The sequence below is a fragment of the Hetaerina americana genome, unplaced genomic scaffold (genome assembly GCF_022747635.1).
Source record: "Hetaerina americana unplaced genomic scaffold, ioHetAmer1.1.p SCAF_300, whole genome shotgun sequence".
NCBI classification, from domain to species: domain Eukaryota; kingdom Metazoa; phylum Arthropoda; class Insecta; order Odonata; family Calopterygidae; genus Hetaerina; species Hetaerina americana.
Window position 1 is genome coordinate 67,403 of NW_027286876.1, and position 62,498 is coordinate 129,900.

A 62,498-nucleotide genomic window follows, 5' to 3' on the forward strand; every position below is an offset into this window, starting at 1 on the left:
TCGCAATCAGTGCAGTTTCACCTACACGTGGAGGAAATGATTAAAGAGGCATGGGAAGAAGTAGAGGGAGGTATGATAATCGGAGGTGAATACGAAAAATCAGTTAGGTTTGCTGATGACCAAGCCTTAGTTTGTCAGTCAGCCAAGGGGCTGCAAGCATTGCTGAGTGATTTTGGAACTCTGTGAGATAAATAATAATAATAATAATTGGGCCCGTTCGAGCAGGATCGGGCAATTTATTGTTTCAATTTCAGTTTTTTGGGGTGCCTTATGTTTAAACCCCCAATACAATTTCGTTAATTTTACAAAATACAAAATATGAGTTACATGCAACATCCTTTCCGTTACTCTCCCCGTTCTTACTTTATCTTTTGTTGATAAATCTGTCCAATATTTTCCTAATCGGTTCCTCATGTAGGAATATGGGATGAGAATCAGCATTAATGAAACAAGGTTATACATACAGCGTGGCCCATTTTCATGTTACGAATGCTATTAAAAAATCACGCCGTCAAATTAGAGCACCTTTGGCACGATTATATGCTCATCCATTTAGCCTGGATGTGCGTAAGTTGTTTATTATTATTTTTAAATAATCTACCGGTTAAGGTATGTTTTGCATGGACTCAATTATCAAATATTGATTTTGTGGATCCTAACAACACGCAATCCAGTATCCTATTCCACATCAGGTCCCCCTTCATCTCCGAGTACTTTCTTGTTTCCTTTATCCCGTTAAACATCCCTATCCTGTTCCTGCCCTTCCTCGTTTGCCTAACATTCTCCCCTATTACAGTCTTCAACATCCCACTGCCGGTTAGAACCCCCTTCATCCAATTTTCCTGCCTCCATAGTAATTCTCCCAGTAAACCCCTCCCTTCGCCCACCATACCAAGTACTTCCTCATTTGTTTTCTTCTCTGTTCAATTCACCTTCTCCATTCTTCTCCGCACCCACATTTAAAATCCTCCAGTCTACGTCTATCCTCCTGCTTCAATGATCACGTTTCCGCGCCGTACATAGCTACGCCTTATATCAAAATTTGCACGAGTCTTTTCTTGGTATCCCTACTCAATGTCTCAGTCAAAACTCTCCCCCTGTGAAAGCCTCTTTGCCTAGCGCATTGTTCTTCTTACGTCCCTACTACTTTGACCGTGTTGGTACAAAACACTTCTGAGATACGTAAACTGTTTTACCTGCTCTAGTTTTTTCCATCCTACTTTAATATAAATCTTAGCCTTTTTCTTTCTAGAGAATCGCATTACCTTTGTTGAATCAATATATATTCTCATCCCATATCTGCCGCACTGAATTATCATTTCACTCAGCAATGCTTGCAACCCCTTGGTTGACTGACGAATCAGAGCTTGGTCATCAGCAAACCTAACTGATTAAAGCTAAGGTTATGCAACTTTCAAGAAAGAAAAAAGCCAAGCTAACCATTAAAATAGGAGGGCAAAAACTAGAGTGGGTGGAACAGTTAATGTGTCTTGGAAGTGTTTTGGACCAAAGTGGTCAAGTAATAATAATTCAAGGAAAAGAATTGCAGGATGCAAAGAAGCTTTCCCAAGGAGGAGGGATGACAGGGATGTTGATTAAGGATGTTAAGAAAATCCTCGTCGATGTACTTTGATATGGAGTGTATGTCATGGAAACGTGGCGTTGGTAGCAGAATAATAGAAGTAGATTGGAGGCTTTTGAAATGTGGGTTTGGAAGAGGATGGAGAAGGTGAAATGGACCGAAAAGAAAACAAGTGAAGAAGTGCTAGGTATGGTGGGTGAGAATAGGGGATTGTTGGGGGAATCCTAAGGAGTAAGGAGATATGGATGAAGCCAGTGATGAATGATCGGTTGGGTGTTGAAGACTGTAATGGAGGAGATAATTTTAAGCTAACATGGAAAGGGCAGGAATTATATAGTGATGTTCGACGGGCTGAAGGAAGAACACAAAGATGAAGAGGGACTTGATGCGGTGATGTTGAATGCTCCATTGTGTTTTCTCGGTAGATATTTAGTTGCTAGCTGAGTCTCAGGAATACCTACCTTAACGTATACATTACCTAATAACAAAAATTATTCGTGATTAACCGTTTAAGGTAGGTTTTGAATTGACACATTCACGGAATAAATAGCTCGTCTCTCCTAAAAATCACATTTCCACATCCTATTCTGCTATAAAATTAGTACACTTTGTCGGAGACTGATAAATGTTGAGTAAACAACCGACTGTCATGAATGGAAATCCGATTCGTACTAAAGAAAGCCAGTCGAATAGCCAACGTGTTACTTGGACCCGAGGGAGTGAATTTTGTCTACTCAAGGAAGATCTAAAGGGAGCAGTTATTCAATCGATTCAATAAAAATCCCGTGAAAGCCTAAATTAGCAGGCCTAAGATTTAAAGGAATGGAAAAATACCCAAGGCGTCTTATAAAGGTTCACTCCTTTAGAGTGAGCATATCTTAAAAGACATTTGCTCTCTGAATAGAAAATTGGAATACTTTTAATCGTCCATATAATGCCATTTTTCCAAGATGTTGTGTTCATGGTTATCTTGATGATGCTATTCAGCAATTTCAATTTTTTCAATAATGTCAGCATATTGTTTTCTTCGATCGCAGTTTTTTATAGAAATCGTGAGAAACGAATTGTTTTTTGCTTATCAATGAATCTGCACACCTAAAAAATGAACATTGGGATTTCAATCAATGTGTTTTCAGCAATTTCTCCGACGTTATTTTGTCATTCCTCCATCTCCCTCGTTCAACCTTCTATTGCCCCACGCCATCCTCCTAAAGCCCACCCTAATCGGTCAGCCGAATTAACTTATTCAGATTTTAAATATATTCATTGATTCTTCAGAACAATAATTTAGTCAGATTTCTATATATTCCGTTTCTATGCGGAACAAGAAACGATATAAAAATCATAAATATAAAATAATCAGAACACTCTCCAAAAAGGAACGGTGGGAGTCTTATCTAGGCGATGGAGGATGAGATTTGAACGCGCGAAAAGTTCGGAGTCACCGCAGGTCGTACCCACGACTAGGGACCTAAGGTTGACCTGTGAATTGGCCTGTAGATGGAAGGGGAGGAGGTAAATGCGAGTGAACGATGCCCCGTTTGCTTTTTGTGGGCAACCGTTTCGATCTCTGGGGAAGGCCACCTTCCACCTCTGGGCGCGCCTTCAACCCCCCCTCCAATCACCAAACTCTCTCTCCCTTGCAAACACCGCTGACACGGCGACCAGCCCACTCGCCGCTGTCTTCCTTGGTTTTGGCTAACCCCATCTCCACCCTCAACCCCAGTTAACCGCCTGCGCTCGCTGATCCTCCTCCTACCACCATCGGTACATCCATTTTACCTCCTCCCAACGAAACCCCCCCATTTTTCATTCTAGCGCCCATACTTTACTTCCCCTCCCGCCCACCCCTTTCCCCGAGCTGCTCCCTTTATAAAGGCGCGCACATCACTTTTTAAACCTTTCAGTTCGTACCAATGCTGTTTGAAGGAAGGCGTTCGTGTTAGCTCCCGTAAGTTTTAGCCGGAAACATCGTATTTGCCACCTGGGCAGAAGAGTGTAGGGGCCTTCATCCTTCGGAGAAGAGGTAAGTGATTGAATTGCCTATATTTAGTAATTGCCTCCAAATTTCAAATCCTACTTTACGAGATTGATATAAATATAATCATTAGACTAATAAATTTTATTCCTATTTTGACTTTTTATTTTTCTGCTGTTCATTGATAATTTTTTCTTTTTTAGAGGTGAAAATACACTTAACACTCCACTCATTGTACATTGACCATAATCCACCTTTGTAGATCGTAGATGGTTCGCATTATTTTTCGGCTTGTCGTGTGTTGTTAGGTTTTCATTAAGAGATTTTCTTCAAAGTCAACTATCGAATCTCTTTTGAACAAATAGGTTAAATTTGAAGTAACTTATGTTGGTTGTTCCGGAATGCGGCTTCGTTAAAATTGGCATTTTCTTTACTCGCTGAAATGCATTCGGGGTTTCACTCAACCAGGTTCCGAATCACCAGCTCAGAATGTCCACTCTGTTAACTAGTTGGGTTAAAATTGTTTCTTTCCCTACGCCGTCTGTTCTCATTTCTCTCGTACATTTCAATGAACAATTTTCGTAGAAACCACTTTCACAGTCAACTGCGCCCTCTGCCGTCGCAGTCCGCACGTGCATTGATAGGGCTTTCGGAATTCTTTTTGAATATCAAGCAGATCATCTTTCATTTCCATTATTCCTAAAGTTCGAATAGTTTTTCAAACTGAATTTAAACCCCAGGAATGAATTTTCTCAATCTAAAATCGCTGGTTTCCGCCTGGATTGTCAATTGCCAGTTTATCGCATATCTTAGCCAATTGTATCTCGGTTGGATTATCTTTACTATTCCAATACTACTTCAAGACTACTAGTCGGACAAACCATTACTTCATCAGTTAAAAAAGTCAATTGATTTATCCAATAAAGTATTATAAAGGAGTTACCCCGGCAATGGCTTCAGTCAATCATACAACAACATCCAAATATTACTTATCTTACTTGAGAGTACACTAGCATTTCGCTGTCGTCGTCGTGGTGACTGTTGGGAAGTCTCGGTTCCCATCACTGCCGTGTTTCTTCCTTCACTTTGCACTATGCCCTCGGCCCATGTCCGCTACTTCCACCCCCAAACTACCTTCGCGTTCCCTCTCTCCTTTCCCGCTCTCGCTCTGCGTTAGCCTATTCTTCTCCTGTCAGTGTTGGTCTCCCCCTGGCCCGCTGTGACAGTTACACGGGAAAAAATTAATTTCTTTCATTACTTGACTATGCTACAGCGAAATTAAACCTCCTTCCTGTTGGTTTTTTCTCGAAATCAAAATGAAGTGAAACACTTTCCTTTTCCATCGATAAGTGTTGGCATATTTTTTCATTACTAGGAAAACCAAATTAGCAAATTTGAGTGGAGCTTATTCCTTCTTCCAGTGAAATATATTAACGTGAATAATAGAGCCCTCAATTCACTTTTTCAGTTCATCGCTATAATCTCGCGCAAGAGCCACCTATTGCTTAGATATTGAAATTCTTGCGTAACCTTAATGGTTGCTAATACTCTTCCTAGCTTCTTCATTACTGTTCTTCATAGAATCTTCATTACTGTATTAATCATGATGCCATTTGAGTGACTGTATTTGTCTATTGTTTGAAATTGTATACCTTTCCTTTCGAATTCTTATCCTTTGGTATCTCCTGATGTCAATCGTTCCGCCCTGCCTCGGGCGCTAAATGATATGGGATAGGAGGAAATCCTAGTCTGTAATCCTCTCGGTCATGACCAATGGTAGCTTGTCGATTCTACTCAATTCAAATAGGAGAGTCCTTCCTCTTTTCATCGTTATATGATAAAACCGGGAAAATTTTCCATTTTCTATTTTTTCTCCCGACACCCGTCTATTCCATTCTTCCTGTTCACTCCCATCGGCACCGAACGGGAAAAGCCAAAGACTCACCTTTTACATTGTCATTCATGCTTTCTGCACGCAAAATGGTACGTCAATAATAATGTAGACTTGCATACTAGAACAATCTGCTCTAGGCATTCGCTAACACGATACAATGAACACAAAATCGCTAAGCATACACTCCCGGAGGTCTCCAATTCCTGAGCTGAAAAGGCATCTCTCACGCCTCCATCGTTGGATAACTCCAGTGTTGGCCCCAAGAGCAGTGGTGATGGTGTTGTGATGTGTGGTGCATGGTCATTATGGTGTGTTCGTTGTGCATAGTGCTTGTGTGATATGCGTGTGCACCGAGGGATCGCCGATGGAGAGAGATCTGCCGCCGGTGGACCTTGCAGTTTGGCAAAGGTAGGGAGTCGTCTCCTCTCCCCCCCCACCTCGTGCATCACAGGTTCAGTGTGTAGGTGTCCCCCTAGCATGAGACAAGGCCTCCACCCCCGCGGTAGGGCCCCCGACGGGGCTTAAGGGACGCAACCAGCGCACTTAGAGAAATGGGGGGTGAATTAAAGTGACTTATAGCAATTCAAGTAGGTAGGACATTTAACGTGACTTGGGTGTGATATTAATTTAGTAATAGCTTACACTTAGTGTGATGAACACATTATCGTAATGTTTGCACACAATTGGCGTGCCTAATATGTTATCGTATCATGAATTATATCCAATGTCTTTAGATTTAGTCATTTAACAAAGTATTATATACAAGTGGACCGTAGTTAATATTTTGTTAAATTGCATCATTCCATCGCTCTCTTTCTGCCTATTCCATCATGAATCCTTCTTCATGTTCCTTTCACTGAACATTTTCCGAAGGCAGCGGTTTCCCGTTTAGAGGGACCGCTGTAACATGGTACCAGTAGGACGTCCCTCTCTGCAGATCCGTGGGATTTGTGTGAGGGGCGTGATGGACCGGCCATCGGCCTTCGTTTTCACCTTTGAACGAATGCCGGAAAATGGGTTCCAACGAGCTGTGCATGATACCTCTTTGGGTCAGCAACAGGAAACTCGTGCAATCCTCCTCTCTTCTTCCTTCCTTTTTAAGCCTTACTCGTTACATTTTCGTTGTATTAATCAGAGTACGTTATTCACCCCTTTGACGGTTAAGCTTATTCCCGTAAAACAAATTGGTTTGTTTTCATTAATTCCGCAAACAATTCCGTGCCCCTTCATTATGGTAGTGCAATATTGAGAAAAGTTTTTTACTTCCATATTTACCATTGCACGTGGATGATTTTTTCAGTAGGTTTTTCCTTAGCTATCAAATTTTATCGGCTAATAAATAATCACTATTAACAAGTTCATAATTTACGCAAGCTAAATTTTTTTTAGAAAGTGTCTGAACTTTTTACTTCAGCATCAGTCAATTAAATTGCTTCTGGTGTTAGCTTTGAAATACTGTCGAGTAGTCGAAAATGCTGATTGTTCTTCGTAAATTTTTAATAATTTGATAGCCTCTTACCATTTCTGCGACTCTATTTCAGAGTATAATTGGAGAAATATTCTAGCCTATAAAATCGGTACTCATTCGAGCATATTTTCAAATTCCGTATCTGTTGTAAACTAAATTGAACAGGGGCCATAAATAGTACTTTTCGACTATTAAATTTTATACTGCCTGTACCTGAAACTTTTTTCCACACAGGTTTACATTCCTGGAAATACGACGATGTTTATGGTTTGTTTTTTTCTTTTTGACGCGTTCTCCTCTCATAGGCTAGTAAACTTAATCCGTCGTTATATGGTTACCTATCCATGAGCGATTAAACCTTCTTCATTAAATTACGTCCACTGCCTTCTCGGAATCTGCAATCCCTTGACGCATTTCCAGATGTCATAAATTTCATGAAGACGACCCTAATTACTATTTTACATATTCCGTTGCATTAAGTTGTGTTTTGAACAATTGCTGGACATATAGTGAACACTTGGAAAACGTACGCTCCTACAAAATCAAATCTTCTCCAGATAGCGACTCTCTGGAGGTACCTGGAATGGAATTAACGGCAGTTACCTCAAATAAAGAAATTTACCGACTAATCAGGGCACTTTTAAATGAATTAATACCATAGATAAGGTACACTTTCGTAAAATCATTTAAACTGCTTTCAGGTAACGCCTTGGCCATAAATTATGCCAACCAGAATTTTCCTCTTTGGCACATTAAAAACGATTCACTCGACACGGAGATGAAATCATTCAGAAATAACTAGCTGACAATCGTATAGCTCTGTTGACAAAATCCATACTGATCACATTTGCCTCAAATATGCAATCGGTGCGAAACATGGGCATTTGGAGCACCACTTAGTGTATACCAGACGGTATCCCGGAATATATGGTACTGTAGAGGAGCCAGCAAACTGCTCTCTGAAATTCGTTTCATGGTGCCGTAAACTGGGACTCCTCGGGTTGAACTGATGCAGCACTCCCGTCGGAAAACATTGGGGAACCGCTGTCAAATTGTTGCTGCTTATTACAATAATTTAAGTTCAACAAAAGGGGGTTTCCCAAACTGTTTATTGTCAACATCTAATTTACTCTTACTTCTTTTGTATCGTAACGTTTGTCATTTTACACTAAAATGTCATTGATTTACATTGAGGAATCACAACTAAAATCTGCCCAATTGAATTAGTTTCGGATTATCCTACAAGCAAACATTCATTCCAAACCATATTAAATTTCATTTTTTATAAATTTGGTGTTTTCTATCGTTCCACTCACCTTAGAGTAAGCATTTGTTTCAATAAAACTGCTGCAAGATCTGTGAAACATTTAATTTGGTAACCTCAAGCGCACCACTTCTAATTTTTACTTTCATCGGAATGATTTCCATGTGTTCTTCAAATGGTCCTTAATTCCGGCGAAGTGCGTTGAACCGCATTTCAAGGCCTGCCGAAAAAATTGCAGTAACTAAAAAATATACCGATATATATACTCATCGTTTTGTGGTGTCAACTGCCGTCATGATTTAAATTAGATTATTGTTAACGCACAATGAAATATTAAATAAAACTTAACAGGCCAAATTTATCCCAAAGTTATGTTGTAGACTTTGTGTTCACATTATGACGGTAAAGTTGCCAATTAGCAAAAAAAAATTGGAATTGATTTATTGAAACAAACGAATCCTATTATTTAACGATAAACAATAACTTCAGATATATAAAATTGATAAATTGGAAAGCATTTTCTCGAGAAATTTTATTCAGGATTTACTTATACAGCTAAGAATATAAGCAGAAGCTTAACACGAGCGTGCACTCATATTAGAAGTTATGAGATCGAATCTGATAGTTTTTACGAAACCGTTACAGCAGATGGATGCCATTAGGATTCCGGAACGCCGGTAGAGGGTGTTGGTGCCAAGAAATAGCTCTAAAACTAGAAAAGGCAAAATGAATTGAAAGAATTGCATTTTTGAAAACGGTTGAGCAGATGGGTCCTAACGGCATAGCGAGAGGATGGGCGTACGGCTACTTCGCCTCAGTGGAACCGAAGTGGTTGTACACGATAATTTGTTACCTGTACTTCATTGCTACACAACGAATCGAGTTGTGAAGCTCTTTGCATTTAGCAACGAATGAGGGTTCCTCGATCGTAAATGACGAAAGATGTTAAAGATACTTCCAATCGGATCTCACCCTCGAAAGGAATTAAACACACTGTCTCAAGCCTCATAAAATGGTCAGAGAAAATAACCCGAATTTGAAAAAGCAGTCAACCCTGTTATCGATTTTGTTATTTTTTACGACGGGGATTCAGCTCCCTTATCAAAGGTCATTAAATAATATGAGAATATTGCTATGGTAACTTCGAAGCCTTAAACTTAATTCCAGCAATCCATTAGTGGAGAACGGATTTTGGAAATAAATGACAAATTTCAATTCTGAAAAAGATAAAAGATATCGCTTCATGGGAAAAAAGTTTAACGAGCATATAAGCATAACTAAATGTCAACGGAAACCTCTTGTCTGACAGAAACACAGGGAATAACAATGTCCACATTGAGAATAATTAGCGAAAAGTAGTTAAAAGTAGGTATTCGATAGCATTTGTCCCACAAATGATCAAATTTGAAGATTAGGTAGGATTTTCCATGAGAACGCTGGAATAGATTGGATTGGTGAGATTTGAACATAATACTATCCGAACGATGGCTATGCTGTTGCAAAGAGCTGAGGCGATAAAAGCATAAGATTCAAATTCTTGATCAATCGGACAACAACGGAAAAACGCTTACTTTTGGAGTGTTACGACGAATACTTGAAGGAAAATCATGCCGCGCGAGTCGTTCATCTACGTGCCACTGGATAACATTGGATGTTTCTCTACATGCCATTTATAGTTGCGAATTGAAAATTCAGATTTGCTATTATGAAATGCATAATTCAGTACTATTCCTACTATGACGTATATGCTATGGTATTTATCTCAACTGAACCGTCGAACAGCATTAACACACACATAAGGTATTAAAAGGGTTCCTTTTACTTCACCTCCCACCATGAACTTGGCTTCTTCCTTAATGTGGCAATGGAAGTTGATTTTTTTTTATTTTCAGCTGATTTTCGGGTGTTAAATATGGAAATTGGAAGGTGTAGTATGCGGGTGCCTTGGAGATGGAGGGCGGCGACGGAGCTGCATGAGATGGGCGTACGATGGCGATAGAAGAAAGCACCACGGTTGACTCCTCAGGTGAAGGTGTGGGGTATAAGCACCAAATTTAATTTGCAGGAATAAATAATCCACGAAGTGTGAAGTGAAGGAGACTTTGTTATCTAGGAGGAGTTAAATGAAACACGGAATTTTGAAACTTATCAAAAATATTTTGCAAATATATTATAGAAACCTTGCGTGGTCGTATTTTATCTACTTAAACATCGCGTCACATATAATGCGCTTAAAATCGCCTTGAATGAACAGCCCAAGGTGTATTTTTAAAATAAGGTAATAGGAAAGAGGTGGAAAAATTTAAATTTACCGTCGTACCTCTTCGAATCGGTTAAACTAAATTCAAATAAACTTTAAAACGAGATACATACACAATCAAAGCAAAAGCTCTGGAGTTAATACCAACAATGGCCGATTCCTTAACTGTCAAGTAACTTCGTCCATTAGTGTCTTATATAAATCCGGATTTCCTCTTTGGTCAACTAAATTGATATCTGGTAATGCATCACGGAAACCAGCGGTCGAAACCCGCTTACCGGTAATAGTACTTCGATCTGGTAGATCGATGGGATCACTATGAGGCAAGCCTTATTGAAAATATTTAGAGCGAACATACAGGTATAGCTAACAAGTGAATGAAAACATAAAATTATCAAATGAGAAGGAAAAAATGAACGTGAGGTGGGGTTACGCAAAGAGTGAAATGGACGCCCTTAGCAGGAGAGTGAAAGCACTGCCAGGAAGATAGGAGAGTCGATCCAGACTAGACAGTGTGGCAGGAAAATTAATGCACCAAAAATAGAGAAAGAGTACACGTACTAGCTATAATTTAAAGAAGGCAGGCGAAAATATTTGGATGTTAAAAGTATGATGTTGAGGAGGATAGCTTAGCTCCAGGCATACTTATTTGCAGGATGGAAGGACAGTTCGCAGAAATGAAATCAAAACTTTTGGGATTGGTTAATATTCCTGTGCAGCCTGTAGTTAATGGGTCAAACGATTTGTGAGAAATGGGAAGAAAAAATTACACATTAAAATTAAGGTTTATTAAAAACAGGAGATAGAACAATGTACCAATCTTGTGTTTTGGAACAAGTTGGTTAAGAAGTACAAATATGAGAAAAAGGATGTCATATGACATTGTATCTATTGGAGACTTTTAGGGATGTGCTTATCAAGGAGAATGTAAATAGAGAAATAGACTAAAATGAATATTTAATATTTAAGATGAGGAACCTGAAAGGCTTCGGGAGGAATCTAAAAAATGCCGGAAAAGTGGTTGCACAATGTTCTGTTTGTCAAGCCAGTTGGGGTAGAAAGTACGCGGAATTGATGGACTTATGGTAGGGTAAGGGCAGCTTAGAAATGAAGCAGTACCTAGTCCATGTCGCCGCCCAAGACATTTAAGGCCTTTGCAGCTCCCTCAGTGACGAGCAGATGCTGTGCGGATTATCTTTCTTCCATTTAATTTCATTCCTTAATTGTAGTTTTAATTTATTTCATTTTTCCATTTTTCATAATATTCCTGAAATGGGGAATATTATAATGTTTTAATACTGTCTTTTCGAAAAGTCAACCTACCTCTTACCTCTGCCCTTATCCTAGGGTAAGGGCAGCTTAGAAATGAAGCAGTACTCCTAGAAACTTCAGCCACGGGACTCCTGATTTGCATAGCTCAGCCATCTTTAATTTCATTACTCTTGGATAGCACATGTTTCATAATTTCAAATACGTATATTTCATTAATATAGAATAATCATTAAACAAATATCAATGCAGTTAGACCTCAACGAGAATAATAAATGTCTAAGACGAAAATGTCTAAGAAGAAATGGCGAAATATAAGGCTAGGTTTAACAAGATGAACATTAAAATCTTAATATAATATTTCAAGTGGAAGTTCATAATTTTTGTTCGTGTTTGTTTCTAGAACTCCTCATATCGTTTTCTTTCGCCGTGGAAAATATTTTCGAGTTGGTACAAAAATGAAAAATTTTACAAAGCGTTTCTAAACCTGAGAGTAATTAATCGCGGGTAATGGTGAGGAATTGAATGATGTAGGCTTGTTTCGATCAAGTTTACAAGCCTCTAGGTAAAGGACTGCGAGGTTTCAGGAGAATTTTGATCAGAATTTACTATGCTGAGAGAGGCCAGTGCTGCAGCGTGTTGTCCGACTTGAACCATGGGGGATAAAATCGAAAAGACAGCATAGCCCTTAGGGCTTCAGCAGGACGACGACTAGAAGACGTTCTTTGTATATCCAATTTCAAATTCAATTATACATAATGATGAACACAGGTGCCCTCTAAAGGTGGCTGTAAACAATAAACGATACAAGGAAACAAAGATTTGAATTGTTGAATGCATGTTATATTCCGGGGGTAGGCGGACATTCAAGTGTTGGGCAATTTGGTGTCTTTGACCAAGACTCGTCTTGCGTAAAACACGATTGCACCCCTCCAGTATACCCACCATTAGATGCCTGCTCTGCTTTTTACTTTTCATTCAACAATTTTATAAACTACTTCGTTGTCCTCTTTAATATTGGAAACTCTTATAATATAGGTGATAATTTAATTTTTCTTGGGTCATTATTTTATGGAACTTTATATATTATTATTATTATACTTTTATTCAATGGCCAGGGTTGAAAAAATGTTTAAAATGGAAATGAATGCGAAAATTTATTAGCAGACCACTAAGCAAATACAAGAAAATTCATTCTCATAACTGAAGTATTGATTGGCCAAAAATTCATTCCACCTCGCAAAGACGCTATTGGCGTAGCAGCGTGCGGTACATGAATTAAACGGTTTACCGAGTTAATGTTTTCAAGATTCTTCCAAAGTAAATTTTATGAGAAGTCCGCATGAAGAGTTGACTGAAGCTCGCATCGAAACGTAAATGGATTAAAGACAATGATGGAGGGCTGATTGTACTCATCCCTGGAAAAACAAGCAAATATATATCATTTACATTATTTTTTGAATGATTAAATCTATACAATGGGGGCCCCGTTGGAAATTTTCATTTTATGCCCTTGATTATGCCTTGTCATTATTATTTTGACGGCTCCTTTGTTTCTTTGGCATAAACCGACCGAGCATTAAGTAAATGTAATTGAATGCCGATCTGGATAATCAAAGTGAAAAGCAACGGATAAGAGTCCCATGTATTCTGCGCCAGTTGCTTTCATATGCCAAATGAGGTAATCTAAAATGAACTAATTAACTTGCCAGCTTTTTTCTGTACTATACAAGCTGAACTTTTAATCCACATTTTGTGGTGGTGATTACTGTAGTTTAAAAGTGGTGGCAATGAATTACTTGATCTCATCTTCATTCTGATGCTGTCTGATAAATCTAGCTTGATTACCATCCTGGCACGCTATCATGACCCTTTTCCCATACCTCCTTTACTCTGTCTATTGTGGACAAATATGGACGCAGCTGCACCTTTTTTCCCTCTAATCACTGAATTGTATCCCATATCATCGTTCATAAATTGTGGCTTCAGATTACTCCTGGAACTTCCTCCTTCAACATTTTCTTCAACTCCTAATTGCTATACTCCACCTAAAGCTCACTCAAACAAAGATGTCAATTGCCCCCTTCATTTATTTAAGGCTGTTCTTCTCATTAGTAATACATAACCATCACTTCATTTTCAGTTTATGCTTAAGATGACGTTCGACTACGTAATGAGTGCAATCTACCTTACACTTACCATAGTTTTACTATTTCTATGCAGGATGATGACTTTTTCCATTTTTTTGTGCAGTTTTTCATCTACTCAGTTCAGTCTTTCAATATAATTAATTAAAATGTATGCCACACATTTTTATTGCCAACTCCGTGAATCTACAGAAATAGAGATCTTTCCATGCATATGTTCCTTGGCAGCTGCATTGTGCAACAGAACTGCATGCATATGTTTTTTGTTCCAAAAGTATGTTACTCTTTCAAGTATCCATATTTCACTACCTTGCTGTTCCTTTTATCCAATTTGCTTTTCATTAAATCCGGAACGATCTTCATTCGTTCTGCTTGCACTAAATTTTTAATGTTTTAGTGGTAACTTTTCTAAATGTTGATAGTCATGGAGGAAATAATACAAGGAACAATTCTCATTATCGGTATCACAAACCTTTATTTGTCCCAAAAATGTTTCAGTTGTGAACTGGTACAGGCATATTCTATGGAAAAATAATGTATTGATTAATAATGTCATGGTCCAACCAGTCATTGAACAATTAGAGATGTGAATTGCCTCTTCCTTTAATTTAAATCATTACTTTGACCAAACCAGCTTGCTTAGAACTACTCCTCCCTCTTGCTGTAAGGCTCCAAGGGGCCGCGAGTGATGTGGGCTAGGGGCGAGCAAATGTGCGGAAACCTCTGGATGCAGCTACTGGGAGAAAAGTGTGAAGCCCACTAACTTGCTTGGAGGGCAGCCATCTCCTTCCCTCCACCAGTGCTCGGGTTTCCACTGCTCCCCTCGGGCGATGTCGTGCTTATGGTCGCCGTCCAGAAATCGGCTGTGCTTGGAGACGTGCGTGTGCAGCGCTGACCTTCATCCGTCTTTCCATTAAAAATTGCTGTTAACCAAGATCCAATGAATTATGTTTGCAATCCAATGAATTATGTTTGCAATCCAATGAATTATGTTTGCAATCCAATGAATTATGAATGCATTATGTTCATACTTATTTCAGTCAGTGTAAATAAATGTATTAAAAGAATGCAAGAGATGAAATAAATTTGATGAAAAAACTCTAAACCAGTCTGCACTATACATTCGTAATCACCTTCGAAGTAACTGCAGAAAAGTGTTTGCCCAAGGACATTCAAGAACTTGGTGAGTTGTAACCTTCACTCGAAATTTTGACTTCATTCAAATTACTTAGCCTGACGAAGTCTAAATTGCGAGCTAAGGTTACGACTTATGTGAAATCCTTCATCCTTGAACTTTAGACAGCCTACCAAATTTTTGGAATTTTATGATGGTAAGTAAGCATGTTGGGGATACTATGAATCATGGAATACTCACGAGCTTTTGAATGACCTTGAAAAATCCAAGAAAAAAATTGGCATAGGTTCCCTTTAGACAGTAGGGGGAACCCTCAGAGGGTCCATTCACCTCGGGTATGTCGCAGTCAGGGTTACCAAGCCCACCCACCACCCTTATACCCCAGGTCGGGTGCTTGATTCTTGACTTCGAGATACTACGTTCCGGCGATTATTTTTAAATATTCTCAGCATACATTTATTACTTAATGAACGCAATCAACACTCACACTATTGAGTAGCAAATTATTTTCTCCAAGAAACCATTACATCAAATTTTAAGAATTCTTTAATACAAATCCTTGGTCTATGCTAACCGATCATAAAGCTCTTCGCGGCTTAAAATCTGTGCTACTATATTTCCGATTGCTACACACTTCCTGGACGCAATCTGTTTAAGAGTAATGTCTAAGAGTAGGGCTCTTCTGAACTTAAAATATTTTTCTATATCTGATCCCCATGGACTGCTTCCAAATTTATTGTCACCATCATTAGTTCACGACTTATTCTTTTCTTCCTTCAGCCCACTAAAAATCTTTGAACAAAACAGCAATACACTCTCTTAAGGACTTACAGAACATATGCTCCTTCCCCTGGACTGGAGGCTTTTGCCGCTCTTTCTCTAGTCTTTATGGTCTTTGCAAATTTTAACCTCCCGATTTTCTAGGAAGTGGACATTTTACTTTTTGCCACAATACCCTTTAATTATTCATCCATTTGGATACTCTGTTCTTCTCTTCTGTTTTTTATTCTATTGAAATTATAATTTCTTGAAATGCACCTTGAGCTAATGAACATAACGAATTTATAAAATATCTGAATGAGTTTTTCCTGCTTAATGTTACAATAAAAAGTAAGGGGCTCACTACTTTTGTCACCCTTCCTTTCATTCAAAAATAAATACTATTTGGCTGATTTCATTTTTTATCACAACCGTTGAATTTATCTCTCTTCTGCTACCAAATTTGTCATTTTTCTATGGAAGTTATTTGAACTGATAATAGTTTCTTTTGTACTTTCCGATTTAGCAAACTTGCTGGGCAATTAGATTTTGCTCTGCTTGGAAGAATTTAAAAAAAAAGATGAGAAAAGAAAATGGAAGGACATGAATACAGAGTTTAAGAATTAATTAAGCTGGTTACAAAGTGAGCAAAACAAGCATGGTGGAAGATGCGGTGTGAAGGCTACGGAGTTAATGTAAAATTGGTGCCCTATACAGGAATGTTAAATTACTGTTCGGCAGAAAGAAGGGAAAATCTGTGTTAACTGAGGAGGCAGGAAAACTATTATTAAGACCAAAACAAAGACGTTACTTTAGCAGGTTATCTTTCATTTTTTTCAACACTCAGCCTCCAATGCCTTGTCGACTGTTCATGCGCACTTCTCATAAAATTGAGCTTGGAAGAATCTGGCAAACAATCAACTCGGTAAACATTATCATTCAATTTCCGAAAGGCTAAAGATATTTTAGCCTTCCAGCACTTAATTTATTTCAATGTCTGTTACTTAGCGATCTGCTTATACATTTTTCAATTCATTTCCATTTTAAACATGTTTTTCAACCCCGGCGATAGATACATGTAAATACATGAAAATTTTAAAATATATACTTTTCTAGCAAGTGTAATAATGTATATGAAGGTAGCAGATGATTGCATTTGCGAGTTTTCGAACCGAAGACATACTTGCCGCGGAAGAATATCACAGAATGATTCACTGTCTATAGCTCACGACTATGGTCGTGCGTGATTACAATTATAGGATTGAGGGAGGACAAAATATCCGTGAAAATGGAATTCAAGCATTTTAAAGTCCTCGCCCACTTCTGCGTTTCCCTACTTTTGAAATATGAAACTACACCAATCTGATAAGATCTATCTGCTACATTTTACCCTGAAAAGTGCTACCATTTAGTCCATATAAACACATCCTTCCTATTTTATCTTACACTTACATGGCTGCACAGGAATATGAATCAATCCCAAAATCTTTATTTGATTTCACTTCTGCTAACTGTCCTTCCATCCTGCAAACAAGTATGCCTGGACGTAATATATCCTCCTCAATATCCCACTTTCGACACCGAAATACTTATGCCTGATTAGCAATAGTAATTCGGGTTGCGAATGAATCAGTTGAATGATCGATCATTAGAAATAAGATGAAGTTCATTTTTAGTGAATAAGAGTATATATCAATGTGGATCACTATGAAGCAGGCCATATTGAAATTTTTAGAGCGAACATACAGCTATAGCCAACAAGTGAATGAAAACATAAAATTAACAAATGATAGGGAAAAATGAACATGGGGTGGGGTTACCCAAAGAGTGAAATGGACGCGCTTCACAGGACAGTGAAGGCACTGTCAGGAAGAAAGGGCAGTCAATCCAGACAAAACAATGTGGCGGGAAAATTATTGCACCAAGAAATCTGCAAATAATAGAGAAAGATTACACTAAGTAGCTATAATTTAAAGAAGGCAGGGCACAAATGAATTAAACATGAAAAATTTGGGTGATTAAAAAACTGAACGAAAACACGAATTAACAGAAAAATGAAACACTTAAATTGAGACAGGAATGGTTGGCAGGTCAAGCTATGCGGCAACAAAGAAAATATTAGCATACTTTCAGCAAGATACTGGAAAATCGGACATCGCCGAACACATCGTCGGCCGAGACCACGCCATCGAGATCCGCCTTCAAAAGAAAAATTTCAATAGGGATTCAGGTTTTCATTTGAGCAGTACCTGGAAACCTATTCTGAAATGCATCAGGGAAACTAGGCAGAACGCTCGGCCAATCACGAGGCGCCCCGACAATGGTGGGTCTGGGGACCAATCAGATGACACCTGAGCCGTGGAGACGGGTAAATAAATAAATATATTTGAAACTTTTTGGCGGAACGGCAATCAGCCCTGATGACGATGACCGAGTCGGGAATCGAAACGTCGGCAGCTATGGAGCCATTGACCCGGTGGAAGACCCGAGAAGAATTCACCCAATGCTACTTATGCTTAAGCAATGATTAAAATGATGTTATGACAACTATGCTGTTTTTAAAACAATTTTATTTCAATCAAAATACAACAATCTTTTGAGTTACATGAATTATCAATACAATTTTGTTTACATAGTACTGACCTTTGATATAAATAAAATAACAGGTCTAACAAATATCCAAGTTATTAAAAACTCTTCAATATCAAGTCACCATGACAGACCAACTAAATTATAACTTTGACAAATAGTTAAATACGAAACGGTGATATGCTTTCTTGAAGGTATTGAGAGAATGAAATAATAATTGAAAACATCTGCAAATAACTCCAATATGCCAGCAAGTTTTCCAAAAATACTAATCGTGTAAATTTGTAATACTCCTGATTCACCACAGTAGGCTGTTTATAAATTAGAAATGAGTAATAATAAAGACATTTCCGCAAAATACATATCATTACAAAAGTCTTAATTTTCTTTATAGATTATAAATAATTGTAGCAATGATAATAAAAGTCATATTTTTTCATGTCCCAACCTAATTAAGTACAATAGCCACCATCAGTCCTGATGGCAGAAAAGCTTTGTGCTAAAATGAATAAGACTTTCATGTAAAAGCATAAGCTTTCCGTATGGATCTTTCATCACAGCACACCCTTACTTTTAGTTCATAGGGAACAAATTAACTTGGCTTTATGAAAAAGAAATATTTTTGTGCCCGCCTAACATATTCTTATGTTTATTATTAAACTGGGCAACATTTTCATTTAGCCTCATTCACAATAATTCTTTCATATCCCACGAAAAGGGATATAACACAAATGTTGCTCCTTCTGGCTGACATGATATAAATCATGCATTTACAAAAATGATTTTCACTAGGTGTCCTTTTCTAAATTAATTTACGATTTATATGTTATAATTAAAGGAAATATTTAATGTAATATATTTGATAAAGTAACACTGTTAAATGGTAAATGCAAATTTTCACTTTTCTTGAAACACTTTGACTGAAACATATTGTGATTAATTCATATTTTAGGCCATCTTGCCCACTAAAAACAATGTAATATTTATTATCTGGTTCCAGCATTGTAATAAATTCTTAACTGGATATATTTTTTATGTAAAAAGAAGAAATATTTAACTACTCTCCTGATGAATCAAATGTGTTATTAAAAAATTACAAAGTTGTATAAAAATGAACATCATCTAGTGAGTAGAGTATCACCCTTATTTTTATTCCTAATAAAATTGTCCTTGGGAAGTCAAAGGTAATGAGCAATTTCTTTTTGGCTTTGATTATCCTCCCATTCAACTAGTGAAAGTGCATTGGGCCTTCCAAGATAAATTACAATGATTATGCCTGTAACAATAAGAACACCAGCAATAGTGACCTGATACAATGGCACTGCCTCTAATTTTGTCACTGCAATACTCAGTGAAAAGACAGTAATACAATTACTGAAAATGGAATGTATGCAAATATTTTACGAGGAAAAATACAGCACTATGGGAGAGTGATGGTGATCACATTTTCTATACAAGGGCAACCACTTACAAAGCCAACAGTCGTTCCATCTTAGAGAAACCAATGCCAGCCATTGCAAAAGCAGGATCTGTACAAAAAAAGTGAGACTGGTCTTTCTATGTGAAAGAAGCATACCAGTCGGAATTCGAAAGCTGGTAAAACCATAGGGAGTGTTTTATTGGCAGCCAAGGGCTGCATTTTGAAGGTGATAAGTATGATTAAAGGGGTAATCAAGTACTTATTCAACCAGTCTCATCTTTCTTTGAACAGAACTTGTTTTGACCACTTCTATCATAGAGGGAATAGAATCGCCAAGATAATTTGTGCTAGGCATAAAGTACACATATGTAAATTAAGAGACAATAGCTACTAAGAGGTGGAGGGCATTATCATTAAGAACAACCAGAAACAGGGGAGGTACAGGGAGGGGGGGGTGGGAAGTGGTAACAAGGGATGAAGGAAGGGGGGAGGGAGTGCAGTTCGCATACCACATTGAAACAGCAATCATTGAATATATTGCAAGTTTCTTCGCACAAATGATGTAAAGGCATGATGATAATTGTCAAGACAAATCTCCACAGATAAAATGGGCATCTCCATTACTCACACCAGTGACCAGAGAAAGGCACTGGCTATTGTACTGATCCCCCCCCAACCACCCAGGGGTCGCCGTTGCTTTGCATTTGTATAGTACGATATTGCCAATAGCATTGAAAAGCTGTTGAGATACACACATTTAGTAAAAATCTTGACATCCTTGGGATGGGAGAGGAATGGGAAAGGGCACTCATGCTCATGGATTGAGGGTCTATCCTTTGAGAAATCTCCTGGCCATTGCATTGCTTGAGATTTCACCTTTTCGACTATGTCAATATCACATATGTACTGTCTTAGGTTATATACCTAATTCATCAATAATTAGAGAGGAATAAAGAGCATACTAGCATATGAAAGGCCACCAGCACTCAATAAATAAACACATTTGGCCATTTATGAATGTTAATTTCTTACTTTTAAATTTGATGGTATAAAGCATGACTACATGGAAATTCATTTTGAGTAATGAAGAATACAGTTTATTTTCCCACACTTTAATTTTTGGCATGATTAGGTTCAATGCATATGCGTCGAAACTAGTCATACTATACCCAAAATGGTCGAACCTCAATTAAAAGCAAAAATGCCATAGTATATTCTTCTTCATCCTTCAAACTTCCGGGTATTTACTAGGATCAAAATTTTCACTGGACAATGGTAAACATTAGATTCATGCCAATGAAGAAACCTATAAGCTCATAATCTGTCATTCATATCCTGCTCATAGCATAATGCCCTCTATCCAACTCTCTCAACCCTTGCATAATGAGATTGATTTCACATTGAGGAATAAACAAAATAAATTTCATAGCATGCAAGAAACTTAAATACATCATTGATTATGTCAACTAACTAAAGTCCATACTTAAAATTCTTTTCATGAGAGAATGCACAAGTCAATGGGGTTAAAATTTAAGAAAACACTCTCCTTGGTTTTAACAATTATCCTTGCATTCCTTTCCAACTGCATAATATTTACACAAAGACTTTTTCTAATATTCCAACGCTACAATTCGTACAAGTATAAGGTATTCAGAGGAAGGATTAAAATCTATAAAAATATTGCAGAGTCCCACCTTTCATGCACCACCTGGGAGCACATAACAATCACAAGGAGAAGTTGCACGAATTCTAATGGTAATGCATATACTCTACGGCCACTTTCAAATTCTTAACGCAAAAAGTTCACATTGCCCATGTATTGTTCATCCATGTGTATTTTTTTTAATTATTCAAAACATAATAAAAACCAAAAGTTTCGCAATGCTCTGAATAACTTGCATACTAAATATTAAGAACATTCAAAATTCTAGCAGAAAAAGACATGAATAGTGAGAAAATAGAACTTTTAATTGTGACAACCAGGAATAGACTTGGAATACGAGTTAAGTGATGAGGACCCCAAAAAAATTATGTCATAAACAAAGGAAACTGTAAATTCCAACATGGCAAATACTGTAGTACTGTATTTGAGGCTCCTTGTACATCTGGCTTGGCTAGAGGCTTCCTGATGCAATTAGTATGGCATATAATCAGAAACTTCTTACAAGGAATGGCCAAGGCACAGTTTATCATCCTGTGATTTACATGGCAAATAAATGGGTGTTAGTGAAGAGACTAAAAATTGTATCCAAGGCAATTCTTTAATACGACGAGTGATTCAACAACTGCGTAAACACGGAAATTGCAAAATTGCATCTTCATTTCATTAAAATGTACATTTTTTTAACTGTCTTAGGTTGTCAATTTATAACTGCAAGGCAAATGTCCTTTTAGTGGCTTGCTTTCAATGAAGCAGGATTTCTGTAGATCCATAGCACCATCAGCAATTCTAAACAGAATCAAACTTAGGATGTCTGAGAATCTGCCCTTATCAGCTGAGTTTGTCAATTTGGATCAACAGCTCGAGAAAGTGCATAGATCCAGCTATATCACCAGCAAGGACCCTGGACTCCTAGTTAAGTTTAAAGAGAGTCAATCGGTGACAGACAAAATGTTCAGACAGAGCTAACTTAAAAAACCAAGTTTGCTTGCCAAAGTATGGTTTCAATCCAAGATGATATTTTAATAAATAACTCCAATATTGTTTGCATTTCGAAGATGAATCAGGACCATTCTTCCTCTTTTTTCCTTCCAAAACGCTCAATGGATAATGTGTGGCCAAAAGTAGATGGAAGATTATTATAAAAGCAGTTCTGTCCTCCACCTTGGGATTCATATTTACATTCTCACTCAAAGGAAATTGAGAGCAAGAGGGATGTACCTTTAATCTATGGTCATTTCAGACCAAGATGCACCTAGGTATTCCACCAGGAGAAGAGACAGGAATGATGAATACATCAAGCAATGGCAGGGATCAAGTGACTCAGATGCTAAAGGCATTTTAATTTGCTCGTTAGATTTGCAGTTTGTTTACATATTGATTAAAGTTTTCCTCGCATATAAAGATCAGTCCAGGCCATCAAAAATGTATATAAATTCAAGAATGAAGGGAATTTGAAGTTTCAATACACACATTTAAAGGAGATGGTCGTCAGTATTCTGTAAACCACCTGAAAAATGTTAGCAAAATGTGAACTCACTATTTCTTTATGTCCTTGCTATGAAGTAAATGTTTTTATATTTGACTTTGCGTATATACTTTGAGATAAGCTACTGATACTATATCCTGTTACTCCCCCCCCCCCCCAAGATACTACTCCCTTCGTGGCTTGTTCATTTGGAATAGCATTGCTCTCAGGAATTCACTCGGTCAGGTGTTACATCAAGTGCACACACCAACGAAAACTTATTTTGAATTTGTTTCAAAGAATTTATACAATGAAATAAAATTAGATACATGCCACCTATGAAACCTATGAGGACCGAACGTGCATTTATGGAACTGGTAACATTAAATGCAAGAAACTTTCATCACAAATATAAAGTCATTTACCATGGTTGCTATTGGAGATTTTCCCGGTACTCTGGTTTAGAATAACAATATAAATAAAAAATTTAAAAAACCTAAACACACAAATCTCATTTTATGATATAGCTTAGTACTCCTTAGTCAATTGATTATTGAAATCCATAGCCATTTCCCTAAGGCATCCGTTTTATATCTAGCAGAAAAAATGGATCTTTCAATTTAAAAGAAAAATTTTCAGAAAGGTATCGCACTATTTCATCAAGAAGAATCATTTTTACATTCAAGAAATCATAATTAATGATTCCACGCTAGAATAAGGTAACAAAGAAAGTTAAGAGGTATTAAATAAGCAATTTCAGAGGCTGTATTTTTCCTCACTATTAAAACATATTTAAAATAAAAATTTGTTCATATAGGCATTGGTCACTTAAACTTGCCATTGTGACAAAAGAAGTGAAATTTGGAATGATATTTTCGGCTTTAAATACATAACATCAGTTTAGACATCAGGATGACTTCCAAATTCAAACCCCTTTTGTAGAGATCAGATCATAAACTTCACCATAATTTTCAGTCTACATTTCGCCTTTTCACATTTATATAAACAGAATATCTTGCTAATATTAAAAATTAGCAAATGATTAATACTGACCATAAAATACTATCTTTTAAGTTGCCAATATCCAAAATAATTCTTTTCAATTTAGTAGATAACACATGACTCACAACAATTAGCAACATCAATGCATAATAACTTTAATGATCGTTATTAACCAGTATAAATTCTAGTGGTGTGAATTTCATGACCAATAATTGCAAACAAAGGAAGGCAGAGAAGAGAATAAAGAAAAGTTGCAAATTCAAAGTGAAATTGTGATCCACTTGAAATGCAGCCACTGCTTATAGGGAAAGTCAACTTCATCTGCTGGGAACTGATCCGTGGACTCCTTTGAAAATGGTATTTTCTATGTATCTTATTTCACAAATCACTCCCTGGAGTGACAAAGGCAGGAGGACCCAACCGCACTCCATTTTCTTCCCTAGATCCCATTAGCACCCACATTTCTCTATCAAACCTCTCCAGCTCTGCCCTCTGGTCTTATTCCATGTCCTGATGACAGTTTTCAGCTTTTGGTCCAGTTAAATCTCTACCAACACTCAGGTTCCACCCAATGATCACCCTTCGCCACCAGAGCCACCGTACTGCAGAGCCATAAGGCCATGGGGGCCATAAGTCCAAAATTAAGTTCACAGAAGATTCGGTTTGCTACCAGCTCTTTCAAATGTGGTCAATTAAAGAATAAGTTTTCACTTCCTTTTCTCCTCCCTACCCTGTTACTCATTCCTCTGCTCCTCCAAATTCATTTTTTATCCTCAGTCATTGGCTATTCAATTCACACCGTATTAATTTGCGGCCAGAGACCAAGGTGTCCCAGCAGAATAATGAGCTAAGATTCAAATTATCAATCTGAGCAACTTACACCACCATGGTGGCAGTTCACTGACATTTCATACCAGGACCTAGGCCCAATCTCTTCTACAACTCAGAGGGCTAAACACATAATAAGGAAATGGAGGCTTTGCTAAAAACTTTAGTAATTTGAAGCATTTTGAAATACTTCAAGCACTCCATTTCTTTTAATCAAACTTCCAAACGTATAAAGACTGAAAAATATGGCAATACAGTTCACAATAACTTATCCAACGTCCAAAGAGATGGATTTGAAATAAGCACTGGTAGGTCTTAAAACAGATTACAATGAAAGGAATAGTTAATTAAGCACCAATGCCCTGCTGGCTGACCAGATTTTATATACAAGTTAGAAATAAACAGATTCCTATCAAGTTAACAATGAACTCACTTTCAAATTTGAGGCATATTTTGTTCATCACATGTCCAACACATTAGTACTCCTCAATCCCATTCATTCAGAGCCATCAAACAAATGGCTACTGGAGCTGGACATAGTTAGCAGGAAAGAGACCATATTGGCCTTTGGAGAATCCACGCCACCAACCTTCATCGATCTGAAACGTCAGTCAAAGGCAATCGAATAAGATATAAGAAACTGGGACAATTCACTTCAAGCTGAACACAAAAAAATAATCAATAGTTAACACTCGCTGAGCTGTTCATGCTCTTTATGTTTTGTCATCCATTACATTACCCTTTCTGCAATAGGTGTTGAGACATGTTTACACTCATGACTGAAACATAATGTAAAAATCCATCTAAATGAAAAGAAATGTTTTCTATAGTTTTAGAAACACACACAGTAATTACTCACCAAAATAAATTGTTTTTTATTTTCAAAATTTGGCAAACTATGACAAGAGACTGCAATGAACAAATAATCCTCCCTCAAGCAAAAATGTATGTCTCGTGACATTTTTTAAACCAATGGTCTATTTGCCAATTGTAAATTAGCTAACTCAATAAAATAAATTTGAGTCTTCAATCGAGAGGAGCAGACATTTAGAATATATACTAATCCAGGCAAATACTCCCCTCACCCCACATACCACACCTTTGAAAACAGCTGATTCTTATAGATCAACGATACACTTGTAAGGCACACTTAGTATGACACTATACACCCTACATCATGGTAGATTATTTATCAGCTCCACAAACTCCCTACCCCACTTTCTTCTGTTCCATATTTCCAATCATTCCCTCCCATTGGTCACCAACGCCGCCAACACTCCATTCTCTCAGCAAGCCTCTTCTCTCACTGGTATATTTCTCCCTACAAGGTTCCCTCTCCTCCACTTCATTTGCTTTCATTTCAATCCTTTTAGCCAATTTTATTCCTTAAAAATGGTACTTTAGCATGGACTAAATTTTAACTTTTTTTTCATTTTGTCAAATTTCTTCAGGGTCCCATTTCCTCCTCATATTACCCTTGATAACAATGACTACCCACCACGAGATCCCAGGGTCAATCAACCAGAAGGATTCTTTAAAACATCTGTAAAATACCTGCTGTTCATTATTTTATCTACCCTACAAAATATTGATGTATTTATCAGTTGATTATATCTAAAATGCAAACCATTTGAATCCCAAAATATCAGAAGTATAAGCATAACCTTATGTACAGTAAACTTTTGATAATATCAAGAGTGCTAATGAATGCACAACGAAGCACGGATATTAAAAAAACTTGGATAACCAAAATAAACGCAGAAAATATGGTTGTGTGATATATAAATGGATATATACAGGGTAACTCTCCTTTTTCATTGATTGTGATCAATAAATCGAGTTTTTTAGTAATGGAATGAACATTTCCTTTGCTTTTTAGCCATTTTTATAAAATTGTAATTCTAATAGTTTCACAAAAGCACAGAACTATCTGATCAAGTGAAGAGCAAAACGTATTTTTCTCATTAAGCTAAACCAATCACGTAGCCAGGGAAAAACAAATGAGTGGCAAAGGACGAATATTAACAAAGAGCTGCCGATATGGATTCATATTCGTCAAATAATAGACCAATTAAAATTTTGCAGTATGAGCAGTTAATGACTTATTTGTGGCAGAGTAAAGCTATGTATTCGCTCTTGTCTCATTGGAGAATATGGAATTTCAGGGCTATAAATTTGAAAGAAATGAAATTGGGAAGGTATGGATTGTAAAAAAATTTTAAATTAAAACAGTAAGTACTAATGATAACTTCTTTTTTTGTGGAATTAAAATTTTTTAAGAATTTGTTACAAAAAAGTACGTCAAAATTTCCAATAATTTAATTTTCTGGACAATTGTACTTTTATTAAAATTTTGCAGTTCAGGGAAAAGAAAGAGAATAGCATGGGTAATCCACAAAACAGATAATCAATGATTGCCCAGCTCCAATCATATTAGTAAATTTTACAGGCTCATATGACTGAACGCTTCAGCATAAGATTGTTCACACCGTTAAAATGAATAGCATATCTATGCACTAATACTCTGTGGCTATACCACATATATCTGACATGGTCAGCAAATAACTTTATCTTGATGGTTTTCCTTTCTATGGCCCAAGATAAGGGCAGCATTATGATTTAATAGTATCATACTGCATTAATCAGCTCTATTAAAATATTTTCTGCGCATCCAAAAGGCAAAATGAAGTAACAGGCATGGTGAGATTCATCTCTTCCAACAGCCTATTCTTAAATACCGAGTTGAATACAAATCTCATTTCTTCCGGGTGGAGGAATCACACTTTGCCAAAGTACGATGTAATTGCCCTTATAAATGATGTCTTACTCTCACGCCCTACGGAGAATTCCACTCTCATTTAATTATTGGGTCTTCTGTTTGCGAGCACCTCCACCCATGGATCACACCACTTTCAAAATTCAAAAAACACTAATGAAACTATTGATGCACCTTGCTCGACCCCTTCCTATTTAAAATACTTGATCTGCTTCCCGTTTCTTTCTTTACATGCATCTGCCTACTACATGTAAAAACAATGAGACTGAATGTCAAAAACTTTGAGTATCACGAATTTATAAACTAGGCACAAAAATAATATACCTAGGTCTGTTGCACAATCATTCTATAGCAATGGGACCAATCCCATGAATTTAGTACTTAACAAGTTAGACAATGAATTCAACAGAATAAAAAGTTACACAACTCTTCAAAATAAAAGTATTACAATTTTTACAGTCCTCACCCACTATTATATTCTATCCATTATTTCTGGGAGAAATGATTTTTTCTAACGGATGCGCCTATTTTCATTGATTTGGCATGCATCTTCTATTTATGTTTACCGTTTCAATGTTGTTTTTATGCTTCAATTGAATTTGACCCGACACAAATATGCTACATTATGCATGTATCATAGATATAATCCCTGGAAAAACAAATATCAATATTATGGAGGATGAGCTCTTTCCAACAATAGATTTTCAGTGGTGACCACGTCAATAATAGCCTTAAAAAATACTAAATATTCATATAACAATTACAATTCTGTTAATTTTTTTAGCAGTATAAGTCAAATGTTGTAGAGAATATAAATATTTAATCCATTATCCACATTTTGTGTGAATCCCTAGGTTTAGAACTCCATTTTTTCATATTTAAATGAGAAAGGGGATCGAGATGGTGCGGGGGCTAACGTACTGGCTTCCCATCTAGAGGGCCCGGGTTCAAATCCCCAAATATTTTTCAGAGGTATCTTGATCCCTACTTGAGGTGCTTTGCGGAGGGCACTTTGAGTGAGTACGCCATCCGTCGGATGGGACGTTAAGCTGTGGACCCCTTGGCGCCTTGTGTAAAGAGTAGGCTAATGCCGACACCGGGTTTCTCTCCCCCCTCCATCCTTTCCAGTCCATCCCTTATGGTAAAAAAGACCTCAGCAGTCGGTCGCCTCCCATCAATACTACTACTTAAATGAGAAAAATTAAATACGACTGCATGGAAATTTGTAACAGTTTTCATAAAAATAATTCTCCAATCTCCTGCTCTGTTTACATTGTTTTTGTGGCACTACCACAAACACAGGCTGAAAAAAGGCCAAAGTGATCACTTTTGGAGGATGGATTTTGGCCAAAATCTATTTCATTCATCTACTGTGAATAAATAAAGATTTTAAATATAAAATTCTACATTGCTCAGGTAAATAACTTCTAAGGTATTTTACAAATAAAAAAATCACATACACACAGACATCATTTGGAAAATGAAAATGTGTTCCGGGAACCTCAAAACAAGTATTTCTGTTGAAATACCAAAGCCATATTTTTTCATGAAAACAATATCTTCCCCTATCAGACGAATGGAGAAAATAATGAATGATTAGAGGACAAAATGATTTGGGAAACACACATTATAAATAGGGTAAAATGAAATAAAAGGAATTACCATTTCTATTTTGGTGATTATATCCCCAGGATCAAATGATATCTCATCTTCTGCCGCTGAAAAGTGCCAAAGATAAAATTCCACATTATGTACTGTTTAGGTGTGCAAATATAAAAAAATGTGCCCTGAAAAAGTCTCAACGATAATAATTTGAGAACATTTCAAAATATGCCTACCAAATTATTATTTGCACATGACATAAAAAAGCATCAGAATAGAAAGAGAATGCTATAAATGGAAGCAACTAACGTATCCATTTTGAGTTTCTAATGGCATATCAATGAAAAACAATGCACAATAATTCAAGCTATGTTAAAAAGAAACATACGTAACTAGTTTCCCCACCAGTTAAAGCACAGAGTAGCATTTGCTTAATTTTGGATACCCTATTTTTCAAACAATATTATCATCATCATCAATCATTACAAGAGGGATTTATATTGCTTAAAAATTGAAACTAATGACTGAATCTTCGATCAGGGAGACGACAGCATCCCTCTAAATTCTAATTACCCCCAGCAATTAATGCAATCTCACCAGCTTGGTAATCATAAAGGGCCATGGCAGTGTACTGAGGCCCAAAATCTTCTTCCACGTATTCTTCTTCGGTCTGAGCAGAAGGATCAGCCTCTGTGTCAGCATCGGGGACATTTTCATAAATAACCGCTGGGACTGCTTCGACAGAGTCCTCAGGACTTTTGCACGATTGAGGAGCTTCTTCAACTGCACTTTCCTTAACCTTGCTTTCTTCACCAACTACAACTCTTTCCGAGGCCTTAGTAAGAGACAAAATTTTAAGAAGCGTCAGGAACTTATCCTCCTCCAGGGACTCATTGATCCTCCTTCAAATTGAATCTAAAATAGAATCAGCGGCCTTGTTCCAAAGTCAAATCAAAGCTACGGAGTTAGGTAAATGTTCAGTTACTAGAGCACATGAATTTAAGCATAATTTTTAATTATTATTCATTTGAATAACATTCTCAATTATCCAATGCATAATACCAGAAAATAAATTTAATCAGATGAGAATTTTAAGAAAGTTATAGATTTCACTGAAGTACACAGTGTAAATTAAATAGACACTCAATAGTTAATACAGTATGTAAAAGTTAAGGACATATTTAAAAACCTTTGTTGAAACATTACCTATCCTTTTATGCATGTATGTATGTATTATAACAGCATACATTGATCTTTTGAGTTTAAATCAAAGTTTCTGCAACGTGATTGGAAATAATAAAACAAGTGTCCATGAGTATTTGCCCCGGCTGAGTTTACTCCCTCCAATGGACAGAGTTTGTGGCTTGGACAGCACTAACCACACCAAGCTGCTACAAAAGTGTTATGTTGTTCCACTAAAAGATGGAACAACATATCACTTTGGCAACCCATGGCATGCGCTTGGCAAGCCTGAAATCTGACTTACACAGAAAATAGGCAATGTGGAGAAAAGGAGAAGGTTGCTGGGAGAATTACAAAGATAGCACGACAAGCAAACGCAGGGGATACTGAGATTCAAGGAGATGTTGAACACTAAAAATAGAGAGGAGAATGCCTGGTGGGAAGGGAAACCAGTATTTCTCTCTCTAACCTCTTGAAAATATCACCTACAAAGCATTCCAAGTAGTCCTAGCCTATTGGAAACCCTTCAGCATATAATCAAACAAAACTTCACTCTTTTCAAAACAATTTAAAATATTTCATTATATTTTTATTATTTTTTTCTTTATTTTTATTTAATCCCAAACATAAGGTCTCCTATATTTTTTAGAAACAAAAAATCTGTTCATTATTTATAATATTTACATAATTTTAAAGACTGAACATCTGTCTATTTTTCAACATAATTGCCATTTTGGTCGATAGATTTTTATAAATGCTGGGGCAGTTTTTGTATGCCCATGTCATAGCAGCCTTGTCATTCAGGAAGCACTGAACCTTATTTTTAACCTCATCATTGTCACTGAAGCGCCTTCCCGTCAAATGTTCTTTCAACTTGGGGACAGCAGTCTGCTCCAGTATTTCTCTCTATTCCATTTCCTAAACCATCTTCCCTGTTCTACATTTTTGAATGAGACACTCAACTTCATTATTACTAAATTCTGATCAGAGTCCACATCCGCTCCTGGGAAACAGATTGATCACGCTATTCTGAAATATGTGCCTAACCATGATATAGTCAAACTGATACCTCCCTGAATCCCCAGGCATTTTCCATGAACACCAATGCCTTTTGTGTTGTCCAAACCGAGTGTTGGTGATGATTAACCCACGTCTCCAGCAGAACTCTTTTCATTTCTCCCCACGGTCATTTCTTATGCCTAAACCGTAGTTCCTAACCTCCTCACCACCTCTTCCTTTGCCTACCATCGTATTCAAAGCCCCCATCACTATCAAATGCTTCCCTCCAGGAATAATTGCAATCATTTCCTCCAACTTATCTTAGAGCGTATATAGAATAATTTTTATCAAATTGAGAGCAACTTTATTACAATGCTTTACTTACTAAATTAGTTTTCCACACCAGAGAAATTTTTGACCCAGATACAATTTTTGTATGCTGTTGTGTGTTAAAATTATGAGTAATGGTTAATAAAAAAGAGAGATGTAAATGGAAGCAGATGAGCTCACCTTCAGCTTCACTTCAGCGGCACTGGGCAGGGCGACGCCGTGGATGGAGGTTCGTATCTTTGGGTGTTCGTCCTCCTGCACGCCTTCACCAGGTCCCTCCTCCTCCCCCTTCTCCTTCTTCGCCTCTTCCGCCGCCTTCAGCCGGCTCTGCCGCGCCTCCTCCTCCTTCTTCTGCCGCAGCCTCTCCTCTTCCTCCTGCTGCTTCCGCCTCCTCCTCTCCTCCTCCACCGCCGCATTCCCCCCCTGCGCACCTGACGACCTCGACATTGACTCAAACTTCGCCCTCAGATTCGATGGCTTGGCTCCAGCTGCACAGTGAAAGCAATGAATCAACAAACAAACTGAGAAGAGCAATTTCAAGAGAAAAGACAACTGAATAACCACCAACGTAATTCGTTACAGCAACCCTTGCCAATACCCAACTATACTACCTTGATCAAAAATTTCCCGGAATTTATTCAGAAAATTAAAAATACAAGTTTATTCATCTAAATCTATATTGTCCCCTTCAAAGTAATCCCCATCGACTGCAACACACTTATGCCAGCGCTTGATCCAATCCTCGAAACATTTTTTATATTCGGTTTTCGGTATGTCCATCAGTGCTTCCTGCGATTTTTCCATTACTTCCTCTCGGCTGCTAAAACGCGTTCCCCGTAATGGTTTTTTAACTCGATTGAATAGAAAGAAGTCACAGGGAGCCAAATCAGGTGAATTCGGTGGCTGTTGGATGGTATTTGTTGCATTTTTCGTCAAAAAATTACGAATAATGATAGCACTGTGCGACGGTGCGTTATAATGGTGCAAAATCCACGAGTTTTCTGCCCACATTTCTCGTCTCTTTCGGCGAATTGCTTCACGCAAACGTCTCATAACGCCCAAATAATACTCTTTGTTTACTGTCTGGCCTTCTGGCAAAAATTCATGATGCACTACACCGTTGTAATCCATGAAAACCGTCAGCATTGCCTTCTTTTTTGACTGAAAACGACGTGGTTTTTTTGGTCTCGGCTCATTTGGTGAACGCCATTCACTTGCCTGATGTCTGGATTGCGTGTCGTACTCATAAACCCACGTCTCGTCTCCAGTAATGATCCTTTTGATGAATGTGGGATCGGATTCAGCCTCGCAAATCATGTCTTTTGCGACGTCAACACGGTCTCTTTTTTGCATGAAATTGAGGTCTTTTGGCACCAACTTTGCTGCTACACGAAGGAAACCCAAATCATTAACCACAATGTCTTGGGCGGATCCATAGGCAATGTTCAAGTCCTCCGCTATTTCTCTGATGGTTAATTTGCGGTTATTGACCAACATTTCTTTTACTTTATCAATTTTTTCACCGACTTTCGATGTCGATGGTCTGCCACTGCGTTCATCATCTTCGATTGACTCACGACCACTTCTGAACCGCTCGTGCCACTGGTAAACGACCGTTTTTTTTAGAGAATCGTTGCCGAAACACTTTTCCAACATTTCCAACGTCCGTGCGCCACTAAATCCGTTTTTTACGCAAAATTTAATACAAGTTCATTGTTGCAAATTTAAATCCATTTCTGAAATTGTAAAAAATCGCCAACACACACAGAGATAGATGTACTCTTGGCTACGTAACTTTTGCAAATGTCAAGTTATGACACTAAGATTTAAAGGGAATATCAACAACAGATGTACCAATTTAACAATAAAAACAGAACTCAAATCGGAACGATGGGAGCGCCACACGATGGTTATTCCGGGAACTTTTTGATCAAGGTAGTATGGGGGCAGAGGTTCGGATGATGCAAAATCTGGATTAGCAATGGATTTGACATATTCAACCTCTCTTGGAATTTGCACCACTATTTGTGTGTGTGTGTAAATGAGAAGGACTTCAAAAGACTTAATAATATGAATAGGAAGCCTCAACGGCCTGAGAATTGGTGTTCTAAAGCCCTTGGGAGGGAGAGTGTCAAACGGTTGATTTCAAGAGGCTGTTTATTGGCCCAACTAGGAGAAACAAGGATGGAGCACACAACGCACTTCAGGCATCTTGACTCTATCACTATGAATCGACTCGCAACTTCACTGAGCATCTGCATCTCAAGGATGACACAGCAGGGATTTTACAATATGGAAACTGCAAAAGGAGAAGAGGAGTGAAGAAATAAACGCCCGCAAGCAGACGGAAATTGTCACCCAATACAGAGACAAATAGAGGGCATTGCGCAATGGATTTGTTGTTGAAAACCTGTCACCCTTCTTTTCCTGCAGCATCCTCCAAGCCAAAACTGCTGCACCACCCTACTCACACCTTACCCCCCCAAGGGGTCAAGACCACTCCGCTGTCCACACCCCCCCCCCCCAGTCCCATCAGCCCCCATTTCTAAGCACACTGTTGCACTGAGTGAACTCAACCCACCCCTCCATCCTTTCCTTCTCCCCCTCTCAAGGGCTCCACGAATGGCCATTTCTAACAACTCTTGCACATGAATATGATACTGTGCAGTGAAAGAGAATGCACCCATTGAAGTGGGGAAATTATGAATAGATATTTTTATATCAAATTCATCAAGTCATGCCTAATGTTATTCAGTTTAACTGAAATGTGTCACTTTTAAAATAAATTCTGAATTTACCAAGTAGTTTCATCTTTTCATGTTAAGATGGAATTACACAAGGCCAAGGGTTTTATAGTCAACTTTACTTTGTATATTCATTTTTAAATTCCATAATTTTAAACATGCATATAATACGTATACATATTACCAATATCAAGACTGGGTTTCTCATATGTGGTTCCAACTTTTTCTGGTGTGTCATCAAAACCATGGGCAGACTTGTCAACTCGGTCACTCTGAACTCCATACACTCCACCGAAGCCCTAATGGAAAATCATCAATCATTATGGACCTAAATATATAACTGATAGCAGTACATTTCCACTGAATAAAATTTATTTTACAACCGGGTTTTGATGTATTGGATAATCATCATCACCTGATGATCATGCCAAAACCTGGTCGTAAAATACATTTTATCCAGTAGAAGAGTGATATTATGTTCAATTTCCACCACATCACGCCTGGCACAACTCAACTATGGACTAATTTAAGAATAATTTACATGTATCACCACAATCACTGCGGTTTTGAACTAAACAGCAGAAACTATTTTTTCCCTACACTATTGCATAGAAAAGCACCATGTTTAATACTTAGGTAAATTAGTGAAATAATGGACTTCAAATAAATAAGGCATCTTTCCACATCAGGTGAAATATTGGAATTAAAAAAACATAAATTTGTGTAAAATATTGAAGTAGCACAAAATACTATCATACAAATTAAAATTTTAGCCCTCTCATAAAACATGCAAAATTGACTGATGGCGAGTAATGATTTTTTATGAACGGGTGGAATTGATTGCAAGCCGTCTCCAGGTGTGATGCATATGGCTAAACAAATCCTTAATCGCTGCAGACATTAATGTGATCCTTCACGCTTTCCAATTGCACTGCTTCATCTCCCAGGACCCACTCTTAGCCGACATTCCAACCTCCTCACACTCCCCATCCTTCCTCTCATGTCCCTTTACCCCTCCAACACACACAAATGCATTGAATCAATTATACCTTCAAATCTATGTCCAGATTGGCTTAGTATCTGCTCTAAGTGGTAGTAGAGACTCCATATTCTCAACCTCGCCTCAAAATAAAGACGACTCTCTATCTACCAAAGTTCCTCTGTATTTAATCTTCTTAAGATGAGTAAACTAATGGAGCAATCTTCAATTACTGCTTTTGTCAACACTCTGTGGACTTACAAAGTAGTATTGTACAGCTTGAAGCATTTTTAAAGAGCTACGAGTTCGTAATAGTCATACCTTTTCAATTTGACAGGTGACAAAACAACTGCAAAGTCCCCAGTGAATTGAGCCAGCAATTATTAAGAGTAAGATTTAATAGGTAGGTTGCAAATGGCCAATAATTAATTCAGACGATTTATAATAACCTTAAGGTTTCAAATGATTCAACACATATCATAACTAGGACTATCATACATCATATCCTGGAACTTGATCATATCCCTTCGTAATATAGGTAGCTAATGGGTGAATAATACCTAACTCCATATGTTTTTCTCTTTCATCGTAACAAGATTGTGTCATACTAAAATGCAGTCCCCATTTCCTGTATAACACCTACTGCAATGCTCAAACTCCAACCAGATGCTCTAGAATCCATTAGTTACAAGCTCCTTTACCACAGCCACCTCAAAATCAATTGCCTGCCTCCCAACGAGAAAATTCCTTCCCACTAAAAAGCTTCAGCTTGTTTACCCATTTTCACCTTGTTATCCCATACCCTGATTTCACATTTACACACCTATTGCAGTGCCTGAGTATGCAGTGACCAACTAAGATAAATGCAGCAATGGAAACGACCGTATTAATTATGAAATATTTTAAGTTCTATAGCTTACAATTCCTTTTTTAAATTTCACATAATGCTGGCAAATGGTCCCTTGGTATTTTAACTGGAGCCTCACAACTGCACACATTGTTATATTTTACCCATAAACGTATGAAAAAATAAAAATCCTTGAATTTTCTAAACCATAGTACATAAGAAAACATTCATTCCATACTCTCCTCACCTCATTGCTTACCAACTTGAAAAGAGTGAAATGCTCCCACACAAAAAGCCACAGAGCATTAAACATTTGCCAACCTTTTTGTGATCCGTTTGGCTTTCGTGCTTGTGCAAGGGGTCGTGGTGGTCCCAGCCAACAGCAGATTTATCCTGACGGTCAGCTTGTAAACCAAATTTTCCTCCAAAACCAACAGTGTAGTCTTTAAAACAACAAACATGAGCAACAAATTATGTTCATGCAAGAGCATAAGTTTTTACACAAAAAGTGAACTTAAATTACATAAACATTAAGAACTAACCAATGATAAAAGTCATCAGTGGCTGTCATCAATTGTGGAGTATTTCAGGCAGTGGCTTATCACAGCGCTAATGTGGTCAATACGTTCCAATATTATATTTGAACAGTGAACTTGACAGAGCAGATAATCACTTATATATCAAAAAAATTAGTTTTTTGAATGTTATTTTGAATGTTGATTTAATGTGGTAGCATTGGCAGTATCTCATTGCCGTAATGCTGTTGACTTAAAGCAGCTTGTCTTCCACAGTAGCTACATTAAAATGAGGATAATTATTGCCAAAAATACATCAATGACACTCTGTGTTCTTTTTGCTTTTTTTGTTTTCTGGGAGTAACACCTAAAAACTAACTTATTACAAACATTAAACATTACTGATTCACTTGGAATATACATGTAAATTCATTGAAGCTAATCATGGCTAAAATTAAGAAAATTATCTCCAACAGTATGATGATGATGCCATAAAACCCTATTTAATTACAGGCTTGATCTGATATACTTTCTTTAACTTCAACATTAGCTAAAATATAAATATGAAACAGCTACAACTACAGATCTACATACAACCATATTCTTCAAAATCTCGAAAAAAATTACATCAAACCACACAAATCTAACAACTGCAAACACTAATATATAACACTATCTGGTAATAACAAACTGTTGAACATACAGAATGCATATGATAGCATGCAATTCTACTACTTTTAATTAATACTCAACCATTTAGGTCTCCCTAACATTATCACACATCATGTAAGTACCTGTCTCCATGGCACAAATTCAAATAAATAGAAATATAATTAAAAGTCAAAATTTATTCACGTACAATTTTAAACAATGGTACTTGAAATACTCACTGATTGGGCATACACTATTTTCCTTCAGGGCTAAAGATCCTAAACAACTACGGACAAGCTGAGTAATATTGAAATAATAACAATTCAGTTGAATAGTCATTTGTCTGTCTGTCTTCTGCTTAACTATTCACTCGCAAATTTTAAAAAACATGGCGTAAACAACAGGTTGCATTCCCTACCCAAGCCACATGGCCATTTCACCTCAAACCCAAAATACCATTCCAGTCATACATACCATAATTATTGATTAGTGTAATTTTGCCCTGATTTGTGCCCTGATGTAACTTAAGCATTCCAACAGTTTGCATTAAATAATGGAACAATTGTATCATCTTATCTCATATTATCTCTGGACTTCATTTAGAAACAGCCTGAATATTGTCCAATTAGCACATATTTTAATCCTGCACCATTGAATATCTTGTACTAGTGACTCAGCCACTGCAACAAGGGTTCTCCAGTCTAGCATTATTCAAGCCTGCAGCACAGGAAGATCAAATGAACTCAGTGGCATTACATTAACAGTTATGGAGGCTCCTTTTTAATTCTGAGGCAAATGATTGTGTCATGATTAGCTCCCTAAAATGCAACACTGAACTGAGTGTTGTTAGTCACCATGGCACTCACTGCATCCCGTCATCTGACTTGCTGTGAGCAGTCTACCTGCTCAGAGTGATAGCCTCCAGATAGTCAGAGCCTTTTAATAACAATGTATTTCCAAACAATTACATACTGCCCTTTTGCATACATCAGATTGCATTCATCAGATCATGGGCATTAGATTATATATCAAACTAACCAAAAGTATCAAGGATACAAAGGGAACTGCTGCATTCAGGCATAAATTAAAAAGATATCTACAGCTCAATATGTTCTACTTGGTTGACGAATATCTAAACAATATTCCCAACCAGTAGGTTCATACTTTTAGTTTCTAGCAATGGTCATGGTCTGATTCATGTTAATGATCAATGATTTTTCTGAATTTGATATTGCATGTGCATGTTACAGCCAATGTTCATGGGTTTGTACCAAACATTTATGTAACTATGAGCATCATTTCTTTTATGTATCTTAATTGGGCCTGTGTCTTTGCTCCTCTTTGACGTGCCTTATATCATGTACATACACCACCCACCTGGTATTTTTGTATTGTGATCTCTGGGCAAATAAAAAGTAATGATAATAATACATACATCTTCTATCATATTTCTCTTCATTGCTACAGTTTTGTTCTTTCCTTGGAGCCCATAATTGGTGTAAAGTCACCATAAATGTGCCAAAATCACTATGCTAAACTAACTCAAATTATTATTCATGAAAATAGTAATGGGAACATAAATATACAAGTACAGAAACTTGCTATATGTGTCCAAATGCATATCAATTTTTAAATTTTTTCTTGCAGTCTTTTCATTATTTTTCCATTGTATTTTTAACCAGCCCTCCTGCACTGCCAGTAGTGTATTTAGATCAGTAATTAAGAATGTTAAGGATAGTTGGCAAAGAAACTCTTAATGGAACACTTAACAATCAGATACACAGCTTTAGTTCACTTCATTACATAGATATAGCTACATAATGATCGATAAAACTTTCTAGTAATTGCATTAGCCATATAATTATTTAATATTATTCATTTATATCGTTCCTCTTTTTCATTGAACAAACCATTATGCAGAACAAAATCCGAGTATTTCTACCAGATGTTTTGGATCATTTCAAATTTAAAAGAACTGCAAGGGTTTAGTTAGAGATTATAGAGAAATTAGTTAGGCAGCAACAAATAGGAACTTCAAATAATCACATTCGATACAGTGTGGCTTGTAGAAGAAGACTGATTCTATCTAATGATCCAAAATAAAGAGATTAGATATGCTGAAAATTTTTCTTGCAGCATTTGAAACCTTCTGATACACTTAATTCTGCTGAGTATAAAGTAAGTATACGGCATTAATTATTGCTCTTTCGGACAATTACATTATATGTACAGATTTGAAATAAGAGGCACATCAGTTACTGAGATTAAGACAAAGAGCATGTGAAAGCTGGCAATGAAGGAAAATGACCACAGGTAACCTGGCAGCCACACCCTTCATCAAGCAGTATTTAGACAATGAACTCTCACATCAAAAAGTGACTACGTTACTTTTTGATGCCACTAAGCCTTGTGATGCTTCTGTTTATACACAAATGGCAGTCATTTGAAAACTGAAGACCCACCATAACACAGTTTAGTAAAAGCTAGAAGCTAGTGTGCAGTTGTTGGGTTATGTCCTTGAAGGTATGCGGACTGGTTGCTGTAGTGGGTTTTCGGTTTCCATTTGACTGCCCCCCATGGCTTAAGGTGAAGCTTTTCCCAATTATATGCTTGAAATAGACGTAAATGTTGCATTTTTTGTATTATTTACAAGCGGTTGAGCATGAAAGGAAATGGAGTGAACAGCATTTTTCCACTGCAGCTATCAATCAACTACATATATCCACATTTTTAATATCAATATACAGAAACAAACACACACACACAAACATATATATACATATTTCTAAAAATATATATATAATCAGATGAAATGTATATGTATATATATATATATATATATATATATATATATATATATATATATATATATATATATATATATATATATATAAACATATATATACATATATATACATATATATGTATATATATATATATATACATATATATATACTCATATATACAGAAACAGATATAAGGAAAAGGGATAGGAACACATATAAAGGACGAACACAATAAAGGTGGGGAAGGCGGAACCTTTATTGTGTTCGTCCTTTATATGTGTTCCTATCCCTTTTCCTTATATCTGTTTCTGTATATATGAGTATTTATTCGCCGTTTGGCGGGATTTCGTGTTTGAATGTATATATATATATATATATATATATATATATATATATATATATATATATATATATATATATATATATATATGTATGTATAAATACATTTCATCTTTCGCTTCGGGCTTTTGGCCTTCTCCAAGAACTCAAACATTTTACCGTGTCAGAGTCCTTTTAATTGTTACTATTTTATTTGTGTTCTATTGTGTGTATATATATATTATATATATAATATATATATATAATATATATTATATATATATTATATATATATATAATATATATATATATATAATATATATTATATATATATTATATATATATTATATATATATGTATGTGTGTGCTTGCCTTGCCTGCCTGAATGATTCACTAGGGTATAAAGCATTTTAAAGATACAAGGTCCATAAAATGCTTAAATGATGATGCAATTTTAAATTGATATACTCTATATTGAACAGCCATAAGTAAAACGAGTGGAAAGATATTAAAACTAAGTAAAGTGTGAAATTTTTTTAATTATCATACAACATGTCCAAAGTGCAAGTCATCATAAAATATATGACATCATGATGATGACATTTAAATGTTGAAAGACATAGTCTACCGGTAAAAAATGCAACAATTTACTTGGCTCTAATTATGCTCCCAAACAACTGGAATTTAACCGAGCTTTCACAGTCAAATTTATCAAAAGTACAAACATTGTTATTTGGAAATGCACACATTAGGGCAGCCATTAGGATAAATGGGAACACTAGGGTAGCCACTTAAAAGTGTACTTCTGCATACCTTTCTGTGAAGCATGCTTCTCGATCTTCTCTACATGGTCCCAACCCACAGCAGAGTTATCCTGGCGGTCTGATTGTACCCCATATCGACCCCCAAACCCTTTGGAGTAGTCTGATGAGACAAGCATGAAGAAGGCATCATGAATTCATTGGACTATTTTAACAAAACACCATGGCTGCTAAACATCAGGCCAAAATGATTGGAGAGAACTTTAATAAAATGATTGTTAAATATTAAATGTTTGTACCACTTCGACAACACAATATGTAACTATGTATAGATGAACAAATATTCAATATGCACTTGGGGATTAATACTTGCACAATTTCTAAGCAAATGTACAATTAAGGCAGCATTAAACAAGCAAACATTCCTTAAGCTACTTGGCATGCCTATGCATCAATTTAGCTAAAAACACTTCCCCAAAGGTTTGTGATGCACACAAAATTGATGCATTCACATTCTGGTTTCACTCTTTCTGTTCTGGTTTCTACAAACACACTTCTTCTACAGTCAATTCATGAGGTTATACCTGTAAAACAGCTCCACAGCAAAGTCAATTTCTACCTTCCAATCAGTCACACTTTCTACCACAAGTACACACCAATCTACCTACCAGTCAAATTCCAACCTCATTTGACATATAAGAAGAACATTCCACCAAAGAGGTGAAAATGAGATTTTACATTCAAACAGTTAAATCATTCACAAAAAATGAATGCAATAATACAGCATAATTATCAGTAAGATTAATGCCTTTCCAAGGCTATATCAATATAAACTGGCATATCTGAGCATAAAAACAATTTTAATGATTAGGTGTTATGCAAGTAGTCACATCACACTAAACGTTTTTACAATGCTTTAAATTGTTATGCTGACCTCTCTCTCATATCTCAGCTTGAAGATCAATTAAACCTTGGTTACATTAATAACAGGCCAATATTCAGCTCAGAGTTTTTAGCAGTAAAACAGTTTCTTATTATCCATTACACGTTTCGACCAAAATAAAAAAATGGAAAATTGTATTCTAAATGCCATTTTTTCATAAAACAAATATTTACGATGCAAAAACTCTGAGGGATGCAAGTAGGTCAGAATAGATATATGTTCTAATAGGAGTTACAATTTACAAAGAGCAATGCAGTAGTCAGTCACAGAACTTAAGCAAATACTACTGATAATTTTTGTTGTCTCAGGCGTAACTTTGTGGAATTTGCATAACATATTGAAATGTAATGAAATAATTGACTTTGTAATTCCACACACTTTATTTAAACTCCCCACTCCTAGACCTACCACTCTTCTAAATCAAAAATGTAATTCTCTTTTCTTCCCAGCTACATTGTAACCTTTTTACCCCTCCGACCTCCCTCTCTGACCAACCCCCCCCTCCTATGATCAGAAGGTATATATAGCCAGCGTGCTTCTATGAGGACCACCTGATGATGACGTTCAACGTCGAAACCTGGGTCGTGTGTTTTTAAATAAAGTGTGTGGAATTACAAAGTCAATTATTTCATTACATTTCAACTACTGATAATACCTGAACTCAAGTAAGTACGTTGATGACCTCTCAAAAACACTTAATTTACATATTTCTTCACTTGATATGAACAAGAAAAGCACACATGCATATAACAACACTTCAACTCAGGCATCCGAAATGAAAATATTTTGCTGCAAATGCTGGTGGCCTTGTAATATTTTCATCTACCATTGCACATATTAAGTGAAATAAGAGAATTATTTTGCTAAATAATGCTATTGTTTAACGTTGCTATTTATTCTATGAATCAATGTAAAAGAGAAATAAACTGTGAGATAAAAAGCGACATTTTAATACTTACTGACAACCATTTCTAAGATTCTATGGGCCCCTTTGGGAAAAAGGGGCCTTATATTTCAATGCCAGTTTTAAAAAACCTACTGCTACACAGCCTTACATTTATTATTTCATTTTTGACAAAATATCAGTTGAAATTTCGATTGAGTCTACTAAAAATAAAATAAAATAATGTGATTCATTAGTGTAAAACAGGAAAATTACACATTCAATGCTTACACTGCCCTCCTAATATTTTTCCATGCACTTTCAATGTTTTGTGAATATGAGAATGACATACATATTTCATGTTAATCTGGTCACATCCAAAAGAGTACTAAAAATCAAAATTTCTCACATTTATTTACTATAAACAATCACTTTTAAGCTGATCAACTCCAAGTCAATCCCGACATTTCTCAAGGAACGAGAGCAGAAACACCAGAATCTTACACTTCCACTTCTCCCACACTATGCAAATTCTCATCTTTTCTCATACTTCAGCTTTCTCAGTATAAATTTGTTCAAGGATGGATCATCTATGGAAAAATTATTCCACTTTTACCCATATATTTGCACACAAAAACTGCATCCCACTCTTTAGTTTTGATTCAGAATTTTCACAAGTAATCTCATAAAATGTGATTCTGCTCTTTCCTGATGAAAAAATAATGCAATGAAAAAAATATGCACAAATAACTGAATGGCATCCCTATTTAAATACTAAATCAACTTAGAATTCATTTAAAACTATCGATCATTACAAATGTAGACATATTGAATCATGTAAGGCATGGATTCTGACACTCAAATACATTTGAGTTCTGGCCTTGTCCATCAGTATTTATCCTTAGCACCATTAATAATTCCTTTGAAATTCATTTCCACGAAAGGAAAACTATCCAGAAACACCAGCTGTAACCAATCATGGTGATTTGGAACTATATCAAATAAGGTAGTAACAAAAAGGAAGCAATTGAAACACAAAGCTTAAGCAATATTTTTCTAACACATGTCTTTGTCCAAGACATTATGAAATAGCTCCCCACTCCACAACGACGCTCTTTAATAATTTGTTTACAAAGAGGGAAAAATGATCAGAAGCAGCTGAGGCCAGCAAGTGACACTTGATTCCCTTGGCACAGCAAATTAGAGGTGCTCCACGAGAAGGAAAGTCCGAGCAAGAGATTAGCTTTGAACATGCTGACACAAACACCTTTCAAAATGCAATTGTGATTCTAGACTCAATGCACGAGCGGATGTTTCTACATAATTGAAATAATGTTTACTTGTTTTTATAAGAGCAAAGGTGGTGAATTAGGCTTCTGGCATATATATTATGGTGCTAGCACTACACAACAAGGGACTGAAGGGGATATTTATTGATTGCACGACAATCAGTTGAGAGCAGAAGATGAATTTTAGAAGGTGCAGTGACGACAATCACAGAGAAAGCAAAGACAACACACAAGGATGAGCAGTGAGTTAGAGCTAGGTGCCTACATACCCGATTTGTACGAGGGCGGTTCAATAAGTACCTGTGTTAGAAATGAAGAAACCATTTCTTCAAAAACATTTTTTTTTTATTTTCAACATAGTCCTCTTTTAGAAAGATACACTTCTCCCAACGTTCCGGCCATTTTTTTAACCCCTTCAAAAAATAGAATTTGTCTAACTCTCCAGCATACGACCCTGTCTCGGCGAAAACTTCCCTGCTTGAGCTAAATTTTTTTCCCACGAGCCATTTCTTCATGTTGGGGAATAAGAAAAAGTCACAGGGAGCCAGATCGGGTGAATATGGGGGGTGCGGCAGCAATTCATAACGTAGTTCATGCAGTTTGGTGGCGACAACTCCAGATGAATGTGCTGGTGCATTATCGTGGTGAAAGAGCACCTTCTTTTTTGCCAAATGCGGCCGTGTCTCCTTCAATTTTTTGTCAAAGCGGTTCAATAACTCACTGCAGTATTTCCCAGTGATCGTTTTTCCTTTTTCAAAAAAATCAATGAGGGTGATGCCATTTGCCTCCCATAAAACTGTTGCCACGATCTTTCCGGCCGATCGGACCATCTTCGCCTTCTTTGGGGCAGATTCACCGGGAGAAATCCATTGTTTTGATTGTTTCTCAGTTTCTGGTGTGCAATAATGAATCCAGGTTTCATCAACAGTGATAACTTGATGCAAAAACACCTTCGAATATTGCTTAAATTGCTGCAAACAGTGCTTCGAAGTTGACAGCCGGATCAACTTGTTGTCCACTGAGAGCAATCGCGGCACCCATTGGGCCGACAATTTTTTCATTGCCAACTTATCACGCAAAATATTAATTGCCGTTCCGGTCAACACACATACAGCCTCATCTACTTCACACACTTTTGTTCGTCGATCAGCGAGAATCATGTCGTGGACTTTTTGAATGATTTCCTTGGTAACCACGTCTGCTGGGTGTCCTGGTCGCTTCTCATCAAAAACAGATGTTTGCCCATGCTTAAATTCGTTGAACCAATATCTAACTGTGGTCATAGATGGCGAAGTGTCCCCATAAACAGCATCCAACTTTGCTTTTATCTCCTTGAATTTCTTCCCATCCAAAAACAAAAAGCGAATTACCAAACGATACTGCTCTTTTTCCATCTTAGCAAAAATCACGAAACACGTCTTACTCAAATAGCTGCCAAATCCAAACTAACCTTTAAATCAGTCTGAAATTTGTTTCACCATCGTTTGATAGATGGCAGCACACAATGATAACATTAACTTTCCTCAGGAATGCCCTTTGTTGTCAAACACAGGTACATATTGAACCGCCCTCGTAATATACTAGACTCAGTAGCCTAAAAATGGTCAAGCTTGTCCATCATTGAACTATGAATGTTACAGTCAACGAAGCACAAGAAGTAACGAAATAAAGCTTGTTACGTGTGAAACATTTACCCACTGGGCAAAAAAATGCTAACTTTGGAAACCTATTTTAGTTTAAGGAGAAGTCAGCTTAAAATTGATCATTTATATGATGATAAATGTGAAATGCAGTGAAACTGGTCACTTGGTGGGAAGAGCATGCATTCCAAGACCCAAAACTAAATATTTTAAGCTCCAGCATCATTCGTCAATACTTCACTTCAACACTTCATTTCTACGCTTAGTTCATTAAGTAGAACCTTAATATATATTGTGTGTCACTCAGTACTTCAAATTTCATTATTTGCGTGCATAGTTACCAGTTCATAGATCAACACACAGAAAGAATAAAACAAAACAATGGCGATTCAAAACCATTTGAATTATCAGCCAAGTATTCCTAAATTTTGACACATTTTAACCCTTTCGGGGCCACTGATTTTTCAGTGGGCACTCCAAGAAGTGGCATTGGTCTTTTCAGAATATTATACCACTTTTTCTTTAATTCACTAATTGCTTCTTATTACCCTTTTTAATTCATTTAAACTGCTTTAGAATACTCCTTTCTTAATGTATAATAATAAAAATATTACTTCTCTCTCTCTTCACTAAAGAAATCTAGAAATATAATCAACTTTTTCACACTTATTTGATAGCTACAAAATATCATTCTTCTTCTATATAATGATTTTAGAGAAGCCTAGGAAATTTAATAAGTTTATAATCAATTCTTCCTTAATTTTTTAAAATCTGAATTACATGAAATTCAGGCGAGCTCATGAAAATGGTTGGTCTTGTGATAGTTGAAAGTTTACCCACAAATGAGAAGAGTACATATGGTATATAATACCAAGAATTTAAGCTGTTATTACTTAGAAAAAAAATCAATGGTGCCTTATTCCATTACAATAGTTTTGCAAGTCACTTCTTTTACATGAAATCACAAATTACAAAAATATTCACATACGTGATAACACATGCAAATTCCATGCAGACCTTTTTCATATTTCACATTTCTAAATCTGTGGAGAGGGTGAAATCTCTCTCTCCTGCTCCATACCACACTAACTTTTACCTTCCACCCCCGGATTTCCCTTGCCCCGTACATTGTTGGCGATACCATCTTCATATTTGATGGACCAGAATTGTTCTTTCGTGTAAAACCATTCACCCTGCCCACAATCTTTTATTTATACCATAAACTGAGCCCTTAATTTTTTTCCAGGAGTAATGACTGTCAATTATATATGCATCCAGAACCACTCTAGAAATTACACTGAAGACTGCTTCCTTAAGTCTTTCAGTGACTTCCACCAAAATAAATGAACATATGCCAGCATACGAGAAGATACCGTATCCATACCAACTGTGCACCAATTGTAGTGCTTAATGATTGGCGACTTTTTTGGAATTTCTTGACCCCTCGGAAAGACTTCACTAGCATTTTGACTACTGAGTTAATGGCTAGCGCAATGTAACTGGATTGTTTTTTGACTTATTTTGCCAGGTGCTAAAGAATAGGTATCCCTTTCCAATTACATCACAACATACCTGTTCAAAATGCGCACTTTTTACACAAATTATGAACTAAATCTATGCAACTGAAAAGACTGTCACCAACAATGAAATCCTTTCAGGAAATAATTATCAGAATTCAACCAGAAACCGTGGTTGGAAATAAAGTTTTAACTGTGGAAAATTGCAATGAAGTTTTTATCGAAACCATGGTCGGAAATAAAGTTTTAACTGTGGAAAATTGCAACGAAGTTTTTATTACCAGAATTCAATTCATTGCTTCCAATGACGTGACATAAACCATTTTATTTTTAACTGTTTCTTGATAGGTGAGGCATATAATGTAGCCATATTCAGTCTGTGTCCATCAAAAATCAACCTTAAGCTACATTTACATGCATCCATTTCTGCATCGCTACCAAAACTACTTTTCATGCCTGTGTCTTCATGTTAGCTGGAAACAAAAGACAGAGCGATGACCCATGCAGTGCGTTTTGATGACAGGTGAACAAATGGCAGATGATGAGCACCGGTTTTTGCTCACCACTGCATCTGTAGCACTGCAAGAGCTGAGAATGGGTGATTTCTGCAACATTACAATATGAGGCAGTGAGGCAGACTTTGATACCCCTTTTAAAGTTGTGCTTGTTTGGCAAATATCATAATAGCTGAGTAGTCTTCTAGCACTCATCAAAGCTTAGATACTGATGAAGAGTACAGTGGTAGAGTAAAAAAAACAGCAATATCAGTGATTTGAATGAATTTAACACGGCAATTGTATTTCTTACGATCAGGTAAACCTGCTTGTAGACATCAAAACTAGGTGCAAGTTCATCTTTAGTTTTTCATGGGATGAGAATAAATGTAAATAAAACAAAGATTATGAAGTTTTCTAGGATGAGGAATGCTAAGGCAAACAATAAAATTAGAGGGCAAAAACTAGAGAACCGGTAGAACAATTTACGTATATTGGAAGTGTTTTGGGCCAAAATGGTCAAAGTAGTAGGGTTATGAGAATAAGAGTTGCATTAGGCAAAAAAGTTTTCACAAGGAGAGGAGAATTGTTGACAGGGACATTGAGTAAGGATGTTAAGAAAAGGTTCGTTAAAACTTTGATATGGAGCATAGTTATGCACGATATGGGAATATGGCCACTGAAGCAAGATGATAGGCGTAGATTGGTGGCTTTTGAAACGTTGGGTGTGGAGAAGGGTTACAGCAAAAACTTTATAACTTGATGACAGCCGACCAGTTGGCAACAATTTATCTCATTAGAGGCAAGAAAGCAGAGATGATGTTTAGTAACCTGATGTTGAATCTGAAAAATCAAGGGATAATGTTCTCTGCACGACAGTGAATAAAGTGACATGTTTCAAAGCAGCTGAAAGAAAAGGACCAGCTAAAAATAATAACTCTGAGATAGATAATAAACAACAAAGATGTTAGAAGAAAGTCTTTTGGTTCTAGACTACCATTCAAAGTACTTTCTTAAGTGTCAATTAGGAAGGTTTTGTAAGGACCTTATATCCCACTTGAAACACTCAGTCGGACATACAGAATGTTATTTAACAAAACAGTTGCTTAATCCAGTTTTCAGCCTAAATTATAGAATAGCATAGTAAACAAGAGGGCATTCTTGAATTATTTCAAATCAATTCCTTACAGAAGGAGATTATAATGGCTTTGACAGGTCCCCTCAAAGATGACAATATTTCATTCATTTGATTGTCATTGGCACTTCAAGGTCATACAGCAAATGATACTATATCTTCATGTGGCACTCAAATGGCTAAGAATACGAACCAAAAGCAGTGAGAGATTGCCTCTTTGATCCTTACTTCAACTGTACAACTACCACTTAAAGCTTCAAATACTTCAGAATGGTAGGAAGAAATAAGAGATGATACATGACAGAAAGCATACAGGTAACTCCATTAAGGATTCCTTGCCTGGGGCCTCAGTACTCATTTCAGAAAGCACTGAAATCTTCAAGCATTGCATGGCAATCAAAACAAAGAGGCCAGCATAAAAGCAACAGTAAATGAATGGGCAATGCTACAGCAAATGGGCATAAGGAGCTACATTATCATACACAGGAAAAGGTACTTCCTTGTCAAATAAAGAAAAATGTTTACAGCCAAATTACTTCAGAATGCAGTCATTATTAAAAGGTCAGGTTTTCACTGTACTTTTTCTTTTTACCTTATGGCTTCTAAAATGAAACACATTATCCATTCAAATTCCCTGATTGAAAGCAGCATTTATGCAGCATTACAATTTCATTTCACGACTATGCATACATAGTAATAATTCAGCATGGCTACTTCAAAAAGCCCAGTCCAACTTGTATGTTTCTAAGTTTCAACAGGGACAAAATTAAAATGAATCAATCCATGCAATGATGTCAACGTCTTGAATGAATGGCAGGTGAGAGATGCACATTCATTTCACAACATCTTCCCACTCTTTCCTCCAGTCAATTCTCAAAACGAGTGGTTCTACCCTTCCTTATCTGTGGTTAGACCAACTGCCATACATGCTTGCCTTGTATCAGCAATATCCATTATTTTACAATTCATTTGATCATGCTGACATCTGGTAGGCACTTAATGGTAGGACATTAATTGTAAGCACAAATAAGTGAAAGCAACCAGCAATTGTTACCCTTTTGTGATGCATGCTTTTCGATTTCTTCCACATGGTCCCACCCTACAGCGGAGCGATCCTGACGATCTGACTGGACTCCATATCTGCCTCCAAAGCCAATGCTAAAGTCTGTTTGGGATGCATGCTTCTCAGGTGCCTCACGGTGGTCCCAACTCAATGCACTCTTGTAAAACAACAATCAATGGCGAGATGAAACACCATGCTCAAAACACACACCGAACTGCAGAAATGTCGCTCACAAATTATTTCCCAAAACATAGTTTTCACCACAACTTTTTCTAAGAGTCAGCTTTACGCAAATCTAAATGTATGCTTACCAATTCTGAAGATGAAGGTGAAATTGGATGCAATTTTTAAATTTTGGATATTGAGTATTAATAAAGTTATTTAAAATTGCTGAAGAGTGACGGTGTAATGAAGAGAAGGCAATTTGTGCTGCCATGGGTTTGCAATGGTGTAGACGGTCACATTGAAATGCATGTCTTTACAGTTTGCCTCATTGAGATACCAAAACAGTCACTACACAGGAGAAAACACTCATATTAAGAACATTTCCATGCAAAACAATTCCAATTGTTGTACAAATGTGGAATTCACTCCCCCAAGAACCCACACTAATTTCTGCTCTCAATATATGCATCTCGACTAAAACACTAAGAGCAAATTCTAATTCCAAAGCAAGCCCCACCAAGGGAGCACCCTTTATGCAGCGAGGGCCCAAAGTCATGCCTTGGCACTGCTTTTGCATCAAAGGAAAATGTATTATGGATCAATTGCAATTATTCTTCACATTTTAATGCTCAAATCAAATTCCACTAAATCTACTGAACACTAGTGATATTTTGACACAGCATAAAAGGAGGAAGGGGGGGCCCATGTTCAGTTATGATCCAGGGAAATGATGGATGGAGATGTCACCTGAGCACATCTCTCCTTCCAGGCCGGAGGCAACAACATGAGTAGGAAGCATCTCTCTCACTTTGCTCGGTCATGTGATGAAAATTATGGGTCAAATCCAGGCAGCGTATCAGCAGCCAGACTTTAAGTTGGGGAGACATCTCACAATTGTACAAAATTACTTCTTTCTACACTCAGTTATGAAATATAAATCATTGGCCGTACACACAAAGAGACAAAATATAAACTTAACACTCACAGAAGCTAATGTTTAGTTAATGCACAGGCATCATCCTTAGAAAGAAGATTAGGAATCATACACACATACAATAAACTCTCAATTATCCATTTTAAATATTATCAATGCTGCACTCCCTTCGTGGCACTTCTAAATTACAATAAAATTACAATCGTGAAGATAATTAAATGCTTTGAAATTTTGATATACTTTTTTGAAAAGTTTGAAATACCTGGTCTTTTCTTAAAATTTTTTAATATCACAAAATAAAATCAACATCAAAAGCATTAAATTTTTTTAATTTAAAAATTTTTGAACAATCCATACTATCTTGGTATCGTTTCCCTCGCATTCATTAGCCCTGAGAATCCTGAATTCTCTTTTAAGGTGAGAAAATACATGGTTTTACTCTGCAATAAATAAGTCACCAACTACCCACAATACTTTAATCATACGATAAATATGAAATCATTTCAGCGATCCTTTGTCAATATTTATCCTTAGTCAGTCATTTGATTTTTCCTGGCTATGTGCTTGGTGTAGCTTTCCGAGGAATATACGTTCCGCAGTTCACTTTATGGTAAATAGTTCTGGATCCTTGTAAATCTACTAGAATAGTTTAAAATGTTCTTGGAATCACCACCAGATGTCAGCACTAGCACAATGAGTTTCCCGTGTAGCAATAGCAAACATGCACAGCATCAGTGCTCTGGGGAGAGATCTGTGGTGTGGACATCTCTCTGTTGTTCTTCCCGTGAGGTGATTTATGAAGATGGAAAAGGCTGCCTCATTCGAAGATATTAGACAAGTTATGGACATAAAAGAATCGTTGGTACAACGCATTCAGAGATGAGCTCTCCAACTTTATGATGTGGCCATATTCGAAGAATGGACAAAAGAGGGCCACAAACTCTGCACGAATGGTTACCACCCGAAAGAAGGAAACATTTACGGCTTAGGAAAACATGGAGAGCAGAAATAAACTAAATGATGAAGGATCAAGGCCTGGCAGAGGAAGATTGCAAACAATAGTAAGGCTGGAAGATGGGAATACAGGGTAACCACTGAAAAGTGGAGAGTCTACCCTTAAAAGTAATAAGGAGAATCAATTATCTGTACTGAAAGGGGAAGAATGTAATGTATTTGTTTTTCTATCTGTGACATACCACCACAATCATACAAGGGTAGTTAGAAGGGTTCTTGGAGTCATCACCAGATGTCGGTGCCAGTGCAACGAGTTTCCTGCGTGGTAAACCTTTAAGAATCAACACACAAAGTGTCAGTGTTCTAGGAAGAGAGGGGTGGTGCAGATGCCTTTCAATTGCTGTTCACATGCATTGATTTGTAAAGATGGAAAAAATGGAGATTTGAGCAGTGATCATATAATTAGTAAAGAAAGGAATGAAAGCAAAGGAAATTCATGGTGACTTTCATAACACTCTGGGGGACTCGGCTCCTTCATATTCAACTGTTGCAAAGTGGATTAACGAGTTTAAGTTTGGTCGGGAAAGCTTAGATGATGATCCACCCAGTGGTTGACCAAAATGTGCCACAGCCCCAGAAATTATTGCAAAAGCACATAAAAAGGTCCTGGAGGATCGAGAACTAGAAAAGGGAGAAATTGCTGAAGCTGTATGGATATCACCTGACAGGGCATATCACATTTTAACAGTGGAATTGAATGTGAACAAATTATCTGCTAGAGGAGTGCCACAATTCTTGATGTAGGATCACAAACGCATCGCATTGGAAATTTCCTAGCAATGTTTGACTCATTTTAAGAGCAACCAACAAGATTTTCTGCATCGGTTTGCGATCACAGATGACACTTGAGTCCACTATACCCCAGAGACAGCAGTCAAAGCATTTGAAACCTGTTGATTCACCACCACCAAAGAGAGCAAAGGCAATACGGTCAGCCGGGAATGTGATGGCTTCAGTTTTATGGGATGCAAAAGGTATTCTGCAGATAGATTATATTCCCACAGGTCAAAGTTTTCTGGACAATGCTACACAAACCTTCTGGACCCACTACACCCAAAGATACAAGAAAAAAGGCCAGTATTGGCAAGGAAGGAAGTCATCTTTCATCAAGACAATGGATGTACATGCACAAGTATTGTGGCCATGGCAAAACTAAGTGAATCAACATATGGATTGTTTCCACAGCTACCTTATTTGCTTGATCAGGCTCCATCAGATTTCCATCACTTCCCCAAGCTCAAAATTTTCCCTGGTGGATGGAGATTCTCTTCAAACAAAGAATCAACAGCCGAAATATATGGGTATTTTGCATGCCTGAAGAAATCTAATTTTTGAGATGGGATCAAGACATTGGAACATCGCTAGACCAAAAGCATTACTGTGTAGGGAGACTACATTGAAAAATAAAAAAGTTTCACGGAGGTAAGTTTTTTATTTCTATTCCATCCCAAGAACTTTTCAAATTACCCTAGTATATTGTCAACACTATAAAATGGCTGAAAAATGGAAAAATGTGCTTCCCATGTATATCAATTTATATTTTGATTACCTGTGATTCACCATGCACCCAATAGCATAGATAATTGAGAGTTCACTGTATATATACATGAGTATGAAATCAAAACCACTTGAGATGCAATTTTATAGTTTAGGAGATTATGCTTGTATTATGTAGTTGCTTTACCAATTAACAAATGCCATCAATTGACTATTGGATGCGATTTTCAAAGGCAATTATATTGAATTGATGGGAAGTAAATCAACACTGAGCATGGTAGGCCCAAAAGTATCTTCAAAACAGGCACTTAATCATGAATGCTAATAAAAATACTTCAGATGGCATATAATAACGAACATATGCACAGCAATTCATGAGAGACAGATGCTTCATCTTAAAATGAAAGTTAACTAAATTAATAAGAAAGATTTCAAATTCTTTTAGTCTGTGAGCACATGGCCACAGGGGCCAAGTCTGGAAGGTAAAGAATCACAAGGGAACTTGAGAGTGGGACTTTCTATTAGAAATATTTTGACAAAGATGACAAGGTTCCATGAGAACTCAATTTCACTGTTCTTTAACTCTATTCCCACCTCTCTCAAGTGATTCGCCCAGACCAATGTCCCCATATGTAATTTATCACTGCTGCCATTCCAACTGAATGTGAAGTGCCACTCAGGGACATTAACCTAAGTGGACATAGACCCAGATGAGATGCAATATTGCTCACTGGCAAAACAATGAAGCATCCATATAATGCACATATGCATGGTAATTTATGAGAGACGGAGGCTTTATCTTAAAATTAGAGTAAGGTAAATTCATAAGAAAGATTTGATATGCTTTTAGTTTGTGAGCAAATGGGCAAAGAGGTTAGGTCTGCACTAATGAAATGACAAGGAACACACCTAGCATTGAATTCAGTGAGATATCTGGAGAAACATTTGTTTTGTGAGGATATGCATTACCAAATGACTACTTGCTTGCAGAGTAGCTACTTTGTCTGCATTCTCCAACATGAATTTTCACTGAATGGCATTGTCTAAAGAGTTTGTGCACACAATTCCATTTGACTAATACAATGAGTGAGGAACATGAGTGCTCTTTCCTCTCTGCCCATCCCCCGACCACCTCCTCTCTCCTTCCCGCTCCATCCACACATTCCGAGCCCTTTCCCTCATGTACTACAAGCACATGAAATCTTTTCCTACGAATTCAGCTTGGTTCAAGGTTGGTGCAAGGCCCAATGAGTGATGCAGCTGAGTATCCCATGCTCAAATTTGAATTTTTTGTACAACTAAATCCTGTGACATATGAACTGTCAATTTATATCACTAACTAACACAAAATGAAGAGGTACTTACTACATTGAAAAGCCAATATCTGTAGATAAAAATGCCTATGCTAGCATCTATGATAACACACTACATCAAATACGTATACAGTAATTATTCATTAAACAATCATTTCAATTAAAAGATATTGATACCTTGTCAACACGGTCGGTTTGTACTCCAAATTTTCCACCAAATCCTGTGCTGTAATCCTTTTGTGAAACATGCTTCTCAACTTTAGCGATGTAATCGTGACCAACGGCTGATTGGTCCATCCTTCAAGTAGGGGATTAAATAATTGCAGTCACAAAACGTTATAATGAAAAATTAAGAACTACATTTAATTAGAATTTCAAATTTCCTTCATCTGTAAACAGTGGAGACAAAGTGGTGTCTAAAGTAGAGTAGGGTGTCTCAGTAAAGTAGTGACAAAAATGACTACTTCAAGAGAATCAATTATGTGAGAATGAATTTACATAAACAACATGAAAACGTAATTACGTTGTTGTATCACTTCAGTGTCTGAACTTTTTAAAATAATTCTTTATTAGAGCTGTTATTTTAATTAACACATACTTAGAAATGTTAAACAGCAAAAAATTGAGGATTTTGGAAAACTGAAACACATTAAAAGTGCCAAAGGGCAAACCTTTTTTGCCAGTGCAATCTGTCTTTTCATGTTTTAAGTAACTTTTCTATGAAATAGTGTTTAAAATTAATCTATTTCATTAATCATTATAATCACTCATCCTCCTTTGTTTTCTGCAGGTCGAATATATATCAGAGATGCTTTGAATTTAAACAGATAGCAAAGCATTTTTTTCCATTTTCCTTAACTCCAAAAGAGGCACAAACATAATTAAACTCATCTGAAGCAGGAACTATATTATCCACCAACCGTAATTTTTCATTCGACTCACAATGATGAAAGATACATGATAGAGTAAAAACATTATAGAGATAATGTTTCAAACCTCATTTTGTTAGCGGCATTCAATATACTACCTTGAACAAAAAGTTCCCGGAATAACCACCGTGTGGCGCTCCCATCGTTCTGATTTGACTTCTGTTTTTTTTTGTTAAATTGGTACATCTGTTGTTGATATTCCCTTTAAATCTTAGTGTCATAACTTGACATTTGCAAAAGTTACGTAGCCAAGAGTACATCTATCTCTGTGTGTGTTGGCGATTTTTTACAATTGCAGAAATGGATTTAAATTTGCAACAACGAACTTGTATTAAATTTTGCGTAAAAAACGGATTTAGTGGCGCACGGACGTTGGAAATGTTGGAAAAGTGTTTCGGCAACGATTCTCTAAAAAAAACGGTCGTTTACCAGTGGCACGAGCGGTTCAGAAGTGGTCGTGAGTCAATCGAAGATGATGAACGCAGTGGCAGACCATCGACATCGAAAGTCGGTGAAAAAATTGATAAAGTAAAAGAAATGTTGGTCAATAACCGCAAATTAACCATCAGAGAAATAGCGGAGGACTTGAACATTGCCTATGGATCCGCCCAAGACATTGTGGTTAATGATTTGGGTTTCCGTCGTGTAGCAGCAAAGTTGGTGCCAAAAGACCTCAATTTCATGCAAAAAAGAGACCGTGTTGACGTCGCAAAAGACATGATTTGCGAGGCTGAATCCCATCCCACATTCATCAAAAGGATCATTACTGGAGACGAGACGTGGGTTTATGAGTACGACACGCAATCCAGACATCAGGCAAGTGAATGGCGTTCACCAAATGAGCCGAGACCAAAAAAACCACGTCGTTTTCAGTCAAAAAAGAAGGCAATGCTGACGGTTTTCATGGATTACAACGGTGTAGTGCATCATGAATTTTTGCCAGAAGGCCAGACAGTAAACAAAGAGTATTATTTGGGCGTTATGAGACGTTTGCGTGAAGCAATTCGCCGAAAGAGACCAGAAATGTGGGCAGAAAACTCGTGGATTTTGCACCATGATAACGCACCGTCGCACAGTGCTATCATTTTTCGTAATTTTTTGACGAAAAATGCAACAAATACCATCCAACAGCCACCGAATTCACCTGATTTGGCTCCCTGTGACTTCTTTCTGTTCAATCGAGTTAAAAAACCATTACGGGGAACGCGTTTTAGCAGCCGAGAGGAAGTAATGGAAAAATCGCAGGAAGCACTGATGGACATACCGAAAACCGACCGTAACTTTTGCAAATGTCAAGTTATGACACTAAGATTTAAAGGGAATATCAACAACAGATGTACCAATTTAACAAAAAAAACAGAACTCAAATCGGAACGATGGGAGCGCCACACGGTGGTTATTCCGGGAACTTTTCGATCAAGGTAGTATGTATTATTTTAAGACGTGTAACCAGAACTAGAATTAGCAGTTTTTGGTATATTTCCATTTTATTAATCTCAGAAAAATGGAAAATATTTTAATACCCTGTGGAATGTAGCAATCTTGCTCATATAAAACTGGTTTTTATTTTTTAGCATATCGCTTGCCAGTGATTTACAGCAATACAAGAAGAGACAAATCATTGTGTTACCAATTAAAAATTAAAGGAATTACTGCTTTCCAGTTGTATTTTATTCCTGTCAAAAACACAGAGAGGCAGATACCCATTTCTACAGTTTTACATTATGCTGATTCAAATTACCCCAGCCAAACACTTGCACTCTTGGTGAAGATAGTATCACAATTAAAGTGGAATGAATTAATTTCCAATTTTAACAAATTATGCAAATATAGCATTTGATAGCAAACACGTTTTAAAATATCATATCCTCTGATAATATCCAATGGTAAAGAGTAAAAATATTTGTAGCATCGGCTGTGCCATTTGCTTGTTTAGATACAAAAATGAAAGTAAATATTGTCATACATGTATTTTGATACTATAAGTGATTGCAATTATTAAAAGAGTTGTTCTGGACCCATCAGAACATGGACGTGACATTATCATGAGCAGCATCCAACTGCCTTGTTTCTTCGTTCAATTTATGGTTGGATTATTCTTTAGAACATTTTAAGTGTTACTAATACTCACCATTCAACACTACAGGGATGTCTCTAATTTAGAACTTGAGAGTTCACGGATCGTACCTGTCCTTCTGAATGCCATACTTTCCACCATAGCCGTAAGCACCGCCAGGGTCTTCCTCTAACTGCTTTTTTCTCTTCAGTGCATCGGACTCTGTGGTCTCTTGCCTTAGTTTATCCATATCAATCGCTCCCCCTGAGCGACCAGAGCCTTCAACCTGGTTGATTGACATTTTATTGAGTAAAATACTGTGATCACAGATTTTCCTTCCACTCTCTAAATATTCCAATATCTTAGACATTGCTTTGAAATGACTCATCTTGAGAATCACAATCACATTAGAACACATATGGCATTATTTTTCTCAAGTTAAATATACAAAAAACTTCAACAATTATAAACACTAATGTCAAAGAAAGCATGTTAGATATTTAGAAAATGTGGCTTCTACTATTATTTTTCCCTCTCTCATTTCTTTTAATCAATAAACTTCTGGGGAGTAAGGAGTTGCTCAACTTTATGCAATACAATAACCTAGAACGACACCATCGTTGACCTCATTCAGAATCACATGCTCAAATATATGTTGTTTATAGATGTAAGAGATACTGCATAGTATATGGTATAAATACCACTCTCTAATTAACAGAGTTTTTATTTTCATTGTAAATCACTCATCCATTTTCATTTCAAATAAATTTGTCCTACAACAATAATTAACCACCCTAGGAAACCAATTTTGGTAAACATACATAGGAAGTATTATGTAGATGAACCAAAAGAACCTAGTATGAAATCTCTTCGTATTTAAACATATATGTAGTGCATGAGTTGGATGCATAAATTTGAAAGGGTACAGAATATGAATAAATAACTCACAGCAGTCAAACAAGAGGTTCACTTTGGCCAAGATGGAAACAAAATAGCAGCACGTTGAAGAACAAAATAGTACCATGCACATAAATGTCAACATTATTTAATATAATAAAGAATATGAATTGATGTCATGGGGGTTGCCTTTACAGGCTTGCCTGTACCATAATATACAAGTCTAAATTTAGCTATCTTTGGAAGTGCTAGTTAGTTTAAAGGATTGCCACTGCCATCTTAAGGAATAAAATTATATGAGGAAGACATCTTAACTTTTTTCATTTAATTCTAAATTGTTCCTAGCTTTCATAAAAGACAATGCGTAGTATTAATTCGAGCGCATTTAACTAGATCTGAAAATACATAGCCATTACAACTACAAATGGCAGATATACTTAAGTAAAGCGACACCAATGAAACTACAATTCTGATATTTGCAGCCTGTGCCAAAAATTCGTCATTTCGTCCAGAAACCTCGAGTTTTCATTTTCCTGCGATACATACCGTGCGTGACCCCCATCTCGCTTCTTCCTCGGTGACATCGTTTACAAAGTCTGGGTCAGTTTCCCAATCATCATCAGCACCGTCAGCATTTGTGTTTGCTGCAAGTGTAGCAGGCATGACCCCAGCACTTGCCTTCCACATGCCTTTTGGAGTGCTGTTATTAGTAAACATATGAAAAATGACAATATTATACTAAGAAAGAACTTTCGGATTATACTACCTGTTACCGAAATCTAAAATCAAATTTAGATAATTTATTCTGACCTAGCTGAGTCTCAATCTTCAATGAAATTGTTATTGCAAGTAAGCAATTCCTAAAACAGTATTATTCGTGTCGGCTCGAATGAGTCATCAGCAGCATGCATTAGTAGAACAACACTATTAGGTTGAAATTATTTTAAATTTCATTCAATTACTTCGTAAATAGATTTCTGACGTGAAAATACATTTCAATTGCGTGTCAAAACACAATTCCTGCCAAAAATGTTTCTCTAATGTAGGTAACAAACGATAACTAAGCGCCACACACAGAGGGTGGTTTATTGATGATGAATGTAAATTATAAATTTTTTGAGCTATTATATCACCATTTGCCTCTAACCGCTGGCATTTAAGTTTATAAAACTCACAAATTATGCCGACGTAAGAATTGCTCCTTCCTCGACTCCTCCCCTGCTGCTTAAACCGGACAAAGCAAATCGCTATGACATTGGCTCAGCAGAACAAAAGATCAAACATGCTGCGTACATCCAGGCGCACAAAGTTACCAAACGCCACTTTTTACATTAGATATTATGAGATACGGCAAGTAGGGTCGCTGATATTAGACATGAAACTAAAAACAAATTTTTATAAAAAGAAAGCCGGATATTTGTCGATTTGTGTCTCAGCGAACACCTTCAATAGCCTCCCTTTTAACCTCATCTTAAATGAAGAGGTTCATCAATGGCGCGATATGTGATACTTAATAGAAATCTTGTATTAATAAAAGCATGGATGTATCTCTTTAAAACCATGTAAAATATGTTGGATTATTCAACATGGAGATATAGGAGGAAAAAAACTTTCGGTTTGGGCACGGTCATGGTTTTTTTATGGTTTAAGAAAATATTATTTCTTACCCGCAGCATATGTGCGATAGAAAAAGATTTTCTAGAGCATATGAGTGACAAGAAAAATGTGAAAATTATAGGATGGACAAACCTGAACATACAGGAATTTGACGAATATTTGAAGAGAGGATTCTCGCAGAATACTCCAAGGGAATTAAATTAACTTTGCTACTTTCTACGATACTCTTAGCTTCAATTATAGTCAAGTCAAAGGATCTCTCAATTGCCACAGTCAAAGTTTTTTGATCATTCTGAAATGGGGGTTAGACGTAAGGAGTAATACGTCCGAAACTGAAAGAGGTGTCTAATCATAAACCATGAACACAGTAATCAAACCGAAGGTCGGTTTGATAAGAGATGATAACCCCATACTAAGACCGACGCCGTGTGAAATTAAAGCATTGGAGTAGGAGGGCCTGTGCCAGTTTTGGTTTCCTAAGAAGATCTGTCACCCAAAAAATCATAAAGTTTGGGTGGAGCTCAGAGAGGCTTGCCCGGGAATCGAATCCGGGGCCTCCGGGCAGTAGTCCAACGCTCTACCCCTGGCCTACCGCGACCCACCAATTGAATATAGGGAAAGAAAATGAAAGCTGCTGAATACAGAATTGGGAAAAATTCATGTAATTAATTAACTTGAATTCCCTTCCGTACAAACCCCACACATTCGAAGTGCCAGGGGATCGGAATGGTGTGGTGGCTAACGTACAGGCTTTTCACCGAGAGGGCCCGGGGTCAAATCCTGGAGACAACATATATTTTCCAGTGGTATCCCGATCTATACTTCAGGTCCTTTGTAGAGAGTACTTGGAGTGAATACGACTTCTCTCGGATGGGACGTTAAACTACGGACCCCTTGCCTCCGGGCAGTAGTCCAACGCTCTACCCCTGGCCTACCGCGACCCACCAATTGAATATAGGGAAAGAAAATGAAAGCTGCTGAATACAGAATTGGGAAAAATTCATGTAATTAATTAACTTGAATTCCCTTCCGTACAAACCCCACACATTCGAAGTGCCAGGGGATCGGAATGGTGTGGTGGCTAACGTACAGGCTTTTCACCGAGAGGGCCCGGGGTCAAATCCTGGAGACAACATATATTTTCCAGTGGTATCCCGATCTATACTTCAGGTCCTTTGTAGAGAGTACTTGGAGTGAATACGACTTCTCTCGGATGGGACGTTAAACTACGGACCCCTTGGCGCCTTTCGACAAGAGTAGGCTAATGCCGACTTCGGGTTTCCCTCCACCCTTCATCCTTTCCCATCCGGCCCTAATGGCGCAAATGACCTTAGCTGTCGGTCGCCTCCCATAAAAACTACAAAACTACTACTCAAAATTGCCCAGACTTTGAAGTGCCTCGTGCACGGTCACTGTCGATGGTTATGGCTCTCTATCGATAATGCTAGGCGCATATTCGAGGAACCATCACCTAGTAATAATCCAGGCCCACTTTCATGTTCTACAGACAAGTTGGTATTCCGTCGGAGGGGACCTTGAGGGTCGGCTTACGTTGCCTACGTCGTCCCGACACCATGAGGGATTGCCAAGCCAGGGCCCAGAGCGGCGGGATGAGTCAGTAGGAAGAGAAGTATTTCACTAAATATTACTCCTGGTGAGGGTGGGAATGGCGTCGCGACGTACTTCCCAGCCTATTGTGAACTATGCCTATATAGCTAACCGTGATAATCCCATTGCACGATCGATGTGCCCTAATTGATCTTCCTCCCGATGAGGGAGGAAGGGCGAGCCTGCTCTTTTCAATTTCACCTACAGCCTCTGGGAGTCTGAGAATAGCCGTAGTCATTGGAATTCAATAATAAAAATAGTATTTATGGATTATCAATTCTATATCGAATT

General features: G+C 37.1%; 1 protein-coding gene across 5 annotated transcripts; it reads right to left on the reverse strand.

Moving 5' to 3' along the window:
* Nucleotides 1-14,674: 14,674 nt before the first annotated feature.
* LOC139691216 (src substrate cortactin-like) lies at nt 14,675-60,207 on the reverse strand. Of its 5 annotated transcripts, none has more exons than XR_011701574.1 (13): nt 60,158-60,207; nt 59,529-59,682; nt 58,217-58,371; nt 55,278-55,398; nt 50,169-50,334; nt 41,266-41,376; nt 36,504-36,625; nt 34,541-34,655; nt 31,793-32,100; nt 29,699-29,936; nt 29,162-29,217; nt 25,157-25,322; nt 14,675-14,785 (listed from the first exon to the last, which is right to left on the reverse strand). XR_011701574.1 is itself a non-coding variant. In XM_071588956.1 (12 exons), the coding sequence occupies exons 2-12, from the start codon at nt 59,667-59,669 to the stop codon at nt 25,245-25,247; spliced, it is 1,611 nt and encodes a 536-aa protein (XP_071445057.1). In that variant the 5' UTR covers nt 59,670-59,682; nt 60,158-60,207; the 3' UTR covers nt 18,316-25,244. The 5 variants fall into 5 exon arrangements, 3 of the variants coding, with proteins under 3 accessions (XP_071445057.1, XP_071445058.1, XP_071445060.1); XR_011701573.1 differs by lacking the exon at nt 14,675-14,785 and adding an exon at nt 18,316-18,656; XM_071588956.1 differs by lacking the exon at nt 14,675-14,785 and having other exon boundaries at nt 18,316-25,322.
* Nucleotides 60,208-62,498: the final 2,291 nt, after the last annotated feature.

What these genes read in the sequence shown, in the direction of transcription:
- LOC139691216 (XM_071588956.1), bottom strand. Translation starts at nt 59,669, where the DNA reads ATGTGGAAGGCAAGTGCTGGGGTCATGCCTGCTACACTTGCAGCAAAC. An exon ending in TATGGCATTCAGAAGGACAG is followed by an intron (nt 55,399 to 58,216) that starts GTACGATCCGTG and finishes CCCTACTTGAAG; the next exon opens with GATGGACCAATCAGCCGTTG. An exon ending in CCTTTATGATTACCAAGCTG is followed by an intron (nt 29,218 to 29,698) that starts GTGAGATTGCAT and finishes GGCACTTTTCAG; the next exon opens with CGGCAGAAGATGAGATATCA.